Here is a 71,485-nt window from a genome sequence, read left to right on the forward strand (position 1 = left end):
ACACACACACACACACACGCACACACACACACACACGCACACACACGTGAACTACAACTACTGTATAGATGTTTACACTAAGGCTGAAACGACGCGTCGACGTAGTCGACGTCATCGGTTACGTAAATACGTCGACACCGTTTTTGTGCGTCGGCGCGTCGCATATTTACGTCACACTACTTTACTGTCATGGCAGAGCGCAAAGCAGACGATGCGAGCGAGGGGAAAAAAGCACGCCAAAAGTCGTCAAAAGTGTGGGAGTATTTCAATAAACGGCCTAATAATGTTGTTGTATGCACACTGTGTCGAGCGGAAATGGCCTATCATAGCAGCACAACGGCTATGAACGAACATTTGAAAAGAAAACCCCCGACAGCGTTCTTGCCATCACCATCAACAAGTCAATCGTCCGCGTGCGTATACGTTGTCATTATTACACAAAAACATGAATGTGTCATTTGTATCTGCGTTGTAAATTCATAAACTAAAGCACCGTTTCGCTCTGAGAGGCGTGTTTGGCGTGCCTGTTCAGTGTTTACAAAGACGCGCTCCTCTTTAACGCTGTGGAGAGGCGGCGGCGGCGGCGAGCAAGCGGCGAGGCGGGGCGCGCCGGGAGCGACGCCGCAATCGTGCCCAGGTGCGCGATCCGCCCAGTTGGAAGAGAAAAGACTGTGTAAAATTAAAAGATTGTAAACCTGGCAAAGCCGTCTGGCGTTCAGTCTGTCGGTCCTGAAAGAACCCCACGGCACAAGACGTATCACAAACGCTAACGTTAATTAGTTGTGCAAATACCTTTTACAACATTAACAGTTACATATACTATGTACAAACCAACAATTAACTTTCACTTTAATCATACTATCATTGTTGTGTTATTAAGCAAAATAAGCAATACTTTAACTTTTGTTGAAATGTTTACACTGTACACTTTTTTGTATTGGATGTTTAGCTTTATTTTTGCACATTTTAGCAAATAAGCAATACTTTTACTTTTGTTGAAATGTTTACACTTGTTACAGAATATTTCCGTTTTGCACTTTTTTGTATTGGATGTTTATCTTTATTTTTGCACATTTTAAAGCAAAATAAGCAATACTTTTACTTTTGAAATGCTTATACTATTCCAGAATATTAAGATTTGCACTGGATGTTTACTTTTATATTTGCACATTAAAAAGCAAATAAGCTACTTTTAATTTTGTTAAATGTTAAAAGTTTTAAATGTTTACATTGTTACAGAATATTTTGTCATGTTGTTGTCAATGTTGACTGACTAGTGGCCATACTTTTTTTTTTGTAAATAAAAGCCATGCCTTTTGAAAAAACTGGCCTACATTTATTTTTTCCTCTTCATTTTAAATAAAAAAAAAAAAAATCGGTAAAAGGAAAAATAATCTATAGATTAATCGAAAAAAATAATCTATAGATTAACCGATTAATCGAAAAAATAATCTATAGATGAATCGATAGAAAAATAATCGTTAGCTGCAGCCCTAGTTTACACACTACAGTGGTAGCAGCCTGCACCAGTTAGCATGAGCTCACACGTTCCTTTATATCGTGGTAGTTCAAAGTGCGACCCAGGAGCTCTTTGTGCACAACAGTTACTTTTTTTATTGGCTCGCGGCATATAAAAACGAAAATAAAAATTCCCCTCACGGTGATCACAAATGTGTTTTTTTTACATAGCTGAAATCCAAACTAAAATCACACAACAATATTATCTGATAACCCTTTTCAGAAAGTAATGTAACATGTAAACAAACAGTGGTAGCATGTCAACATGTAATCAAAGCATATCAACAACATGTAAACAAAGCATGTCAACATGTCAACAAAGCATGTCAACAACATGTAAACAAAGCATGTCAACAACATGTAAACAAAGCATATCAACAACATGTAAACAAAGCATGTCAACATGTCAACAAAGCATGTCAACAACATGTCAACAAAGCATGTCAACAACATGTCAACAAAGCATGTCAACAACATGTCAACAAAGAGTGAAAGTTTATCTTAGCGTAACGTTCCTGTTCCTGTTGACCTCTGACCCGACAAGCGCGAGCAGGCTTTTGATGAAACGCGACTCGGCGCTCTCAGCTGGCCTGCTCCACTTCTGGAAAGTTCTCCCATTAATCTGCTAATTGACGAGCTGGCCTGGTGCTCCACTAATGAGGTCGACGCAAATGAGCTGAAAATGTTTTGCCGTTCAATTAAATGTGCTGAAAGTCCAATTAGTGCAGAAAGTGAATAGTCTGAGAGGGAGGCTGGGTTAGCTCTGAGGGTCAAAGGGCAATGTCTCCCCCTGGAGGACCATTGCTGCGCTGACTTCCAGCAAACTTCTGCTAAGTCAGTAGACTTTGAGAAGTGCACTCAGGTTTGAATTGTGTGCTGCTGTCACGACACTTGATGGAAATGATGTTTGCAACATGAACAGTACTTGCTTCTTCTTCTTCTTCTCTTCAGCAGTGTGCAAATGCAACTGAGTGTCATGGCCTGATAAATATGCCTGTTTTTTACCATTTATTTGATTTGATAAACAAATATTTTTTGCTAATATTAGAAGTGTGAAAAAGTTTAACAAACCCTCTCCTACAGCCACACAAGTCAAGATGGTAAAGTTTAAGGTCCTCAAAAAGCTCATTTTCTTATTTTATTTGTTTTCATTTTTAAGCATGTTGGAAGGGAATATATACATATGAATATCTATCTATCTATCTATCTATCTATCAAGAGAGAGAGAGAGAGAGCGAGCGAGAGAGAGAGATTAGACACATACACACAGTTATATATATACCGTATTTTCCGCACTATTAGCCGCACCTAAAAACCACAAATTTACTCAAAAGCTGACAGTGCGGCTTATAACCCGGTGCGCTTTATATATGGATTAATATTAAGATTCATTTTCATAAAGTTTCGGTCTCGCAACTACGGTAAACAGCCGCCATCTTTTTTCCCCGTAGAAGAGGAAGTGCTTCTTCTTCTACGCAAGCAACCGCCAAGGTAAGCACCCGCCCCCACAGAACAGGAAGCGCTTCTTCTTCTACTGTAAGCAACCACCCGCCCGCGTAGAAGAAGAAGAAAAAGCGCGCGGATATTACCGTACGTTTCATTTCCTTTGTGTGTTTACATCTGTAAAGACCACAAAATGGCTCCTACTAAGCGACAGGTTTCCGGTTCATGAAAAGACGCAATCTCTCCATCCGCACATGGACTACTATTTCACAGCAACTGCCTAAAGACTTTCAAGAAAAGCTGGCTACTTTCCGTGCATATTGTAAAAACAAGATAGCTGAAAAAAAGATCCGGCCAGAGAACATTATCAACATGGACGAGGTTCCACTGACTTTTGATATTCCTGTGAACCGCACTGTGGATACAACGGGAGCACGTACGGTGAATATTCGCACCACAGGGAATGAGAAGTCATCCTTCACTGTGGTTCTAGCTTGCCATGCTAATGGCCAGAAACTTCCATCCATGGTGATATTCAAAAGGAAGACCTTGCCAAAAGAGACCTTTCCAGCCGGCGTCATCATAAAAGCTAACTCGAAGGGATGGATGGATGAAGAAAAGATGAGCGAGTGGTTAAGGTAAGTTTACGCGAAGAGGCCGGGTGGCTTTTTTCACGCAGCTCCGTCCATGTTGATATACGACTCCATGCGCGCCCACATCACGCTGGTTTTTAATATATTATTAAAGTTTGACTGACCTATTTGACTGTTTTTTTGACATTCCTTTAGCGCAGTTAGATGCGGCTTATAACACGGGGCGGCTTATAGGTGGACAAAGTTTTGAAATATGCCGTTCATTGAAGGCGCGGCTTATAACCCAGGGCGCCTTATGGTGCGGAAAATACGGTACATGAATATGTACATATATATATATACATATGAATATGTACATATTTATACATACATATGTATAAATTGTCGGAGGCAGATATTTACATATATCCGAATTTTAGTGTTACTTATTTTCTTTCATAGTCATATTTGAAAACAGCTCGTGCTTTCCATTTATTCTCTTTCTGTTTCTCTGCAAGTAAACTGTGTGTGTTAACCTTGAGTTCTTTGGAATGTGTTTTGACTAGCATTTGTTTTGGCTAGAGACAGAGGACTGCCAGGGACTTAAGGGGGGGAGAGGGTGTTTCGGGGGAAACAGACCATTTTAGCGGGGCGATCTGAATGTTCTATGCTGTTTCTGTGAAAGTATGTTTGCAAAGCTTTGCCAATATATTACAAAATACCTATTCTGTCTCTGGTGGTTTTTCAACTCAGCTTTAAGTGTCGTAAAGAGCTTGGGAGCGACTTGTGACTTGAATTCCCTGGGAGGAACAACTGGTCCAGAACGCAACACCCCCCACCCCGTTTTACTTTTATCTTTTTGAACAAAAGACAGCTACCATGACCACCCCCGAACTGTGAACCATCACTGTAGACACTTTTCACCTTTGATCACTAAAGACACTTTAACTGCTGCTGTGACCAAATGTCACCTCCATATTTATACTGTTGACTGTCAATCAGAATGTGCAATAATGTTATGTTACTTACTGTGCCTTGTATATACATTTTTATTTTTATTTTAGCTAACTACCATGTGACTTGTTGAAGGGTGGACTAGCAAAGTAAGATTTTCATTGTACAGCAAACTTTCTGTTTAACTGTGCATATGACAATAATCTTGTAGAGGAGTCAAGTCTGGAGGTGATGAAGGCATGGATCAGGGTTTCAGCGGCAGAGAAGGAGAGGGAGACAGACAGTAGTTTTGAGGTGGAATAAAGCAGTTCTTGACATGGTGTTGAAAAGAGAGGTTATTGTCCAGAATGACGGATGTGAGTGGATGGGGACAGAGTGGAGTTGTGAGCAGTTTTGGGGCCGATGAGCATGTCACATTTGCCAAAGTTGAGTTTGAGGAAGTTGGGAGTGCAGCCATGATTTGATTTCAGTGAGGCAGTCGGTCAGGGTGGAGAGATTTTGTATAGCTGGACATCATCTGCGTAGCAGTGGAATTGGAGGTGATGGCGGCGGATGATGTTACCGAGGGGGAGCATGTACAATGAAGGGAAGTGGACCAAGCACCAAACCCTGGGAGACACCTTGTGACAGAGGGGCAGTACTACATTTCCAAGAAAGTGTATGTATTATAGTACAAGGACAGAATGACTTATATAATATACTATCTTTAGAAGAAAGTGTAAATACATACGCATATACTATCTTTAGGAGTATTAATGTACCGTATTTTCCGCACCATAAGCCGCCCTGGGTTATAAGCCGCGCCTTCAATGAACGGCATATTTCAAAACTTTGTCCACCTATAAGCCGCCCCGTGTTGTAAGCCGCATCTAACTGCGCTAAAGGAATGTCAAAAAAACAGTCAAATAGGTCAGTCAAACTTTAATAATATATTAAAACCAGCGTGATGTGGGCGCGCATGGAGTCGTATATCAACATGGACGAAGCTGCGTGAAAAAAGCCACCCGGCCTCTTCGCGTAAACTTAAACTTACCTTAACCACTCGCTCATCTTTTCTTCATCCATCCCTTCGAGTTAGCTTTTATGATGACGCCGGCTGGAAAGGTCTCTTTTGGCAAGGTCTTCCTTTTGAATATCACCATGGGTGGAAGTTTCTGGCCATTAGCATGGCAAGCTAGAACCACAGTGAAGGATGACTTCTCATTCCCTGTGGTGCGAATATTCACCGTACGTGCTCCCGTTGTATCCACAGTGCGGTTCACAGGAATATCAGTTGCTGTGAAATAGTAATCCGTGTGCGGATGGAGAGATTGCGTCTTTTCATGAACCGGATCCCTGTCGTTTAGTAGGAGCCATTTTGTGGTCTTTACAGATGTAAACACACAAAGGAAATGAAACGTACGGTAATATCCGCGCGCTTTTTCTTCTTCTACGCGGGCGGGTGGTTGCTTACAGTAGAAGAAGCGCTTCCTGTTCTATGGGGGCGGGTGCTTACCTTGGCGGTTGCTTGCGTAGAAGAAGCGCTTCCTGTTCTACCGGGAAAAAAGATGGCGGCTGTTTACCGTAGTTACGAGACCGAAACTTTATGAAAATGAATCTTAATATTTATCCATATATAAAGCGCACCGGGTTATAAGGCGCACTGTCAGCTTTTGAGAAAATTTGTGGTTTTTAGGTGCGCCTTATACTGCGGAAAATACGGTACTACAGTACAAGGCCAGAAATACTTATATAATATACCAACTTTAAAAGACAGCACAGTGATGTACTACAAGGACAGAAACACATGTTATACTATCTTTAGAAGAAATGGTAAGTATTGATGAAATATACTATCTTCAGAATAAACCCTAAGTACTGAAGCACTACAAGGACAGAAATATTTCATCCTGCATGAATGCATGACTTGTATTTAACTCCTGAATAAACACTGCCCCCTGGTGGACTCTTTCACCACATACCTTGACTCCTTTGGTTCCACTCAGACCTTCAGCGGTCCTCTCTCTCCTTTGCTTCCCTGTCATATATGAGAACAATGACTAAGTATTGTACTTTCAACACAGTCTTTCCCACTATTGCTTGTGGACCCACTGGACCGCGCAGACCTCGGTCTCCCTGCAGTTACACGTATGAGGTGAGGATCTGGAGTCAGTGTTATTGGCTCAAGTATTTACCTTGGGACCAGGAACTCCTTCCATACCAGGAACCCCAGGCTCGCCCTATAGCAACTAGTCATTTCAGGTGTGCAGTAGAAAAACAGTCTAATCGATAAGCACTGGAGTTGTTTTGGTACTTACCAAAGGTCAAGGGTCATTGGACATGCCGGCATGACCTCTGGGACCAGGCTCTCTCCCTTTTCCGGGAGAGAACCATGGACTCAGACTTGGAGGTGCTGATTCCCATCCCAGTCGCTTCACACTCGGCTGCGAACCGATCCAGTGAGAGTTGAAGACTCTCAGGACCACATCGTCTGCAAATAGCAGTGACCTAATCCTGCAGCCACCAAACCAGATCCCCTCAACGCCCTGACTGCGCCTAGAAATTCTGTCTATAAAGGTTATGAACAGAATCAGTGACAAAGGGCAGCCTTGGCGGAGTCCAACCCTCACTGGAAACGTGTCCGACTTACTGCCGGCAATGCGGACCAAGCTCTGACACTGATCATACAGGGAGCGGACTGCCACAATCAGACAGTCCGTTACCCCATACTCTCTGAGCACTCCCCACAGGACTTCCCGGGGTACACGGTCGAATGCCTTCTCCAAGTCCACAAAGCACATGTAGACTGGTTGGGCAAACTCCCATGCACCCTCAAGGACCCTGCCGAGAGTATAGAGCTGGTCCACAGTTCCACGACCAGGACGAAAACCACACTGTTCCTCCTGAATCCGAGGTTGGACTATCCGGCGTAGCCTCCTCTCCAGTACACCTGAACACCAACCAATTCAGCTCATTTGGGACATTCATGCTCCTAATAATTTTCCAAAAAACCCCGCTTTCTCCAAATTTCCAGGAAGATCCCATTGAAATGAACAGGAAATGTTTCCAATTTGCACAATTCCCACTTTTCTCAACCTATTCAAACCGTTCCAACATCGACAGACTCTGCTCATCCTGGACATTCAAACTAACACTTTCCCAAGTTCCAAACCAAATTCCAGATTTCCCTGGAAATTCAAACTGTTCAACATTCAAAGCATTCCAACATTCAAACTATTCTTCCATTCATACTACATTCTGTCAGCAATTCACTTGAACTTCAGCATTGGAGCATTCACACGCAATTCCTCCAGGAATTGCCTGGTTTTATTAGTAATGAAAATGAAATACAAAGCACACGTACTTAGTACCACAAGACTGCGCCCTTTCCTGCCTGGTCTCCTCCCCCTGCGGCAGCAGGTGGACGTGGAGGATTAGTCCTGAGCCCCAGCACTCGCCTTCCTCTCGCCTGCAGCCTGCGATTGCGGACATGGGCCTGCTCACCTTCCTCTCCTCGCTCAAAGAGCGAGCAGAGAACTTCCTCAACGAGAAGAACGTGGTCACAGACTTCCTGGGGAAGTTGGAAGAGAAGACCGGCATCAAGAAGAAGATCCTGGCCGCGGGTACTGCAGTATGTTGTGTTGAGGTCACCAGAGGATTCAGTTAATCTGCTGAACACAAACACACACACACACACACACACACATTAGCATCCATAGTGTGGACATGCTAAACTAATTCCCATATGCTAAGCTAGGTAAAGTGATAAAACGCTGCTACTAATAAAGTAAACATGACATGTGGCCTTCAGGTGCTGTGTCAGCGACGGGACTCTACCTGGTCTACGGCTACGGCGCCTCGCTGGTCTGCAACCTGATTGGTTTTGTGTACCCGGCGTACTTCTCGTGAGTTCTCTCTCGTCCATCCCTCACATTTGAGACAGGAAGTAGCGTCAAGTGTGTGTGTGTGTGTGTGTGTGTGTGTGTGTGTGTGTGTGTGTGTGTGTGTGTGTGTGTGTGTGTGTGTGTGTGTGTGTGTGTGTGTGTGTGTGTGTGCAGAGTCAAAGCCATCGAGAGTCCCAGCAAAGAAGACGACACAAAATGGTTGACCTACTGGGTGGTGTACGGCGTCTTCAGCCTGGGAGAGTTCTTCTCCGACATCTTCCTCTACTGGTTCCCTTTCTACTACGCCTTCAAGGTAGCCGCCCTCACGTTGACCTGCTTTCTCTTCCACGCCTTCTCATTTGTGCTCCCCCGTTCTCCGAGCAGTGTCTCTTCCTGTTGTGGTGCATGGCTCCCATGTCCTGGAACGGATCGCGGGTCATCTACGACCGCCTGGTCCGGCCCATCTTCCTGCGCCACGAGGCCACCGTGGACAACATGGTCAGCGATCTGAGCGGCAAGGCCATGAATGCCGTGGAAAACCTCACCAGGGAAGGTAATGGCGTGCTCGAGTAGACCACAACCACAGAGTCTGGTTCTGTCTGTCATTTATATATATATATATATATATATATATATATATATATATATATATATATATATATATATATATATATATATATATATATATATATATATATATATATATATATATATATACATATACATATACATATACATATATATATATATATATATATATATATATATATATATATATATATATATATATATATATATATATATATATATATATATGTATGTGTGGGGGAAAAAAAATCACAAGACTATTTAATCTCTACAGGCCTGTTTCATGAGGGGGGTACCCTCAATCGTCAGGAGATTTATATATATATATATATATATATATATATATATATATATATATATATATATATATATATATATATATATATATATATATATATATATATATATATATATATATGTCTTAATAAGGTTATCCAAAAAATAGTGCTCGATACCGTAGTAGAGCGCAATATATGTATGTGTGGGGAAAAAATCACAAGACTATTTCATCTCTGTTTCATGAGGGGGGGTTCCCTCAATCATCAGGAGATTTTAATGGGAGCATTCACATACCATGGTTTATATAGGGCACAGAGTGGGTGGGTACAGGCTGGCGTAGGGGCGTGGTGATTGGCTCATGTGTTACCTAGGAGGTGTTTCCGTCTGTGGCGGCATGCTGTTACAATTTCGCTGCGCTTGTTGAGGGATGACAGGTCTGGACGGTAAATAATAAACAGTTTCTCTTTCAAGCATAGGTTGCATCTTTTATTACCACTATTGTAAGGTGTGCTGGATGCAAGAGTTTGCCATGTTATTGAATATTCAACATTATTGTCTTTGAGGTCCTAAATGTGTTTGCTGAGTTCTGTGGTATTCCGCAGGTTTTGGTTCCTGAAAGAAGCCTTGTGATTGTTCCATCTGGTTTTGAACTCTCCCTCGGTTAATCCTACATATGTGTCGGATGTGTTAATGTCCTTGCGTGTTACCTTAGATTGGTAGACAACTGATGTTTGTAAGCACCCCCCGTTGAGAGGGCAATCAGGTTTCTTTCGACAGTTGCAGTCTTTGTTGGTTTTGGAGTCGCTCTGTCCGGGGGCCGACGGCTCATTTGCAATTGTTTTGTTGTGGTTTGAGATGATTTGTCGTATATTGTTCATGCAGCTGTAGCTCAATTTAATGTTGTTCTTGTTGAATACTTTTCTTAGGGTGTTGTCTTTGGGAAAGTGTTTGTCAATCGGATTGAGGAATTTGTGTCCAATGTTAGTTGAGACGTTTTTGCTTTCATCAAGGGCTTTATGATGAAAGCGGATACAATTTCACCCTCACCTATGAACCCACGCCAGGAAACCAGCCAAAAAAGAACAGAAAACGAAACGACATCATCTGGTACAACCCCCCATACAGCAAAAACGTCTCAACTAACATTGGACACAAATTCCTCAATCCGATTGACAAACACTTTCCCAAAGACAACACCCTAAGAAAAGTATTCAACAAGAACAACATTAAATTGAGCTACAGCTGTATGAACAATATACAACAAATCATCTCAAACCACAACAAAACAATTGCAAATGAGCCGTCAGCCCCCAGACAGAGCGACTCCAAAACCAACAAAGACTGCAACTGTCGAAAGAAACCTGATTGCCCTCTCAACGGGGGGTGCTTACAAACATCAGTTGTCTACCAATCTAAGGTAACACGCAAGGACATTAACACATCCGACACATATGTAGGATTAACCGAGGGGGAGTTCAAAACCAGATGGAACAATCACAAGGCTTCTTTCAGGAACCAAAACCTGCGGAATACCACAGAACTCAGCAAACACATTTGGGACCTCAAAGACAATAATGTTGAATATTCAATAACATGGCAAATTCTTGCATCCAGCACACCTTACAATAGTGGTAATAAAAGATGCAACCTATGCTTGAAAGAGAAACTGTTTATTATTTACCCTCCAGACCTGTCATCCCTCAACAAGCGCAGCGAAATTGTAACAGCATGCCGCCACAGACGGAAACACCTCCTAGGTAACACATGAGCCAATCACCACGCCCCTAGGCCAGCCTGTACCCACCCACTCTGTGCCCTATATAAACCATGGTATGTGAATGCTCCCATTAAAATCTCCTGATGATTGAGGGAACCCCCCCTCATGAAACAGGCCTGTAGAGATGAAATAGTCTTGTGATTTTTTTCCCACACATACATATATATATATATATATATATATATATATATATATATATATATAGGTGGCGACTTGTCCAGGGTGCACCCCGCCTACCGCCCGAATGCAGCTGAGATAGGCTCCAGCACCCCCCCCCCGGGACCCCAAAAAGGACAAGCGGTATGGATGGATATATAGAAACATGTTGCCATTTTGCAATCCAGTCAGTTGAAAACAATGGAAAGTGCCTCTTTACTAATGCTGTGGTCGAAATTGGGATTGCCACAAAACACATTTTCAGATGTTCAACACGCTACTGCCATCTGGCAGCTCAAGTGGATAGTGCAATTTGTCACGTTTCATGTGTCAGGTAAACCGTGATAAATGGGGCCATATGAATCCCCTTCCTACTCCATCAGGTATAGGATAAGAATTAAATAAAGATAATGACATTTACGCAAATGTTACTTTATTAGTGTGAGTCATTCTGAAATATTGGGTATCATTTCATTTGGATTTGTGCTTTTATTGTAAACCTTCCATAAGGCGGTCCCATATTTCCATTCTTTGGCAGTGACATCACTAGTTTGAATATTCCCTCAACTAGGTGGAGCATTTTTACAATTTACAAAATATTCACAAATAATCAATCAGAATAAAATGCATCAATGGATATAAAAAGTATTACGTGTTATGGTTACGGAGGGGAGATGACGGCATTACCGTGATGTTGAGCGGTAGGACAGTCCGTGAACAGGCAAGGGGGTCGAGGGTAGGAGCGAGGCAGCATAGTCCGTGTCCGAGCAGGGGTCGAGGATCGAGGAAGGCAGTCCAAATCACAAAAGGCGGAACGACAAGAGATCACAATGGGGAGACTCGGGAAGGCACTGCGGGAGAACAAACAAGGACGTCAGACACTGAGGGAAAACGCAGAGAGAGAGCATAAGGCTTCGGCCCTACGGTACACCATTCAGAAACTAAGTTCCCGCCAGGATCCTTGGGTCCACTGGTCCTTTATAAAAAAACCCAGCCTCGACCCCTCTCTCCTCTCTAACTTCAGACCTATCTCTAATCTTCCATACATTTCCAAAATATTAGAGAAGGTTGTCTACAGTCAGTTGTTGCCCTTCTTAGAGGATAATGGTATCACTGAGCTGTTCCAGTCCGGTTTTAAAGCCCTCCACAGCACAGAGTCAGCGCTTCTAAAAGTTTTTAACGATGTCCTCCTGTCCACTGATTCTGGTAAATATGTTGTCCTGGTGCTTTTAGATCTGTCTGCTGCGTTCGACACCGTCGACCACGCCACCTTAATCACTCGTCTTGAGAACTGTGTGGGCATTAAGGGCGCCGCCCTCAACTGGTTCCGGTCGTACCTAACCGACAGGAGTTTTTGTGTAAAAGTAGACAGTTTTATGTCGTCCACAGCTCCTTTACCACATGGGGTCCCCCAGGGCTCAATCCTTGCCCCAATTTTATTTGCACTTTACCTTCTCCCCCTTGGTTCTATTTTTAGGAAGTACAGTATTGCATTTCATTTTTATGCCGATGATTGCCAGATTTATTTTCCCATGGCACAAAATAACACGGTTCAACGTCTTATTGACTGCCTGCACGACATCAAAGTCTGGCTTTCAGCTAACTTCCTGAGCCTAAATGAAGATAAAACAGAAGTTATGTTGTTCGGTCCAAGTCGCTCTCCCTCCCCCAACGTTGACCTCGGCACTCTGACCCCGTATCTCAGCGACTCTGTCACAAACCTGGGGGTAAAGTTTGACTCAGATTTTAAATTCGAAAAACAAATCAGCAGCGTCGTTCAAAAAAGCTTTTATCAATTACGCCAAATAGCGAAAGTGAAACCGCTTCTATCAAGACATGATCTTGAGAAATTAATCCACGCTTTTATCTCGACTCGTCTTGACTACTGCAATGCCCTGTATGTTGGCATTAGCCAGGCCTCCCTCGCCCGCCTGCAGCTCGTGCAGAACTCTGCTGCTCGTCTGCTAACACAGACCCGCAGACGTGAGCACATCACCCCTATTTTAGCGTCCCTTCACTGGCTCCCTGTGCGTTACCCAATACATTTTAAACTCCTTTTATTTGTTTTTAAATGTCTAAACAACCTCGCGCCAACCTATCTCTCCGACCTCCTTCAGCCTTACTGCCCCACCCGATCCTTAAGATCAGCCGATCAGCTGCTGTTGACGGTCCCTGACACAAGGCTGAAGCTTAGAGGTGACAGAGCTTTTGCCGTTGCTGCTCCCAAGCTCTGGAACGACCTACCCCTGAGTGTTAGACAAGCCTCCTCTCTTCCTGTTTTTAAATCTCTCTTAAAAACATACTTTTATTCCATGGCTTTTAACACTGAGTGATATCCATCCTGCAATGGCGCCCCATAATACACCTGCTGTGATCCTGTTTTTATGTTTTTATGTTTTTATTAATTCTATTTTATTTATTTATTTTTTATCGTGTTCTGTTTGTATTGTGTTGTGTTTGCTCGGTACTCGTTTTATCTTTTAACCTGTTCATTGTACAGCACTTTGGCTACCCCTGTGGTAAATTTTAAATGTGCTCTATAAATAAAGTTGATTTGATTTGATTTGATTTATTCAGCTCCCTCTCATCAGGTCCAGGTGCGCTGATTGCTGATCGCCCACAGCCTTGCCGGCATGTGGGCGTGACGCGGCCGAGGTGCGGCAAGCAGAGCGCAAAGATGAGGGCGCATCGGACTGCGCCCTGGCCGTGACATTAAGTACAATAAAAATGAGGGCATAATACAAATGAAGTACAAAATAGTACTCCCATTCTTGCTGTGTCTACAATAAAGTACTTTATCTTTTCTTACTAAATATAGTTCCATTTTGACATAAAAAAAACATGTACTGCATGAAATTACTGACTTTTCAACTTTAAAATGATGAAATATTGCAAGTAACATTATACCACCATTACTTCCAATCAATGTTTTTTGGTCAAAGTAAGAATTAAATATCTGCTTGACTTATGATTCCAATGCCAGATATCCATCAAGTTGTACACTGTAACAATTACAATATTTTTAATGGTAAAATTCACGGAGGTTTTTACAGCATATTGCTGTAAATTGGAAAAACTCCACCACCGTTTTTTTCGCGGTAAAATTCTGTCGACTGAGTTGCCAGTTTTTTACTGTAAAATCTACGCTTGGTGTATTACTGTGAATCAAAAAAACGGTAGCACATTTTTGTTTTCCATTTACAGTAATTTGTTGTAAAAACCACTGTAAATTTTACAATAAATTCTGGCGACCAAGCTGCCAGTTTTTTGACGTAAAAAAAACACTGGTACTGTTTTTCAATGTATTTATGTATTTGTTGTGGGGGGGGGGGGGCACTGCATGTTTTACAGTAAAGTTTTTTTACTTCATAATCTACTTTTTTTTTTTAAAGACCATGTAAAAAAATATGCATGTATAAATCAAATGCATAAGCAAATTCCTATATTATTTGCTGGAAGTGCAATAAACCTCTGCTTTAGAATATGGAACCCAAAAAATTAATCTAAATCAAAAATAAAATAAAAAATAGTATGAATTTAAAAAAATATACATATATTTCTATATTTTTATGTGTATTTTTTGTATTATTATTATTATAGAAAAAAGTTCATCCAAATGCTGCCTTTTTCTTTAACTATTTGGCAATTGCTGAAGCTAAATTTGCATGTGCACAAAAAAAACCGCTCCCAGATGAACAGCTCAATACTGGGAATGGGTTTTCATCTTTCACTTAAAAGAGCCGTTCAAAAGACTCGATTCGTTTGCGAATCTCTAGCGCTATACCAGAGGTGTCAAAGGGGTTTTCACTGAGGGCCACATGGCAGTTATGTTTGGCCCCTGAGGGCCGCGTCTAACAGTGAATACTATTATTACACATTTATAAATGCATTTTTTTAGTAGATTTTTTTTTAAAACTAAAAAAATATGGTAAGTTGCAATAATTTCACCTCAAAATGTAGTGTATATGACTGTACTGCTGTTTTTATGATTAAAAAAAGGCAACTCAGTTGCCAGAATTTTACTCTAAAATTTACATCTGTTTTTTTTTTACTGTAAATAAAAAAATAACTGCAATTTTACAGTAAAATGGTGGCACCTGAGCTGCCAATTTGTTTTTTGTTTTTTTTACCGCAAATCAACAAGTGTATATTTTTGGGTGTATTACAGTAAATGCCAAAACGGCACCACAGTTAATTACAGTTAAAAAAAAAAAAAAGTACCGTTTTTTTCACTTCGAGAAAAATGCTGTAAAAACCACAGTAAATTTCACTATTTGACCATGAAATCTTTTGCTACTTCTACATTGCACAATTTGATGCTTTTTTAAATCATTATTATTAATATTGTTGCGTTTTGGACCAGTTGTTCCTCCCAGGGAATTCAAGTCACAATTCGCTCCCAAGCTCTTTACGACACTTAAAGCTGAGTTGAAAAACCACCAGAGACAGAATAGGTATTTTGTTGTATATTCTCAAAGCTTTGCCAATATACATTTTGAGACCAGTCTAACCCTAGAACATTCTATTGCGCCTCCCAAAATGGTCTGTCTTCCCGATCCCACCACCCTCTCTCTCGTCCCATCTCTGTAGACAAAACAAATGCTAGTCAAAACACATTCCAAAGAACTCAAGGTTAACACACACAGTATACTTGCTGACAGAGCATCAAGAGAAGAAATGGAAAAGACCAGCTGTTTTCAAATATGACTAAGAAATGAAAGAAGTACAACTTAAATTCGGATATATGTAAATATCTGCCTCTGACAGTTTCCATTTAAAAATGGTTTGAATGTTTGATGATATATAATTAGACAATATTTAAGTTAACATCATTTGCGATTACATGGAGTACATATATTTTTTTATCCCAAAATAGAAAGAAAGAATACATTTAGTAAGAAAGGTTATTGATACATGTTATTTCCAGGCTTTCTAAAATGAAGTGGCGGGCCACATGTGGCCCCCGGGCCTTGATTTTGACACATGTGCTCTATATCTACACCACTTTACAATAGTCTGATTCAGGCTTTAGGGGCCCCATCATTTTTTTTGCTCAGCGCCTTGTTTCCAAACCAAGGCGTTCTCGCCCAGGGTGCAATGAAAGCGAGAAGAGTGATGATCTCCTCCTCCTCCTCCTCCTCCTCAGTTCTGTCCACGCTGATGAAGAATAAAGCTCTGGTGACCCCGGCCGCTCCGCCCGAAACCAAAAGTTTGCCGAGTCCGTCCGGGGAATGTTCTACCAGAGGAATAAATGCATTGCAGTCCAGCGAGGCGCGACAGGTACGTGAGTCCAGCACAGGTGAAAGAAGGTGTCACCAATTAACATGCACACCTGCTCCCCGACCTCAGCCTTTCCTGGGCTAAGCAGCAAGGTAAGCTAGGACTTAGCATGCTAGCATAGCTCCCCAAGCTTTCCTAAACACTTATTTGAACTTCAGCTTGTGAAGAAGCCGTGCTCTTGGAGGATGGAGGAGGACTTTGTGCAAACAAGTGAAGTATAAATATGCACACATGCAAGTGTTTTGCTGTCTGCAGTGATGCTCCCTGCAATTGGAAATAGGCCTGCATTTGTTTCATCCACCTTTTTGAAATGGTGTTTTTCTTATTCTTCTTGTTTGAGTAAAGGAGGAAATGATGGTTCCATAATAAAGTGTCATCAAATGTCAATCATTTTGCAGCAGTGGTGAATGTATCCACCATCAGGAGTCAAACAATTAGTGTTACATTCACGCAAAATAAGGGGTGTCAAAAAGAGCGACCCAGGGGCCATTAGTGCAAACACAGGGACAACCCCCGACAAGCCAGCACCTAGACGGCGGGCGGCACGACACTGGGCGTGAATGAGGCCAGGGCCGACACCCGACAAGCCAACCAACACCACAACAAAAGACAACAAAGCTGGCAAGATCGCCAGCCCCCAAAACCACTGGGCAGTAGACAATGTGTAATAACAATGTAATAACAGTGTAATAATAATAATAATATTAATAACTGGGATTTATATAGCGCTTTTCTAAGTACCCAAAGTCGCTTTACATGTAGAACCCATCATTCGGTCACATCTGGTGGTGGTAAGCTACTTTCATAGCCACAGCTGCCCTGGGGTAGACTGACGGAAGCGTGGCTGCAATTTGCGCCAACGGCCCCTCCGACCACCACCTATCATTCATCATTCAATTCACCGGTGTGAGTGGCACCGGGGGCAAAGGTTGAAGTGTCCCGCCCAAGGACACAACGGCAGCGATTTTTGGATGGTAAGAGGCGGGGAGCGAACCTGCAACCCTCAGGTTTCTGGCACGGTTGCTCTACCCACTACGCCATGCCGCCCCTGTAATAACAATGGTGTAGGTTCAGGCTGTGGGCAGTAGACAATGTGTAATAACAATGTAATAACAGTGTAATAACAATGTAATAACAGGGTAATAACAATGTAATAACAGTGTAATAACAATCTAATAACAGTGTAATAACAATGTAATAACAGTGTAATAACAATGTAATAACAGTGTAATAACGGTGTAATAACAGTGTAATAACAATGTAATAGCAGTGTAATAACAATGTAATAACAGTGTAATAACAATTTAATAACAGTGTAATAACAGTGTAATAACAATGTAATAACAATGTAATAACAGTGTAATAACAGTGTAATAACAATAATGATAATAAATAAATGATAAATGGGTTGTACTTGTATAGCGCTTTTCTACCTTCAAGGTACTCAAAGCGCTTTGACACTACTTCCACATTTACCCATTCACACACACATTCACACACTGATGGAGGGAGCTGCCATGCAAGGCGCTAACCAGCACCCATCAGGAGCAAGGGTGAAGTGTCTTGCTCAGGACACAACGGACATGACGAGGTTGGTACTAGGTGGGGATTGAACCAGGGGCCCTCGGGTCGCGCACGGCCATTCTTCCACTGCGCCACGCCGTCCCTAACAATGTAATAACAATGTAATAACAGTGTAATAACAATGTAATAACAGTGTAATAACAATGTAATAACAGTGTAATAACAGTGTAATAACAGTGTAATAACAATGTAATAACAGTGTAATAACAATGTAATAACAGTGTAATAACAGTGTAATAACAGTGTAATAACAATGTAATAACAGTGTAATGACAATGTAATAGCAGTGTAATAACAATGTAATAACAGTGTAATAACAATGTAATAACAGTGTAATAACAGTGTAATAACAGTGTAATAACAATGTAATAACAATGTAATAATGTAATAACAGTGTAATAACAATGTAATAACAGTGTAATAACAGTGTAATAACAATGTAATAACAATGTAATAACAGTGTAATACAGTGTAATAACAGTGTAATAACAATGTAATAACAGTGTAATAACAATGTAATAACAGTGTAATAACAGTGTAATAACAATGTAATAACAGTGTAATAACAATGTAATAACAGTGTAATAACAGTGTAATAACAGTGTAATAATGTGTAATAACAATGTAATAACAGTGTAATAACAATGTAATAACAGTGTAATAACAATGGTGTAGGTTCAGGCTGTGGGCAGTAGACAATGTGCAATAACAATGTAATAACAGTGTATTAACAATGTAATAACAGTGTAATAACAATATAATAACAGTGTAATAACAGTGTAATAACAATGTAATAGCAGTGTAATAACAATGTAATAACAGTGTAATAACAGTGTAATAACAGTGTAATAACAGTGTAATAACAGTGTAGTAACAGTGTAATAACAATGTAATAACAGTGTAATAACAATGTAATAACAGTGTAATAATGTAATAACAGTGTAATAACAGTGTAATAACAATGTAATAACAGTGTAATAACAGTGTAATAACAGCGTAATAACAGTGTAATAACAGTGTAGTAACAGTGTAATAACAATGTAATAACAGTGTAATAACAATGTAATAACAATGTAATAACAGTGTAATAACAATGGTGTAGGTTCAGGCTGTGGGCAGTAGACAATGTGTAATAACAATGTAATAACAGTGTATTAACAATGTAATAACAATGTAATAACAGTGTAATAACAATGTAATAACAATGTAATAACAGTGTAATAACAATGTAATAACAATGTAATAACAGTGTAATAACAGCGTAATAACAATGTAATAACAGTGTAAAAACAATGTAATAACAGTGTAATAACAGTGTAATAACAATGTAATAACAATGTAATAACAGTGTAATAACAACGTAATAACAGTGTAATAACAACGTAATAACAGTGTAATAACAATGTAATAACAGTGTAATAACAATGTGTAATAACAGTGTAATAACAGTGTAATAACAGTGTAATAATGTAATAACAGTGTAATAACAATGTAATAACAATGTAATAACAATGTAATAACAGTGTAATAACAGCGTAATAACAATGTAATAACAGTGTAAAAACAATGTAATAACAGTGTAATAACAGTGTAATAACAGTGTAATAACAGTGTAATAACAACGTAATAACAGTGTAATAACAACGTAATAACAGTGTAATAACAATGTGTAATAACAGTGTAATAACAGTGTAATAACAGTGTAATAATGTAATAACAGTGTAATAACAATGTAATAACAGTGTAATAACAATGTAATAACAGTGTAATAAGAGTGTAATAACAGTGTAATAACAGTGTAATAACAATGTAATAACAGTGTAATAACAATGTAATAACAGTGTAATAACAATGTAATAACAGTGTAATAACAGTGTAATGACAATGTAATAACAGTGTAATAACAGTGTAATAACAATGTAATAACAGTGTAATAACAGTGTAATAACAATGTAATAACAGTGTAATAACAATGTAATAACAGTTTAATAACAATGTAATAACAGTGTAATAATGTGTAATAACAATGTAATAACAGTGTAATAACAATGTAATAACAGTGTAATAACAATGTAATAGCAATGTAATAACATTGTAATAACAGTGTAATAACAATGTAATAACAGTGTAATAACAGTGTAATAACAATGCAATAACAGTGTAATAACAATGTAATAACAGTGTAATAACAATGTAATAACAGTGTAATAACAGTGTAATAACAGTGTAATAACAATGTAATAACAGTGTAATAACAATGGTGTAGGTTCAGGCTGTGGGCAAAATGCCATGTTAAGTCCTAAATGGTAAATGGTAAATGGGTCGTACTTGTATAGCGCTTTTCTACCTTTTTTAAGGAACTCAAAGCGCTTTGACACTATTTTCCACATTCACCCATTCACACACACACATTCACACATTCACACACTGATGGTGATAAATATTATGATTGTTGGTCAGAACATAAACTAAAAGCTTGGTTGTTGTTGTTGTGCAGGAAAGCCAAGTGCTTTTTTCAACACGGATGACCACATTATAGCGCACATGTGTCAAAGTCAAGGCCCGTTGGGCCAGATGTGGCCCGCCACTTCATTTTATTTGGCCCTGGAAAGCCTGGAAATAACATGTATCCAAAACTTTTCTTACTAAATGTATTCTTTCTTTCTATTTTGGGATAAAAAAATATATGTACTCCATGTAATCGCAAATGTTGTTAACTTCAATATTGTCTAATTATGCACAAATATATTATGCAACATTCAAAGCATTTTTTAAATAGAAATAAATACTAATAATAATGATTTGAGTTGAATTGAAGTATTTATTTCAAACCTGCACAATACAACAACACACATTTGTTTTACATTTTGGCAGATTATGCAAGGCTTGAAAAGGGGTTGGATGAAGCAGATAATAATATATTCATAATATCCCAACCCCTCTCACTCACTCCACATTCAACATAAACAATATAATAACACAACAATACCATACAAACACTAACAATACAATAGTACCACTGTTACTATGCATACTTGCCAACCCTCACGGATTTTCCAGGAGACTCCCGAAATTCAGCGCCTCTCCCGAAAACCTCCCGGGACAAATTTTCTCCCGAAAATCTCCCGATTTTCAGGCGGAGCTGGAAGCCTCGCCCCCTCCAGCTCCATGCGGACCTGAATGAAGTGTCAACAGCCTGTATTCACGTCCGCTTTCCCACAATATAAACAGCGTGCCTGCCCAAACACGTTATAACTGTAGAATGATGGAGGGCGAGTACTTAGTTTCTTATGTGTGTTTATTATTAGGCAGTTTCATTAACGTCCTCCCAGCACGGTAACAACACACAACAACAGCCGTCATGTTTTATTCTACCATAAAGCAGTTCGCCTGCCGTAAACAGCAATGTTGTTGTAATATATTGAGTTGGAGGCAATAAACGGGCGAGGTGATGAAGTACGTCTCTTTACTGTAGACTTCAGAACAGAAACCTGATTGCCCTCTCAACGGGGGGTGCTTACAAACATCAGTCGTTTACCAATCAAAGGTAACACGCAAGGACATTAACACATCCGACACATATGTAGGATTAACCGAGGGAGAGTTCAAAGCCAGATGGAACAATCACAAGGCTTCTTTCAGGAACCAAAACCTGCGGAATACCACAGAACTCAGCAAACACATTTGGGACCTCAAAGACAATAATGTTGAATATTCAATAACATGGCAAATTCTTGCATCCAGCACACCTTACAATAGTGGTAATAAAAGATGCAACCTATGCTTGAAAGAGAAACTGTTTATTATTTACCGTCCAGACCTGTCATCCCTCAACAAGCGCAGCGAAATTGTATCAGACGGAAACACCTCCTAGGTAACACATGAGCCAATCACCACGCCCCTACACCTGCTTGTACCTACCCACTCTGTGCCCTATATAAACCATGGTATGTGAATGCTTCTATTAAAATCTCCTGATGATTGAGGGAACCCCTCATGAAACAGGCCTGTAGAGATGAAGTAGTCTTGGGATTTTTTTCTCTCTGACCATACACCTGTTATGTTCACGTATATGTCATGTTTTTTCAATGTTAACACTTTTGTACAAATAAGTACATTTGCACTTTATTTTTCAATGTGTTTGTTCTGTAAAGGAATGAGTTAATGTTTAAAATGACTGGTTAATAGTGCTATTATAAAGTGCAATGTCAGCACAATTTTCTTTCCTGCAATTTAAAATGCACTTGTTTTAATAAATAAATACAGCGTTTGAAAAGCATACACAATCTGTGTTAATATATTAGTCTGTGGTTAAAAGGACTTGAAAGGACTCGAAACTCAAAATGCAGGACTTAGGACTTGACTTGAGACTTTCCAGTCTTGACTTTGGACTTGACTCGGGGCTTGCCTGTCTTGACTTGGGACTTGACTCGGACTTGAGGGCAAAGACTTGAGACTTACTTGTGACTTGCAAAACAATGACTTGGTCCCACCTCTGGGCAATAGCACTCAAAGGAAGGCGTGAAGCTGCGACAGGAAAACAAACAACAAAACAGGAAGGAAGGGTCACCAAAATAACAGCGCAAGTCAGGAACTAAAGCACTATACACAGGAAAACAACAACAGACTCAAAATAAGGCACGACGACCTGGTGGAGTTTCATTTATGAAACCTTTTCTGCTGGTGGTGTGCCTCCGTATTTTCTTTATTAAAAATATTTACCTTGGCTCAAAAAAAGGTTGAAAAACACTGGAACCAAGACCATCGCCTGAAAGTCAGAAGAGCCCGGATGTGCCTCTAGGTCACGTGATTGCAACCCACCTATAGAATCTCTTTATTGTTGTCTGATAAAATCCTGATTAAATAACTTTAAAACATAAATACGATAACATGACGACAAATTAAATAAAGTGACAAATATCTTCAATGTACTTTATAGCCTTTCAGGTTTTGCAAAAAAAATCTACACCGGAAGTGTCTACCATGAATTGATTAATGTGGACCCCGACTTAAACAAGTGTAAAAACTTATTGGGGTGTTACCATTTAGTGGTCAATTGTACGGAATATGTACTTCACTGTGCAATCTACTAATAAAAGTTTCAATCAATCAATCAAAGCGCTCTTTTTAATGTGTGACACATCCGTACCGTTGTTCAAGGTATTTCGGAGCCTTTCGACTTTTATTTTGAAATCCAAACCGGAACACCCAGGGCTGACGTTGTCTCGCCTCATGGCGCTTTGTGACACAAGCACGGAGAAGTGACTTCTGGAATCAGCTCGTCGACATGGGGCCGACAGGTCAGTGCAAAAGTAACATTGTTCCCCCCCCCCAAAAAAATCCCTAAAACTAAATGTGGCCTGTCAGCTTGACTTTCGTCTTTTTGTCTTCTTAAGGCCGCGCCAGTCTTTGAAAGTGTTAGCCGCTATGTAGCTAGCTGCCATGACGTTGTAGCTAGCTTGCATTTACAAAGACAAAGTTGCGTACAAAATATCTTTGAGATCAAGATAACTGATGGATATATATGTTATATATATCTAATTCAGCCTGTTAGGGAAATAGTGGATGATTTCCTAATATTACTCATTTAAATGTGTTTAACGGTTTATTTCAGTTATTTCTTCGATGGGTTTGTGTAAACAATAAACATGTTATAGTACAGGAAGCTTCAAATGGCAATCAGAAATGCACGTCAATGATATAATTCAACACATAGTCTTCTAGAGAATGCCAAGCATTGTTGTCATCAGGCGCTGGTCATGTGATCACTTGCAGGTGAAGTGATGGGTGTCATGTGATCACTTGCAGGTGAAGTGGTGATGGGTGGTCCAACCCTCGTGTGCTCCCAGAACCGCCTGCGGTGGGATCTGGGCGCAGAACAGATCCTCAAGAAGGCCGACGAGCTCATCGCCAGCACCGAGGATGCTTACGACCGCGTCGGCGCTCTGGCCTTGGACGCCGTCACCTTCGAGAACACGCTCAAGGTGCTCGCCGACGTGGAGGTGGAGTACACGGGTCAGTATTCGCCCGTCGCCGTGGCAACGCAGGATCAAGTCAAACTTGGGCACGTTTAATTTCAATAACAGTCGTCATGCTGGTGTTTGGTGTTGCGGCGTGCGTCCGGTAGTGATGGGTTGATGAGGCGTCATGAAGCGTTTCGACACATTGCAAAACTGTATTGATTAGGGCTGCAGCTAACGATTATTTTTCTATCGATTAATCTATTGATTATTTTTTTCGATTAATCGGTTAATCTATAGATTATTTTTTTCGATTAATCTATAGATTATTTTTTCCTTTTACCGATTTTTTTTTTTATTTAAAATGAAGAGGAAAAAATAAATGTAGGCCAGTTTTTTCAAAAGGCATGGCTTTTATTTACAAAAAAAAAAGTATGGCCACTCAGTCAACATTGACAACAACATGACAAAATATTCTGTAACAATGTAAACATTTAAAACTTTTAACATTTAACAAAATTAAAAGTAGCTTATTTGCTTTTTAATGTGCAAATATAAAAGTAAACATCCAGTGCAAATCTTAATATTCTGGAATAGTATAAGCATTTCAAAAGTAAAAGTATTGCTTATTTTGCTTTAAAATGTGCAAAAATAAAGATAAACATCCAATACAAAAAAGTGCAAAACGGAAATATTCTGTAACAAGTGTAAACATTTCAACAAAAGTAAAAGTATTGCTTATTTGCTAAAATGTGCAAAAATAAAGCTAAACATCCAATACAAAAAAGTGTACAGTGTAAACATTTCAACAAAAGTAAAAGTATTGCTTATTTTGCTTAATAACACAACAATGATAGTATGATTAAAGTGAAAGTTAATTGTTGGTTTGTACATAGTATATGTAACTGTTAATGTTGTAAAAGGTATTTGCACAACTAATTAACGTTAGCGTTTGTGACACGTCTTGTGCCGTGGGGTTCTTTCAGGACCGACAGACTGAACGCCAGACGGCTTTGCCAGGTTTACAATCTTTTAATTTTACACAAAGTCTTTTCTCTTCCAACTCTTTTCTCTTTCTTTCCTCGCTTTTCAGCTCCTCTTCCTCGCTCGCTCGTCGTCCCCTGTCTCTTGCGGCGTCGCTCCCGGCGCGCCCCGCCTCGCCGCTCGCTCGCCGCCGCCGCCTCTCCACAGCGTTAAAGAGGAGCGCGTCTTTGTAAACACTGAACAGGCACGCCAAACGCGCCTCTCAGAGCAAACGGTGCTTTAGTTTATGAATTTACAACGCAGATACAAATGACACATTCATGTTTTTGTGTAATAATGACAACGTATACGCACGCGGACGATTGACTTGTTGATGGTGATGGCAAGAACGCTGTCGGGGGTTTTCTTTTCAAATGTTCCTTCATAGCCGTTGTGCTGCTATGATAGGCCATTTCCGCTCGACACAGTGTGCATACAACAACATTATTAGGCCGTTTATTGAAATACTCCGACACTTTTGGCGTGCTTTTTTCCCCTCGCTCGCATCGTCTGCTTTGCGCTCCGCCATGACAGTAGTGTGACGTAAATATGCGACGCGCCGACGCACAAAAACGGCGTCGACGTATTTACGTAACCGATGACGTCGACGCGTCGTTTCAGCCTTAGTATTGATACTGTATTGATACTGTGTCACTAAATACTGACATCTGCTGGACATTAAAAATCCCTACAGGCAACCTATGGACCGACTCAACTGACACTGATTTGATGCCCTAGTACAGGGGTCACCAACCTTTTTGAAACCAAAAACTACTTCTTGGGTACTGATTAATGCCAAGGGCTACCAGTTTGATACACACTTAAATAAATAAATATATTGTCATTTGTAAGTTACACGTAAGTGTGAGTTAAACAAGAATAGCTAAATAAATAAATGTATATATATAAAAAAAATGGGTATTTCTGTCTGTCATTCCGTCGTACATTTTTTTTTCCTTTTACGGAAGGTTTTTTTGTAGAGAATAAATGATGAAAAAAACACTTAATTGAACGGTTTAAAAGAGGAGAAAACACGAAAAAAATTAAAATACAATTTTGAAACATAGTTTATCTTCAATTTCGACTCTTTAAAATTTAAAATTCAACCGACAAAAAGAAGAGAAAAACTAGCTAATTTGAATCTTTTTGAAAAAATTAAAAAAAGAATTTATGGAACATCATTAGTCATTTTTCCTGATTAAGATACATTTTAGAATTTTGATGACATGTTTTAAATTGGTTAAAATCCAATCTGCACTTTGTTAGAATATTTAACAAATTGGACCAAGCTATATTTCTAACAAAGACAAATCAGTATTTCTTCTAGATTTTCCAGAACAAAAATTTTAAAAGAAATTCAAAATACTTTGAAATAAGATTCAAATTTGATTCTACAGATTTTCTAGATTTGCCAGAATATTTTTTTTGAATTTTAATCATAGTAAGTTTGAAGAAATATTTCACAAATATTCTTCGTCGAAAAAACAGAAGCTAAAATATTTATTATTCTTTACAATAATAAAAAAAAAAAAATACTTGAACATTGATTTAAATTGTCAGGAAAGAAGAGGAAGAAATTTAAAAGGTAAAAAGGTATATTTGTTTAAAAATCATTTTTAAGGTTGTATTTTTTTCTCTAAAATTGTATTTCTAAAAGTAATAAGAAGCAATTAATTAATTTAAACAAGTGAAGACCCATCCATCCATCCATTTTCTACCGCTTATTCCAAGTGAAGACCAAGTCTTTAAAATATTTTCTTGGATTTTCAAATTCTATTTGAGTTTTGTCTCTTTTAGAATTAAAAATGTTGAGCAAAGCGAGACCAGCTTGCTAGTAAATAAATACAATTTAAAAAATAGAGGCAGCTCACTGGTAAGTGCTGCTCTTTGAGCTATTTTTAGAACAGGCCAGCGGGCGACTGATCTGGTCCTTACGGGCTACCTGGTGACCGCGGGCACCGCGTTGGTGACCCCTGCCCTAGTATATACAATAATATAAACCAAGTCATTGTATTTCATTTAGGATTATTTCATATCTTCATTTAAATAAAAATATATTTTTATCTTTTTTAGATACAGTCAATAAATAATGTGAACATGTATCATAACATGGAAATCTAATAGAACGTGTTGTGGATGATTGTGGACTGGGAATTTTTTTAATTTTATTTTTTTACACATTTTTATAAAAAATAAATAAAAGTTTTTCCTACGTATTACATTTTAGACGATTTCTCTTAGTTATTATTTCTCCGGCTGTAGAAAAGAGCCGCTCACAGGGCACAGAGGAGGCGTCCGTGCGACACAGTTCACGTATCGGTCACGTGACCAAAACAGCTCATGATCGGTCACGTGACTTTCTAAAAGCGGTACGCGCACCGACTCAGGGTTTCGCTCTATGAGCTCGACGCATGCGCCGATGCATCGGTGTTGCCGGACCCATCACTAGCGTCCGGATGGTTCCGTGCACCGTCCACACGAATGTAAAGAAAGGCCACACAAAGGCAAACAATGTGTAAGCGCAGTTGTTGAGCCAGGCAGGATCGCTGAGTTGGCGTTTGGCGCTGCGATGTAAAGCTCATCTTTATCAGCACTTTGTGCAGCCACCAACAATAACAAGCTTTTGACTCCATTTTTATTCTGCTGTATGAACACACTCATTTAAAACATTGACTAAAACACACACACATGGTATGAAATTGTTGGCATGATGCTAGAAATAAGTGTGTTTCTAACCCCGCTCCACTCATGTCCCAGTCCAGAGGAACGTGCTGGACTTCCCGCAGCACGTGTCTCCGAACAAGGAGGTGCGCACGGCCAGCACGGCGGCGGACAAGCAGCTGTCAGAGTTCGACGTGGAGATGAGCATGAGGGAAGACGTGTACCAGAGGATCGTGGCCCTGGAGGTGAGCCAGCGACTGTCCTGTCAGGCATCAACCTTACCCAAAAAGGAGCAGTCGCTAGGGACGGGTACCAAATCCGGTACTTTTTTGGCATCAACCGAATCCTGCGGGCAGAGATTCACGTAAAATCCAACAGTGTCTGTGTTGCACGTGACGTCACGCACGCTTTGAAATTCAGCACTTGGTGATCACTCCAGCAGTACTGAGAGCAGACTCAGCCAAACTACCTCTATGTCACGGGTGCCCAAAGTGCGGCTTGGGGGCCCATATTGGCCTGCAGCTGTTTTTTATTGACCTTCAACTAGGGATGTCCCGATCCAGGTTTTTGCACTTCCGATCCGATACCGATATTGTTTTTGCATTTCCGATCCGATACCGATACTGACCGATACTGGCCTATCCGAGCATGTATTAAAGTTTAAAGTTATTTAGCCTACTTAGTTGTCAGAATCATGTTGAAAAGGGTTTTAGTACTCTTGATAACAACTAGCCAGCTGAATTAGGGGAGTTTGAATAATACACAATGGTTGGTAACAAGAAACTGACCTGTTTATTCAAGGATAAACACAAAATAGACAAAATTATACATGACAAACAGAAATGGTATCATTGAACTAGGGCTGGGCGATATGGCCTTTTTTTAATATTGCCATATTTTAAGGCCATATTGCGATACACAATATATATGTGGATATTTTGCCTTAGCCTTGAATGAACACTTGATGCATATAATCACAGCAGTATGATGATTCTATGTGTTTTGATTGATTGATTGAGACTTTTATTAGTAGGTTGCACAGTGAAGTACATATTCCGTACAATTGACCACTAAATGGTAACACCCCAATAAGTTTTTACACTTGTTTAAGTCGGGGTCCACCTAAATTGATTTATGATACAGATATATACTATCAGATATATACTATCATCATAATACAGTCATCACACAAGATAATCACATTGAATTATTTACATTATTTATAATCCAGGGTGTGGAGGGGGGCGCCGGATGTAAGTGTCAAAAAGACAGCCAAAACAGTTTGATATGCGAGCACCTGCGCTAGCATCACAGCTAACGTTAACCATGCTGCTACCTCGCTCTCTGCTGGGAGAGGACGTATACGTATGTGACGTGTGACGTGACAGTATGTGACGTATGTCGTGACAGTATGTGATGTGTGTAAGAAGGTGCGTTTGCTGTCTGTGAGAGGGAGACACAGGAAAGTGTGAGAAGAGCCTGTCGTGTAATGCCAGCAGCTAAAAGCAACTGCGTGAGAATTGTGGATGTGTTGAAGGTGTGCTGGAAAATGCGGAACGGAAATTACGGAGCAGCAGAAAAGTGGAATGTATTATTTAAATCGGTGCGTTGGAAAACACGGACCGGAATTTTTTTTAAACTGGATCTGGATCGGCATTTTCCCATGCCTTGCCGATACGCAATTGTTGGCAAATATCGGCAGCCGATCCGATCCAAATATCGGATCGGGACATCCCTACCTTCAACAGGTTTTTAAAATAAAATGAACGTATCTTTTGGACTATAGGGCGCACTTAACATCCTTTCATTTTCTTAAAAATCGACAGTGCGCCTTATAACCCGGTGCGCCGAATGTATGGAATAATTCTGCTTGTGCTTACCGACCTCAAAGCAATTTTATTTGGTACATGGTGTAATGATAAGTGTGACCAGCAGTCTTACATAAGAGATACGTGTAAACTGCAAGATGACGCCAGTAAACGACACCAAAGCTTTAAATGTTCCATTGAGAATACAGAACATTACACAAAAATCTGTCAAAATGTTTCTAGTACGACTTCGGTAAGCTATGAAGCCGCACCGCTTGATGGATTGTCGGAGCATTAAACATACAAGTATTATTATGGTGTGTGTATAAGGACCGCAAAATGGCACCTATTAGCAGACATATTACCTGGCGTTTTGTTTCGCAATATCATGCAAAACCAACTTTTCTTACCTTCTGGTACCTGCTGATGTGTATTTGGGATCTGCATAAGTCCTGAAAATGTGCACGCATTCGCCATTGTAGTCCGTGTAAGCTTCTTTTTTTTCTCTACCTTCAACTAATCACACTTTTAAATTTGGATTAATCACAAGCAGCTCCCTCCATCAGTGTGTGAATGTGTGTGTGAATGTGGAAGTAGTGTCAAAGCGCTTTGAGTACCTTGAAGGTAGAAAAGCGCTATACAAGTACAACCCATTTATCATTTATAATTAGTAGTAATTTGAAATAACTTAAATAAATTAAAAAAAGACCCAATATTTGAACTAAAGTCTAATCTTATTGTTAGAATAGATTAGAACCTAAAATTGTGCAATTAATCTGCGTATGTACATGACTTATGCAATATTTTTGGTGATTAATTGCATGAGATAGCTTATTTTTGACAGCCCTAATTATTAGGTATTACACTAATCTCCTTTGTCACCTATAACACAAAGCTAATGTGGATTGTTTGTTCAGCTCGTATTAACGTACACTGGTTTGCTTTTAGCATTTTATTTGTACAAAATGTTTAAAGTAGCCTCCCACATCCTTTCATTTTTCTGAATGCAGCCCTAGCTGGAAAAACGTTAGACACCCCTGCTCTAGGTAATGTTGTCATTTTCAATGCCAACAAAATTCATATTTATTAGCACACACAGAAGTACCAAAAATGAGTACCGGTATGGATTCCCAGGTCCCGGGTATCTGCACTGTATCGTTTCAAATGTGAACGGTACCCATCCCAAGCAGTTACTAGTTACTAGTCCGCCAGTTTAAACCAGGACCTTTTTGTCCGCAGAAGAAGACTGAAACCAGCAGCCTGACTGCCGAGTCCAAGCGTTACATGGAGCGGCTCATCAAATTGGGCAAGAGAAATGGACTCCACCTGCCTAAAGAGACGCAAGAGGTGGACCATATTGGGCTTTTGTCTTGAAACCTCTTGTCGTCTTTGACTGAATGTGGTGTGTGTGTGTTGACCTAGGAGATTAAAAGCATCAAGAAGAAGCTGAGCAACCTGTGCATCGACTTCAACAAGAACTTGAACGAGGACACCACCAGTCTGTCCTTCAGCAGGGAGGAACTGGGTGAGAACCGGGTGGCTGGTTATAACTGCCACCTGGACTGATTCTCCTAAGGGCGTGTGTTGTTCCTTTGCTGGGTGCAGGCGGACTCCCGGAGGACTTCCTGAGCTCGCTGGAGAAAGATGGAGACAATCTGAAGCTGACTCTAAAGTATCCACACTACTTCCCCACCATGAAGAAATGCTTCGTCCCAGAAACCCGCAAGAAACTGGAGGAGGCCTTCAACTCGCGCTGCAGAGAGGTGAATTTCTCAACTCCTTCTTGACGCCACAGGACGTGACACGTGTTTCTGGTGTGTGTGCAGGAGAACTCTTTCATCCTGAAAGAGTTGGTGGAGCTTCGAGCCCGCAAGAGTTCTCTGCTTGGTTTCAGCACCCACGCCGACTTTGTGCTGGAGATGAACATGGCCAAGTCTGGCAAGCAGGTGGCCGCCTTCCTAGGTAAGGATCACGCCTCAAAAAAGGCTGGGCGATAGGGCGGAAAACTGTATCACGATATAAGTGTTTAATATCGGTCTATCGATCGCTTTTTATATCGAAAATAAGGATGAACAGAAAAGTATATTAAATGTAATCATTTTCATTTCAAATGTTACCTTCCTTTGATTATAATCCTTTCAGTTATCGAGGCAGAAACGAAAGGAATTGTCAACACAAGCTTGGAAAACAATCAATGTAAACAAAGGTCTAAAATCACATAGAACAATTAACAATGTCCTCTTAAAATGAAGGTGCAAAAATAATTGTTGAAAATAGTGCAACGTTTGAAACTGATACATATAGAAAGCTGAGAATAATTATTTTTTTGCAGGTTTAGTGCCAGGAAGTTAGGCCTGTGTAACATTTATTTGGTCTGTTATCCTTATTTAAGTATGGAAATGAATTGATGCTATGAAGTAATTATTATTTTAATATCATTGGACCAAATTACTATTATTTTTAAGTAGCGAATTTTTGTTATATTTTGTCATTTATTTTATTTATACAGTCCTGCACTTTAGTTCCTACTTGTTGCACCAACATACCTGCCAACTACTCCGGTTTTCCCGTAATTAGTACGGTTTTCATCAACCTATTTCGGGTTACGGTTGCAGTGATAAAAAATACGTTTTTTCATTAATTAAAAATTTTTTTTTTTTTTAAATGCGCGAGGCTATTTATAGCACCGCTGCCAAGCACGAGGCACCAGTTGCCATTGTTTCCAAACAAGCGAACGATCATGGAATCAGCCGGAGAAAAATCGCAAACGAGTCTTAAACCGAAAAGAAAACTGCAGTCATTCCGTGAAGAATATTCAAAAGCCTATCCGGGAATAATTATCCGTTCCAAAAAGGGTGAAAACTACGCGAATTGCACCTTGTGCAGACACGATTTTTCGATCGGACACGGAGGAATTAGCGATGTAAAAGACCACGTTGGGACAAAAAAACACAAGTCTAATGCCGTTGCTAGCGATACAAGTGGAAAACTTTCAACGTTTTTCGGATTTTAGCCACAAAAAGGTAATGACACCAATGTTATCTATTGGAATTGTTTAGTACTGTTATACTGTTAAAAGTGTTTATACTATTTATGCTTTCAAGTCCAAGTTGAAGAAATCGTGTTAAATGTTATATATTATAACTACCAAAATACAGAAGTATGTCCTTAATATTTTTGCAGTGCTATTTCTGTTGAAAAGTTCAAATGATTACATTAGAGATGTGATGTGCCACTTTTCAAGTGTCTGATGGCTTCAATTAATTTTCATTCATTTTTCATATTTTGAATTCTTTTGAAAGGCTTACAAAAAAACTACATTTGAATTGTAATTCCATGCTATTGACAGGACTATTAATTTTAATGAAGTTAGCTTACCATGTTTACAGTATGATAATTGTGATAGAAATGTGAATTTTAGGCACAGAATATTTTTTACAATTGAACAAGGCAGTAGATTATACAAGCTTGGACAGAAAGTTAATAATGACACCAATTTTTTTTTTTATGGAATTGTTTAGTACTGTTTTACCATTTGTTTACTGTAAAAAGTGTTTATACTTTCAATGAACAAATTGAAGTCTTGTGAAAGGTTGACAGGATAACTGGCATTAACTGTCAAAATAATTTCAAACTATTGAAGTTAGCTTACAGAATAAACATGTCAATCAACCCATATGATTTTTGCTGTAATATTTTTGTTTTGAAAAGTCACTGTGACTGATAGAAAAGTGATGGTTTTAGCAACATTTTAACCTGTCTGAATGCTAATAATCATTTTGCGTCGGGGGGCGAAGCCTGAACCCCCCACCAGGACTTTGTCCTGGACCTACCGGGGCCTGCGGCCCTTGGACCCTGGCTACTAGGTTTTTCTGACTTCAAAAGTTGGCAGGTATGCACCAAACAGGGAACGGACACGGATTGAAAAGAAAAGAAAGAGATTGTCCGTTTGAAAAAATCCCTAAAATACTTTGCCTTGCTGTCAAAGTGACTTTTCTTGTTTAGTGGGCAATCTGCAGCCCTCATTTTTACTTTCTCTTAACCCGCGGCTCATTAGCGCCGCCCTATTGGCTCCCTGGAGCTTTTTCAAAAATGTATGAAAATGGAAAAACATTGGAGAAAAAATAAATGTTTTCTTTCGATATGGTTTCTGTATGAGGACAAACATTGTTCATGTTTTCCAATGCTGTAAACATGTGCAGAATAAATATGAAACGTTAACATTTCTGTCAACAAAGATTTGCATCAGCCTGCGACACACGACTTGATAGTTGATATTGTTACCTGATCATTGATCACTTCCTTCGTTGCCAGAGCACGAGTGCCTTTTTTAATGCTCACAACCTTCAGTTTTTTCCGCCATAGAAGGAAAAAAAAATATTGAAGGCATTTTTAATTGATATTGATTACATGTCTATCGTGATATAAATGAATATTGTTTTATCTGTGTCGTCTGTCTTGAACCTGAATCCGGATGCTCACAAAGCTTTCTCATCTCATTCTTCTCAGAGGAACTGGCCCGTAAGCTTAAGTCTCTGGGTGAAGAAGAACGTGCTGTACTTCTCAAACTGAAGGAGGAAGAGTGCAAGAAGAGAGATCTTGCCTTCAGTGGAGACCTGCACGCCTGGGATACTCGCTACTTCATGACCCAGGTGAGACCTTTTGTGAACCATGGAGGGCAGGAATCACACTAGTCCGGCCTCTGAGTTCAGTTGAAAATGTCAGAGATACAGCTAATTCCTAAAAATACTACCTTGTTGCCTGGCATATTTATTTTTAGTCCCCCGGCCTACAAGAAGTTAGCAGCTAATTGTGTGTTTCCATACACGAGTGTGGCGCTGCCTCTAAGCTAATATATAATAATCACCTCCATTTAGGGTGATGGATGATATACGATACAATTGATATCAATTTGACACTAGCGTCATTACATTACGTTTGCACATACAAATATGCATGAAAACACTCCTACAGACATCACACATGGGACAGTTTAGTAAGTATAAACAGTTTTACTTATACTGTAAAACTTACAAACGTTGCTTGGAGTGATGAACAAAGAGTCCATGTATGGCTAGAAGACTGAACAAGACGGTTGAACAAAAAAAACACACTACCAATAAATGGAAGGACACTGCAGCACCTACAGTGAGCATATTTGTCCAAAAGATGGCGCCATACAAACACCCTATGAGTGTTTTTTCCTATTTAAATTTTTTAAATAATTTTTGTTATTGTTGTTAGCACAGAAAAATCCATAAATTAGCCACTCAATGGTATAAGCCGCATGGGTTCAAAGTTTAGGAAAAAAAGTAGCGGCTTATAGTCCAGAATTTACAGTAACGATACAAGTAGTATCGTATCAGAATCAGAATCAGAATCAGCTTTATTGTCATTACGCAAGGTAACGAGATTGAGGCCATTCCATACAGTGCGATGTGTGCATGCTAGAAAAACAATGTGCAAATATATAGAAATATAAAAAATGTAGAAGTGCAATGAATATGGTGTGAAATGAATATTTACATGAAAAAACAAAACAAAAACAGGGTGGTTGGTGGAATGGGTTATTGCACCGAAGAGAAGGCAGTTATGAGGGACAATGGGGCAGTCCGTTCAGGATGGTTATGGCCCTGGGGAAGAAGCTGTTCTTTAGCCTGTTTGTTTTGGTTTTAATGCACCTGTAGCGCTTCCCAGAGGGCAGCAGGTGGAACAGGTCAGAGCCAGGGTGGGTGCTGTCCTTGATGATGGCACTGGCTCTGTTGAGGCAGCGGGAGGTGTAGATGTCCGTCAGAGAGGGGAGAGGGCGGCCGATGATCTTCTGAGCCGTCTTGACCACTCTTTGCAGCCTCTCCCTGTCTGCTGCAGTGCAGCTGCCGTACCATACCGTAATACAGTAGGTCAGCAGGCTCTCGATGGACGAGCGGTAGAAGGTCAGCAGCAGGTCAGGCTTCAGGTTGTACTTCCCGAGGACTCTAAGGAAGTGTAGCCGCTGCTGAGCCTTCTTGATGATTGATGTGGTGTTGACTGTCCAGGAGAAGTCATTAGAGAATCAGTTCAATACCACAGTGGTTAGATCGATATTCTTTACTATCAAAAAACTTTTTTATTTTCATTTTGGTATTGTTAACAAATTCAGGAAATTCGTTGAGATAGGAGGATTTTATAGGTAAAAACCTAAAGATTAGCGCCAATAGTAGAAAATAATTTAAATATTTAATTGTTATTGTTACACCAACATCCTTTGTTTTTGTCTGATTTTAATTGTGATCAAAAATTCAATCTCTTGATTATTTTTGAAAATTTGAAGTATCAGCATTGGTATGATCAATAGCCACGTTTGTAGTATCGGCGAAAACAAATGTATGGCAAATAAACTGCATTTCTTTGAATGTTAAGTATCACAATCACTTGAAGACAAAGCTAAATGTGTTACGCACAGAGAAAGAAAATAAGGAACTAGTTTAAATATCGTATTGATATTGTTAATCTGTCGATAACACTCACCATAAATAAATAGAAAAAAATGACAGTTAATACATGAGATTGGCCTCGGACGATCCCACTCATGGATTATCGTAATCGGCACTAGATAACCCTGATGTATAGTCTTTGTGAGCTAGGTGGACGCAGATCTCAAGCATTGTTTTATCTCATTGCTGCTTCCTTCTTCCAGGTGGAGGAGACTCAGTACGCGGTGGACCAGAACCTTTTGAAGGAGTATTTTCCCATGGAGGTGGTGACTCAGGGACTGTTGGACATCTACCAGGAGCTGCTGGCTTTGACCTTTGAGCTGGTGGATGGCGCCCCCGTGTGGCACCCAGATGTGAAGCTCTACTCCGTGAAGGACCGCAGCTTTGGTCACGTGGTTGGCCAGTTCTACCTGGACCTCTACCCGAGGTGATAAACAAGATCTACCAGGCTCGGCTGGCACCAGAACTGGTCTTCTGAGTCTTTTGTTGTGTTCCCCCAGGGAGGGCAAGTATGGGCACGCCGCCTGTTTTGGCCTGCAGCCTGGCTGCTTGCTGCCAAACGGCGCTCGGCAGATGTCGGTGGCGGCCATGGTGGCCAACTTCAGTAAACCCACGGCCGACGCTCCGTCCTTGCTGCAGCACGACGAGGTGGAGACGTACTTCCACGAGTTTGGACACGTCATGCATCAGCTGTGTGCTGAGGTTAGCGTTTACGTTGTCACACTACATCTTAAAGCAATGGGGATGTAATGCTTAGTAACAACCACCAGAGGGTGACATTATATATACAGTGATCTCTGGTTTATGGCATTCAGTCATCATTGTATATCATTTTGGTTCCAACGATACATAGATGTAGCATACAGTCGTCTAGCTAGTTCCTTTTTATCGTAGCATCGAGAAAGTTCACCTTTTCTGGGGGATGGTACACAACTTCCTCTGGCGCTTAAGTTTGGTACCAGAAGATTTAGAAGGCACAGAACTTTTGGGAAACGTAGTAAATTATCTTATTTTATGGAAGTTACACCGCTGATGCAACAGTAGCTGAGCCAATCAGCTCGCAGGATACAGTCCGCTGGTTGGTGTTGCGTTTTGGACCTGTTGTTCCTCCCAGGGAATTCAAGTCACAAGTCGCTCCCAAGCTCTTTACGACACTTAAAGCTGAGTTGAAAAACCACCAGAGACAGAATAGGTATTTTGTAATATATTGGCAAAGCTTTGCAGATATATTTTTTGAGACCAGTCCAGCATAGAACATTCTATCGCGCCGCCAAAAATGGTCTGTCTTCCCGATCCAAAACCCTCTCTCCTACCCCCTCTCTATAGTCAAAATACATGCTAGTCAAAACACATTCCAAAGCATTCAAGGTTAACACACACAGTTTACTTGCAGAGAAACAGAAAGAGAATAAATGGAAAACACGAGCTGTTTTCAAATATGACTATGAAAGAAAATAAGTAACACTTAAATTCGGATATATGTAAATATCTGCCTCCGTCATTATCAACCAATAGTGTGCCGTGGGCAAAATAGCTTTTAGCGTAGCGGTGTAACAACTAATATATAACATACAGTTGCAGATTTCCTCCTTAATGTACCGTGTTTTCCGCACCATAAGGCGCCCTGGGTTATAAGCCGCGCCTTCAATGAACGGCATATTTCAAAACTTTGTCCACCTATAAGACGCCCCGTGTTATAAGCCGCATCTAACTGCGCTAAAGGAATGTAAACAAAACAGTCAGATAGGTCAGTCAAACTTTAATAATATATTAAAAACCAGCGTGATGTGGGCGCGCATGGAGTCGTATATCAACATGGACGGAGCTGCGTGAAAAAAGCCACCCGGCCTCTTCGCGTAAACTTCCCTTAACCACTCGCTCATCTTTTCTTCATCCATCCATCCCTTCGAGTTAGCTTTTATGATGACGCCGGCTGGAAAGGTCTCTTTTGGCAAGGTCTTCCTTTTGAATATCACCATGGGTGGAAGTTTCTGGCCATTAGCATGGCAAGCTAGAACCACAGTGAAGGATGACTTCTCATTCCCTGTGGTGCGAATATTCACCGTACGTGCTCCCGTTGTATCCACAGTGCGGTTCACAGGAATATCAAAAGTCAGTGGAACCTCGTCCATGTTGATAATGTTCTCTGGCCGGATCTTTTTTTCAGCTATCTTGTTTTTACAATATGCACGGAAAGTAGCCAGCTTTTCTTGAAAGTCTTTAGGCAGTTGCTGTGAAATAGTAGTCCGTGTGCGGATGGAGAGATTGCGTCTTTTCATGAACCGGAAACCTGTCGCTTAGTAGGAGCCATTTTGTGGTCTTTACAGATGTAAACACACAAAGGAAATGAAACGTAATATCCGCGCGCTTCTTCTTCTTCTTCTTCTACGCGGGCGGGTGGTTGCTTACAGTAGAAGAAGAAGCGCTTCCTGTTCTATGGGGGCGGGTGCTTACCTTGGCGGTTGCTTGCGTAGAAGAAGAAGCACTTCCTCTTCTACGGGGAAAAAAGATGGCGGCTGTTTACCGTAGTTGCGAGACCGAAACTTTATGAAAATGAATCGTAATATTAATCCATATATAAAGCGCACCGGGTTATAAGCCGCACTGTCAGCTTTTGAGTAAATTTGTGGTTTTTAGGTGCGCCTTGTAGTGCGGAAAATACGGTAACTAAACATGGTGCAGTGCCACAGCAAAATCAGAGCCACTACAGCTTGAAAATAAGTTGTTGTTTTTTTTATGAGAAACCATATTAAAGTAATAAAAAGTATTGTAGCCTCCAGAAGAAGTCACACAAAGTCCAAAGCCATTTTTAACCTTTATTGCCAATCTAATAACAACTGGCCCAATTCCAACAGGTTTTCCTTGTGCACATGCTTTTTGTGTCCGTGCTTCCCCATACAAACAACACTTCCTCATGGCGTGGTGAGAGCAGCCGTGCCAGAAACTTGAGGGTTGCAGGTTCGCTCCTCGCCTCTTGCCATCCAAATCACTGCTGTTGTGTCCTTGGGCAGGACACTTTACCCTCGCCCCCAATGCCGCTCACACTGGTGAATGGACGATGAATGATAGGTGGTGGTCAGAGGCGCAAACTGGCAGCCACGTTTCCGTCAGTCTACCACAGGTCAGCTGTGGCTACAAATGTAGCTTACCACCAATGATGGCTTCTCACTTCTCTGTGAAGCACTTTGACTGTCTAGAAAAGCCATTATTATTATTATTATTCTCCGCCAATCTGAAAACAGTGCTGCTGAAAAGGGATATTTGGACGAAGTAAACAAGGCGCACGCAAATGTCTGAAGTGTAGTCAGCATGTCTGTACTTTGATATATACCGGCATACAACCATCTACAAAATGTGGCAGCTTTTAAAGAGAGATGGACTTCAGAGTTTCTAAACATGAGTACAGTCTATAATAGAAAAAGATGCCAGATTTGTTGCTAAAGAAAAAAATCATTAAAACTGCTCTAGGCACTTGAAAACATCTCAACAGCGTACGTTTTACAATAAGCAGCAACATTTAAAACAATATGTGTTCATCCCAATGAATAAAACAGGTTAGTTTTTGAATGTATGTATGGATTCTTTTTTTGCCTTTTTAAAGAAAATCTTATGATTGCAAATCACACGACGACGTCATGGTGTCCACGCCCCTGACCACGGCCCCACTGCCACAGGTATTTTGGCTATTGAGGGCAAACCCTGAGTAGGGCTGGGCAAGTATATGACCGTGATTGATTTCAGGTTGATCACGATGATCAGCTGTTTCCATACAATAACTCCATCAAACACGGCGGAAATGTCTGTTAGGACAGTGGTCCCCAACCACCGGGCCGTGGATTGATTGGTACCGGGCCGCACAAGAAATAAAAAATAAATAAAAAATATATATATTTTTTTTTTTATTAAATCAACATAAAAAACACAAGATACACTTGCAATTAGTGCACCAACCCAAAAAACCTCCCTCCCCCATTTACACTCATTCACACAAAAGGGTTGTTTCTTTCTGGTTCCTACATTATATATCAATACAGTCTGCAGGGATACAGTCCGTAAGCACACATGATTGTATTTCTTTATGACAAAAAATCAAAAAACATCTCCTCCCCCCGGATCCGTGGGACAAACTTTCAAGCGTCGACCGGTCCGCAGCTACAAAAAGGTTGGGGACCACTGTGTTAGAAGATACCACAGGAGTGATGCAACAGTACTTTCCTGCACAAGTGTGTTTGTGTGTGTGAGGCTTAGATAATATTTAATCAGCATTATGCCTCTTCCAAGTTGGAAAGGGAACCCAGAAGAACAAAATAGAGAAATATGGCTAACAGAAAAACAACATTTAGAAGGAGCAGGGACTTCACTGACAGTCTTTAGTCTCACTTTGTGGTGCGTGCGGTAATCCTGCCCTCAATGCAGACTTGCAGGCAGGCAGGCACAGAATGTCTTTGTGACTGAACTATTGATCCCTAGAGGGAGAACAAACTAAAGGGTAATTTATTGATAATGTTTTATTTTTTAATCTAGATATTTTTGTAACTCGTGAGTTTTCTTTAGTACATGTTATAAGTAGTAGCAGCTCATAAGTCATTTGACTGCAGGCCGACTACGCTATGTTCAGCGGGACTCACGTGGAGCGGGACTTTGTTGAGGCTCCGTCCCAGATGTTGGAGAACTGGGTGTGGGAGAAGGAGCCTCTGCAGAGGATGTCCCGCCACTACAAGACAGGAGGCGCCATTCCCGACGAGCTGCTCGACAAACTCATCAAGTCCCGCTTGGCCAACACGGGTGGGTGCCAGACAGGAAGTGGAATGCAAACCATGTGACTTTTGGGGGTTTGCAATTTTTTCCTGTCATTTTGCCCATTCTGTTTTTCACCTGTTTTTGTTTGTAGACCTTACTGGTCCTGATGAGTCACACCTAAGACTGATCAGGCAATTAGGCCTTCTTAGGGTCATATAGATTTTATTGTTTCCATTTAAAACAGTTCTTGTAGTCTACATCGATTTAGTTTTACAGACCATCTTAAAGCCGCTTCCTGACTGTCTCTTCAGATAGGTCTGTTTTGTAGGAGAATTCCACCTGAAAAGCTCCAAATCCTGAAAAGCTCCAAAAATTGGTGACCTCAGTTCCCAAACGTTTACTGAGTGTTGTTAAAAGGAAATCAGAATCAGAAGTACTTTATTAATCCCCGAGGGGAAATTAAGATTTTCAGTACAATCTAGGGCTGCAGCTAACGATTATTTTTCTATCGATTAATCTATAGATTATTTTTTTTCGATTAATCGGTTAATCTATGGATTATTTTTTTCGATTAATCTATAGATTATTTTTCCTTTTACCGATTATTTTTTTATTTAAAATGAAGAGGAAAAAATAAATGTAGGCCAGTTTTTTCAAAAGGCATGGCTTTTATTTACAAAAAAAAAGGTATGGCCACTCAGTCAACATTGACAACAACATGACAAAATATTCTGTAACAATGTAAACATTTAAAACTTTTAACATTTAACAAAATTAAAAGTATCTTATTTGCTTTTTAATGTGCAAATATAAAAGTAAACATCCAGTGCAAATCTTAATATTCTGCAATAGTATAAGCATTTCAAAAGTAAAAGTATTGCTTATTTTGCTTTAAAATGTGCAAAAATAAAGCTAAACATCCAATACAAAAAAGTGTACAGTGTAAACATTTCAACAAAAGTAAAAGTATTGCTTATTTTGCTTAATAACACAACAATGATAGTATGATTAAAGTGAAAGTTAATTGTTGGTTTGTACATAGTATATGTAACTGTTAATGTTGTAAAAGGTATTTGCACAACTAATTAACGTTAGCGTTTGTGACACGTCTTGTGCCGTGGGGTTCTTTCAGGACCGACAGACTGAAGGCCAGACGGCTTTGCCAGGTTTACAATCTTTTAATTTTACACAAAGTCTTTTCTCTTTCTTTCTTCGCTTTTCAGCTCCTCTTCCTTGCCCGCTCGTCGTCCTCTGTCTCTGGCTCTCCTCTATGGCGTCACATTAGTGCCAAAAATCCGAGCACATAAAAACTGTTATCGCGCGCTAATTATCCACTTCGTGCGCACGCGCGACACCATTTTGCGCGCGCGTGGTGCCTTTTGCGCGCGCGCGATGCCTTTTGCGCGCGCGCTGTGCCTTTTTGCGCGCGCGCGACGCCTTTCTGCGCGCTCTCTGTGTACTCCTGGCATCTCTCCTCGCGCTGTCATGTTTCTTTTTGGCACTTTGGGGGCGGGTATGCTTAGACGGCCCCTCCTTTCTGATTGGCTGTGAGCATTTTTCATATGACCAATCATTCTCCAGTGTAGCAACGTTGTAGCCATCTTACTTCAGACATCTAGCCTCAATCATTACATTGATGTCAATGGTACATGTACTAATTAAATTACCATAACTTGCTCGATTTTCGACCAATTTACAAACGGTTTGCCTTGTTACAAATCTTATTACATGTAGATATGACATAGGATGCTGTACCTGTTGAAATTACCTCTTTCGCTTTTAAAAAAAAATGACTTAATTGTGCAACATAGTTGTGTAGGGTCAGTGTTAGTCAGTTCTCTGATTATTTTAAACTTTTTCAGAATACATTATTAAAAGCTATTACAACATTAACATTTTAAAAACAAAATTCAAAGATTATTTCATTAATTTTATGGCTGAATCAAAAGAAATTCCATAAATTAGAAAACAAATGTTCAAGAAGAAGTGAAAATATAAAATAATGTTATTGCTGGTGGACCAGTTCTGGCTGAAAGATGTGATTATGGTGTTTGTTGTCTTATTATTTATTTGGGTCACAGTTTGTATTACCCTGTATTGTGTTTATGTGGTATGAAATAACCTTCATCAGCGCGCGACATTTTTTTATCCATTTCTTCCTCCGTAAATCTTGATACATATTGACGATGACCCGCCCTGCTATACTTCTGATTGGCTCTGAGCATTTTTCAGCGTTTTTCGCCTGACCAATCAGAAAGGAGGGGCCGTCTAAGCATACCCGCCCCCAAAGTGCCAAAAAGAAACATGACAGCGCGAGGAGAGATGCCAGGAGTACACAGAGAGCGCGCAGAAAGGCACCACGCACGCACGAAGTGGAGAATCAGCGCGCGATAACAGTTTTTATGCGCTCGGATTTTTGGCACTAATGTGACGCCATACTCCTCCTCTCTCGCTCCACGTCAGCTTCACTTTGGCTCCTTCCAGTCTCTCTTCCCTCTCTCTCTGCTGCTCCGCTTTTCTTTAGCGAGAGGAGATTGGATGATCGTGCCCAGGTGCGCGGATCGCGCACCTGGGCACGATTGCAGCGTCGCTCCCGGCGCGCCCCGCCTCGCCGCTCGCACGCCGGCCCCGCCTCTCCACAGCGTTAAAGAGGAGCGCGTATTTTTAAACACTGAACAGGCACGCCAAACGCGCCTCTCAGAGCGAAACAGTGTTTTAGTTTATGAATTTACAACGCAGATACAAATGACACATCCATGTTTTTGTGTAATGATGACAACGTATACTCACGCGGACGATTGACTAGTTGATGGTGATGGCAAGAACGCTGTCGGGTGTTTTCTTTTCAAATGTTCGTTCATAGCCGTTGTGCTGCTATGATAGGCCATTTCCGCTCGACACAGTGTGCATACAACAACATTATTAGGCCGTTTATTGAAATACTCCCACACTTTTGACGACTTTTGGCGTGCTTTTTTCTCCTCGCTCGCATCGTCTGCTTTGCGCTCCGCCATGACAGTAGTGTGACGTAAATATGCGACGCGTCGACGCACAAAAACGACGTTGACGTATTTACGTAACCGATGACGTCGACTACGTCGACGCGTCGTTTCAGCCTTAGTACAATCCCATTCAAAAGCAGACAAACATTACAGGAGACAGAACAGGATCGCTGACGGGTCTGCCAACTTCCTCCGCCCCTTACGATAAAGGTGAGAAACAGGTAAACGCTAGGGGGGGTGAGAGAAAAAAATCAGTCTAAGCCTGGGCCCCTGGAGAAGGGGTCCAGACTGAGGCCAAGGAAGAAGAAAAACTCATAGCCATAGGGTAACATCAAAGAACACAAATGACTTTAAAGACATTAAAAGAGGAGAGCAGATGCAACCAGCTGCCACTCTAGCAGTGCCACTTCTACACACAGCCACAAATGACATTGCGCACACACCATTGCACCATGCATAAACAAGCAACCAAACAAAAACATTATTTCAACACTGTGGTGGCCTCTGCAGCGTTCCACACCATTGTCTGCTGGGGTGGGGGGAGCATGGTCAGAGACAGGAGCAGACCCAACAAAGCAACCAAAAGAGCCGACTCCACCCTCGGCTGCCCACAATGTGTCCGATACCTGCTCATTCAGCCAAGACACTGTGAAGCTGGTCCAGCTCTGAAGCCCTGTCTCTTCATCCACATCTCATCCAGTATCTTCATCCACATCTCCTTCAGTCTCTCCAAACTCTGCAGTCCTGTCTCTTCATCCACATCTCCTCCAGTCTCTCCAAACTCTGCAGCCCTGTCTCTTCATCCACATCTCATCCAGTATCTTCATCCACATCTCCTTCAGTCTCTCCAAACTCTGCAGTCCTGTCTCTTCATCCACATCTCCTCCTGTCTCTTCATCCACATCTCCTCCTGTCTCTTCATCCACATCTCCTCCTGTCTCTTCATCCACATCTCCTCCTGTCTCTTCATCCACATCTCCTCCTGTCTCTTCATCCACATCTCCTCCAGTCTCTTCATCCACATCTCCTCCAGTCTCTTCATCCACATCTCCTCCTGTCTCTTCATCCACATCTCCTCCTGTCTCTTCATCCACATCTCCTCCTGTCTCTTCATCCACATCTCCTCCTGTCTCTTCATCCACATCTCCTCCTGTCTCTTCATCCACATCTCCTCCAGGCTCTTCATCCACATCTCCTCCAGTCTCTTCATCCACATCTCCTCCTGTCTCTTCATCCACATCTCCTCCTGTCTCTTCATCCACATCTCCTCCTGTCTCTTCATCCACATCTCCTCCTGTCTCTTCATCCACATCTCATCCAGTATCTTCATCCACATCTCCTTCAGTCTCTCCAAACTCTGCAGTCCTGTCTCTTCATCTTCATCTCCTCCTGTCCCTTCATCCACATCTCCTCCAGTCTCTCCAAACTCTGCAGCCCTGTCTCTTCATCCACATCTCCTCCAGTCTCTCCAAACTCTGCAGTCCTGTCTCTTCATCCACATCTCCTCCTGTCTCTTCATCCACATCTCCTCCTGTCCCTTCATCCACATCTCCTCCAGTCTCTCCAAACTCTGCAGTCCTGTCTCTTCATCCACATCTCCTCCTGTCTCTTCATCCACATCTCCTCCTGTCTCTTCATCCACATCTCCTCCTGTCTCTTCATCCACATCTCCTCCTGTCTCTTCATCCACATCTCCTCCTGTCTCTTCATCCACATCTCCTCCTGTCTCTTCATCCACATCTCCTCCTGTCTCTTCATCCACATCTCCTCCTGTCTCTTCATCCACATCTCCTCCTGTCTCTTCATCCACATCTCCTCCTGTCTCTTCATCCACATCTCCTCCAGTCTCTTCATCCACATCTCCTCCTGTCTCTTCATCCACATCTCCTCCTGTCTCTTCATCCACATCTCCTCCTGTCTCTTCATCCACATCTCCTCCTGTCTCTTCATCCACATCTCATCCAGTATCTTCATCCACATCTCCTTCAGTCTCTCCAAACTCTGCAGTCCTGTCTCTTCATCTTCATCTCCTCCTGTCCCTTCATCCACATCTCCAGTCTCCAAACTCTGCAGCCCTGTCTCTTCATCCACATCTCCTCCAGTCTCTCCAAACTCTGCAGTCCTGTCTCTTCATCCACATCTCCTCCTGTCCCTTCATCCACATCTCCTCCAGTCTCTCCAAACTCTGCAGCCCTGTCTCTTCATCCACATCTCCAGTCTCTCCAAACTCTGCAGCCCTGTCTCTTCATCCACATCTCCTCCAGTCTCTCCAAACTCTGCAGCCCTGTCTCTTCATCCACATCTCCTCCTGTCCCTTCATCCACATCTCCTCCTGTCCCTTCATCCACATCTCCTCCAGTCTCTCCAAACTCTGCAGCCCTGTCTCTTCATCCACATCTCCTCCTGTCTCTCCAAACTCTGCAGTCCTGTCTCTTCATCCACATCTCCTCCTGTCTCTTCATCCACATCTCCTCCTGTCTCTTCATCCACATCTCATCCTGTCTCTTCATCCACATCTCATCCTGTCTCTTCATCCACATCTCATCCTGTCTCTTCATCCACATCTCATCCTGTCTATTCATCCACATCTCCTCCAGTCTCTCCAAACTCTGCAGTCCTGTCTCTTCATCCACATCTCCTCCTGTCTCTTCATCCACATCTCATCCTGTCTCTTCATCCACATCTCATCCTGTCTCTTCATCCACATCTCATCCTGTCTCTTCATCCACATCTCCTCCAGTCCCTCCAAACTCTGCAGTCCTGTCTCTTCATCCACATCTCCTCCTGTCTCCATCCACATCTCCTCCTGTCTCTTCATCCACATCTCATCCTGTCTCTTCATCCACATCTCATCCTGTCTCTTCATCCACATCTCATCCTGTTCTTCATCCACATCTCATCCTGTCTCTTCATCCACATCTCCTCCTGTCTCTTCATCCACATCTCCAGTCTCTCCAAACGGACTCTGGTGTGGCAGAGACCCAGCAGAAGTTGACAAAAAAGCACGGCAGAAGTCATGAAAGTGCCACCTCTTGTCACAGTCCCAAAGAGTCTTGAACCAAAAGGCAAAAAAACAACAAGAGGGAAACACCAGGAACACAAAAGGATGACACAGAGCTCCTGCCACCAGCAGCCACTATAGTGGTGCCATATTGGGGGTTGGGGGGGGCATGTAACAGTGGTAACAATGCCCCTGGGACAACTTTTTTGCAATGTGTTGCTGTCATTAAATTCTAAGTTCATGATTATTTGCAAAAAAAAATGAACATGAAATATTTTGTCTTTGCAGTCTATTCAATTGAATATAAGTTGAAAAGGATTTGTTGTATTCTCTTTTTATTTACTCTTTACACAACGTGACAACTTCACTGCTTTTGTATATTTAGCGGTCTAACTACTTCTAGCTCCTTCGTCTAGGTCTTGTTTCTAGTTTTTGTTTGCAATTTTTTGCTTTTTATATTTGACTACAGCTTTTTTTTTTTTTGCCTATGTTGTACTTTTTTTCCTCCAAGCCTAATGCTTCAAATTCTATTACTTTTTGCCAATTTGCCTCGTCTGCTGCTGTCACATTTTTTTACAAGCAATCTTGGGTTCCTGCCTCACGGACTTAACAGAGGTGGTCTTTGGTAGAGCCAACGCTGACATGAACTGTTGCATGTGTGCAGGTCTCTTCAACCTGAGGCAGATCGTTCTGGCTAAAGTGGACCAGGCTCTTCACACCAGAACCGGCCTGGACCCGGCAGAGGAGTACGCACGTCTCTGCCAGGAAGTCCTGGGAATTCCTGCTTCACCAGGTGAGACGCTTCTGTTAGCAGATGTAGCGACCCAGTGGTCACGTGAGCGTGTGCGTCTTCAGAGACCAACATGCCGGCGACATTCGGCCACTTGGCGGGCGGTTACGACGCTCAGTACTACGGCTACCTGTGGAGCGAGGTCTTCTCCATGGACATGTTCTACGCTCGCTTCAAGCAGGAGGGAATCATGAATCCCAAGGTGAGCGCATCTACTGTCCTCTCTTTGGAAGTCCAAGCTTAAAAAGGGCGTGTCCCGCCCGCAGGTGGGCATGGACTACAGGAAATGCATCCTGCGGCCCGGCGGCTCCGTGGACGCGTCAGCCATGTTGAAGAAGTTCCTCGGGCGCGAGCCGAGACAAGAAGCCTTCTTGCTGAGTAAAGGACTGACAGTGGACCTGGAGGCCGGCACGCCGTGTCCCTGCTGACCAAACCTGTCCTTATGCCCCTCCCCCTTTGGGGTTTACACAACTTAGGACTGGGGAAACATTGGTGACATGGAAGGAAATAAAATGAACTGAAAGCACTTCTTGTGTGTTTGTTTTCTCGCACAACCTCCTTCGTCATCTAACCCGCAACTGCAGTTTGTTTCCTTGCTGTGATGCGGCCAAGTGTCATCCTCTACTTCAGTGGACGTGATGAAAGGTGGTCCAGTGGGAGTGAAGACTTGACAAAAACAGCCGGAGGGGAGCCTGCAGGGTGACGCTTCCACTTACTGGTAAAGTCCAACAATACATTTGTTGATGCTTTTCCTGTGTGTGTGTGTGTGTGTGTGTGTGTGTGTGTGTGTGGATGATGATGTCAGCATTTTGGAGCTCCCTGGCTTTGCCATGGCCTTGTTATTGTCATGTATGAGATGGCGGCCATGTTGCCAGTGTAATTAGCGCCTTGGGTCCCCCCCTCGCACCTGCTAACTCTCAGGTGACTTCCACACTCAGCAGGCAACCTTAAAGCCTTCATACTGTTGCACTTGACATCTGCACAGCCTAGCTTAGCACAAGGCAGCTAGCAGTAAAGCAGCCAGTCACATACCTGCTTATGTCGGCTATTGTGACCCCTGTTTGTTTTGTTTTGTTCACCTCAGCTAACATGCTAACCGTTGTACTTGCAGGCTCACGTGTCCAGGGACGAGTGCTTGTCTCCGGGGACGTCTCTGCAGGGAGACTTAAGATGCTCACGCACCCGCCGCAGGAGCACAAGACAAGAAGCGAGACCAGAGGCATCAGGACACCATGGCAGCGTCGGCGGGCGCTGATGGAGACGTGCAGGACATCCTGAGAGGACATTGGACTCCCAGCATGAAGACCAGCAACATGATCCGTGTGTTCATCAGCTCCACCTCCACAGGTCAGAAAATGTCTCTTTACACACACGGTAGATGATCATCGTGATGCATTTCTTGTGAGACTTGCTTTTTCTTTGACTTTTTTGCTGTAATTATCAAAAGAGAATGTGGGTCCTGGCTGCTGAGTATGTGACAATGTTATTACTAAGGTCAGATGTGTTTTATGAGAAGAGACTCGCCTCCCACACGCATGCAATTGTCCTCATAGGTCTTTTTACACGGTTTGACCCTGGAACAGATGATTTCTCTTTAGTTCAGGGGTGTCCAAACTTTTTCCACTGAGGGCGTCGCAATGAAAAATTAAGACATTCATCAATTTCAAAACTAATACAAAATATAGATTTTTTTTTTATATTACCTTTAGGGCCCCCTCAAGTTTGGTCCTGGGGACCCGGAAGGGTCTTAGTCATAAGAATGTCAAAAATAAGTCATATCATATTTTCTTTTAACGCTTAAACCTCGAGATCAACTTCAGATCTGTCGATAACATTTTCTTACATTTTTTAAAAATGTTTTAAAAAAAAAAAGGAAGTGAGAACTTGAATAAATCTAGATTTAGAACCGTGATAATGGCAAGAAGTGTTAGTTTATGGAACAAACTTGACAATGTCAATCTCTTTCTGTATTAAAAACAAAGTAAAATCATGATGATGAAAAGATATGACTGTGTAGAATTATTGGTTTAATTGTTGAAAATATGGCTTTGTAACTTTAAATTCAATCAATTGTTGTACTTGTGCAAATCGGGGGAAGATACAAGTTTTTACCTTCTTCCTGCTCCTTTTCATTCATCTTTTACTTCAATGTTATGTTGATTATTTGTATTTTATTCCTCTGTTTGATGTTTTATGAATGAAATAAATAATTGAACTGAACTGAGCCTTCTGTAAGTGGATAATCCAAGACAACATTGATTTTGATTCGTTATTATATTTTGAGCAATAATAAGTTTTAAATTGAAAAAGCATCTCTGTGTTATTAGTGTCGATATTGCCACTTTTTCCTGTTACATTTCAACTGTTTGCTCTTTTATGCCACTTTTTCTTTGTGTTTTGGAATAGTATTTTTATATGAAGTCAGCTGCGGGCCACCCTTGGTTTACCCTTGCAGTCTGTGACTTGCAGACATGAGCGGCGAGAGGAGGGCTCTCCTGGAGAAAGCATACCCACAAGTCCTGGCTTTTTGCCGCAGTATGGGCTTGGCGTTTGAGGTCAGTCCGCCTCCATCCGGAAGCCACGGTGGTGGGCGTGGCTCGTTGAGTTATGTCACTTCCTGTTTAGGTGGTGGACCTGCGCTGGGGGATTGGAAAGGTGACGTCGGTGGAGCACGACACCTGTGAGCTCTCCCTGCGAGAGATCTCCATCAGCAAGAAGATGTCTGCCGGTCCCGCCTTTGTGGTGAGTGTTTGCGGCGCTCCCCGTGTGTCCCTGCATTTCACTTCCTGTTTGGGTTCCCAAGGCTCTGCTGGGGAACCGCTACGGCCACCGACCACTTCCTGCTGGGATCCCGCACAAACAGTTTGAGCTGCTTGTGTCCAAACTGGCTAACAAACCCGATGCCGTTAGTCTTCTGACTAACTGGTACATGAGGGACGACAACGCGGTCCCGCCCACCTACTTCCTGCAGCCAGTCACGACTCACTTCCTCCACGACAGCGACCTCCGGCCTGAGCGTGCAACGCAGTCTGACGAGGAGGGGGCTTCTTGGCGTGTAATTGAGGCGCGCTTGTTGCAGCACCTGCGCTTCGCTGCTGGCGAGGCCGAGGCCGCCGGCGACATCACGGCGAAGGAGCGAAGCGTCTTCTTCACATCGGGTCAGATCACGCACATATATACATATATATATATGTGTGTACATATACACATACCAAAGTGTATTACAAGGGAGAACAGATATTTTTGATGTCCTTCTAGGAGGGGCTCGCGGATCAAAAATGGGACCTGGCCCTATGTATGGCAGTGTGCCCTCTTTTTGTAAAGGAGCTGTTGTTGAGCCTTTGATAAAAAAAACAGGTCTTGATCCTACAAGTTTGTCAAATTATTGGCCCATTTCTAAATTACCTTTTGTGTCAAAAATTTTGGAGAAATGTGTTTTGGCGCAACTACAGCCTTTTTTAGATGAAAATAGCACTTTAGATCCATTTCAGTCTGGATACAAAGCTTTGCACAGTACTGAATCTGCACTTTTGAAGGTTTTTAATGATTTGCTTTTAATATCTGATTCTGGCAGCTCTGCCATTTTAGTGCTTTTAGATCTTCCAGCTGCCTTTGACACAGTCCACCACACAATTCTTTTAGATCGCCTGAGAGACTGTGTGGGTGTCAGGGGGACTGCATTAGAGTGGTTTAGATCCTACCTGTCAGAAAGGTCCTTCTCTGTCAGGCTGGGGGACGCCACTTCTTCTTCTGCTCCGCTTTACTGTGGTGTCCCCCAGGGATCTATTCTAGGCCCCATCCTGTTCGCTCTATATCTCCTCCCTCTTGGAGAGATTTTTAAGAGGCATGGAGTGTCTTATCACTTTTATGCAGACGACTGCCAAATTTATATGCCTATTTCAAAAGGCCACGGCCCCCTGACACTCCTTCTCAACTGTCTATGCCACGTCAAGGCTTGGTTAGCCCAGAATTTTTTAATAATGAATGAGGGAAAAACGGAAATTTTAGTGTTTGGTCCGACCCTCACTGACTTGGGACCATTGCAAAATGATGTGCGTCCCAAAGTCACCAGCCTTGGCGTCACTATAGACAGACATTTTAAACTTGACAAACAAGTCAATGGCGTTTTAAAATCGTGTTTTTATCATCTTCGTCTTTTAGCAAAGGTAAAACCGTTTTTATCTTTTAACCTTTTTGAACAAGTGGTGCATGCTTTTATTTCAAGTGGCCTGGACTACTGCAATGCACTTTATGCTGGCATTAGCCAAAAAGCTCTCTCCCGGTTGCAGTTAGTCCAGAATGCGGCAGCACGACTTTTAACAGGGGCCAGGAGACGCCAGCATATAACCCCAATCCTTGAGAGTTTGCACTGGCTCCCTCTTCATTTTAGAATTGATTTTAAAACCTTGCTGTTTGTTTTTAAAGCTTTACATGGACTGGCACCTCAGTATATCTCGGACCTCATCCAAACTTACAATCCTGCGCGCGCTCTGAGGTCCGAGAGCCAGCTCCAGCTCGTGGTGTCCAAGACGAGACTTAAAACCAGGGGAGACAGGGCCTTCTCTGTGGTCGGCCCTAAGCTCTGGAACACTCTGCCCCTCCATGTTCAAACTGCTCCCACAGTGGACTGTTTTAAGTCTCGTCTTAAGACCCACTTTTACTCTTTGGCTTTTAACACTACGTGAGTTGTGTTGTCCTCTGTGTTTTTAAAATTTTGCTTTCTATTTACTGTTTTAATTGGTTTTACCCTTTGAAATTGTTTTTAATCATATTTATTTTTAATTGTGTTTAATATTGTTGTGCAGCATTTTGGAAACATTTTGTTGTTTAAATGTGCTATATAAATAAAGTGGATTGGATTGGATTGGATGTTAAGAAACACTGGGCTAACTAATGTGTTGTCCTGTCGTTTGCAGTCACAGAGCAAGAGTTGGAGCACGGGTTCGAGAAGGACGGCGACGGCACCTCAGCCCTGCTCTTTATTCGTGAGATCCCTCGCTTGGCGAGGGGCGGGCCGAGACGTCTTGCCAGGTTCATGGACGCCACGGGCGACGGGCTGTTGGATGCGGAAGCACAGGGCCTCCTGGCCGGCCTCAAGTCCCGCCTCTACGCCTCGTGCAAGGACATTGTGAACGTGCACCGGGTGGAGCTCAGCAGGGGGGCCATCGAGCCCAGACGCAAGGAGCACGCTCAGTACCTGGACGCCATGAGCGAGCAGTTTGTGTGTCAGATGAAGGCCAGGGTGATGGCGGCACTACAAGTTCTGAAGGGGGGCGGGCCCAGGAAAGTTTGGGGAAGCACGGAAGACACCAAACATGGGCGGCTGGCGGAAGAGGTCAGCCGCCATCTTGCCTTGAGTGGCCAGATGTGCCGCGGCCTCCATGGTAGGGAGGGGCTTCTGGCCAAGCTGTGCCTCGCCATGTGGGAGGCCACCAACGTCCGTCACGGGCCGCTGGTGGTGCACGGTGCCGCCGGGATGGGCAAGACGGCGCTCTTATGTAAGCTGGTGCAGGAGATGCGCAGCGTGCTGGAGGCGCGGGCCACGGTGGTGGTCAGGTTGCTCGGTGCTCGCCATCTCCAGAGAGAAGACGTCGACCGTCTCCTCCTCAGCGTCTGCCTCCAGATCTGTCTGGCCTGTGCTTTGGCCCCGCCCACCTCGCTGAGCACGCACCAGGAAACGGTCAGCTTCTTTCAGGAACTTTTGCTCTCGGTTTCCCAACAGGGCGGCGTGCTGCTCGTGGTCTTGGATGGTGTGGACCGACTGTGCGAGCGCCATCGCGCTCTCTGCTGGCTGCCCCAAGAGCTGCCGCCCAACGTCCACCTTGTCGTCTCCATGGACACCAACAGCGAGGCCTTCGCCGCCGCCCGCCTCAAGCTGAAGTCTGTGGAACATTTCTTCCAAGTGGAACGTCTGACGCGCGAAGACGGCCGACGCGTCATGGAGTCGCAGCTCAGCGCGTGCCAGCGAACTTTGACCCCCGAGCAGGCCGGCGCCGCACTGCAGTGTTTCGACTCCACGGGGTGTCCCGTCCACCTCCGACTTATCGTGTCTGCCGCTAAACGCTGGATGTCCTCCACCCCGCTGACGCGGCTTTGCTTGGGCGCCAACGCACAGGAAATGATGTCGGAGCTTTTCCTCATGCTGGAAGAGAAACACGGCAGGGAGATGGTGGGCGGGGCTTTGGGCTACATCGCACTGGCCAGGTGAGTTTTGTACTTCTCAAACTTTTCACCGCATACCATCTCAGAAAACACTCTAACCACCATAATGACATCATTAAATACAGTAGTGTAGTAGACCTAAGTAGTCATTAAGTACCACCATAATGACATCATTAAATACAGTAGTGTAGTAGACCCAAGTATTCATTAAGTACCACCATAATGACAACATTAAATACAGTAGTGTAGTAGACCTAAGTATTCATTAAGTACCACCATAATGACAACATTAAATACAGTAGTGTAGTAGACCTAAGTATTCATTAAGTACCACCATGACAGCATTAAATACAGTAGTGTAGTAGACCAAAGTATTCATTAAGTACCACCATGACAACATTAAATACAGTAGCGTAGTAGACCTAAGTATTCATTAAGTACCACCATAATGACAACATTAAATACAGTAGTGTAGTAGACCTAAGTATTCATTAAGTACCACCATGACAGCATTAAATACAGTAGTGTAGTAGACCTAAGTATTCATTAAGTACCACCATGACAGCATTAAATACAGTAGTGTAGTAGACCTAAGTATTCATTAAGTACCACCATGACAGCATTAAATACAGTAGTGTAGTAGACCAAAGTATTCATTAAGTACCACCATGACAACATTAAATACAGTAGCGTAGTAGACCTAAGTATTCATTAAGTACCACCATAATGACAACATTAAATACAGTAGTGTAGTAGACCTAAGTATTCATTAAAAGCATAAGTATATTTATTATTTTGGCCACTAACATTACACGCAGTTTGAACATTTAATGAAGCGTGCCACTAGATGGAGCCAGCGTACCACAGTTTGAGAATCACTGACACGACGAACAAGTCTTTTGTTCTCAGTTGAGTGGTGGTAATGCTAATGTTAGCCTAGCCTGTTTGGCAATGGTAATGCTGAGAGCCTTAAAAGCGGTGACATCATCATGTGACCACAGGGAAGGCCTGCTGGAGGCGGAGCTACGTGACATCATGTCGCTGGACAATGACGTCATCAGCGAGGTGTACAAGTTTTCCCTCCCCCAGACACCCGCCCTGATTCGGTTGCCCCCCCTGCTGTGGTCCCGCCTCCAAAGGGACCTGGAGGACCACCTGGAAGAGCGATGGACGTGTGGCGTTGCCGCCATGGCCTTCAGGGAGCGGTGATGAAAGCTTTTTGTAACCATTCCATCAGATGTCTCCTCAAAGACCTAATCTTGTCTGTGATTCAATCAGGTGTCTGTTGGAGGCGGTCTCAGCACGCTATCTGACCACGGAGCGCAGGGGGCGGAGCTTGACCATCATGGCAGAGTACTTTCAGGGCGTGTGGTGTGGGAAACTGAAGCCGGTGGCTCTCCCGGGCCTGACGCTGCTGGTGGCTGACAGAAAGGTATGCAGCTCAGGAGCGTGGCGTTGGATCTCTCACCTGATTGGCTGTGGCATGTGTCAGGTCCCGCCCCAGCCGCTGTGGTTTGCTCCACATTTAGCCAACGTCAGGAAGCTTCAGGAGTTGCCCTATCACCTGCTGCACGCCGGCCTGTGGGAGGAGCTACGTCGGGACGTCATCGGTGGGTCCTTGTCAGAAGTGAGAAAGACAACCACTTCCTGTTTGTCACTTCCTGTGTGCGTCAGGCAGCGCTGAGTGGCTTTTCTGTAAGAGCGCCGTAATGGGCGTGTCCAGTGTGATCCAGGACTTGGACCAGTGCTCCCTCTACATGGACTGCACGGAGACCCGCCTCCTGCGGGACACTCTGGTCCTCATGGAGCCTGGTCTGGACTTCCTGGACGGTCCGTCACATCAAGTTGCCTCACATGTCTCCACGCCGCCTGACATTGTCTTCTCCCTCCCGCCCCAGGGCCGTGGCACTTGTACACGGAGCTGCTGGCGCGACTGCGGCACTTAGCCACACCCTTCCCTTCACTGATTGGCCGACTGTGCAGCCAGTGTGAGGAGTGCTTGCTGACGTCTTCCGAGCCCGTCCTCATCCCCAAGTGCAGCTTCCTGCCGCCGCCTGGGGGGGCGCTGCAGCACACGCTGACGGGCCTGAGAGGAGGTCAGAGGTCACGCCATTCCCGCCGCACACGCACGATGCTTCACTCCCTCGCTGTGTCTTCAGGTGTGGTCTGCGTGGACGTCAGCGTGGAGGCGGAGCTTCTAGTCGCCGGTTCAGACGAAGGCGTGGTGGCGGTCTGGAGCCTCGCTGACGGACATCTTGAACGCACGCTGAGCGCTCACACGGGTCGGTCCTCACCAAATCACGCCATCTTCCTTAAACATTAAACAAACTTTGCTCCCGCAGCCGCCATCTTGTCACTTAAGCTGATCCAAAGCCCCGCCCACTGCCTCTCATTGGGTGCTGATGGCTCTTTGAAGAGGTGGAGCCTGACAAGTGGCCAACAATTGCTCTGCGTTCAAGAGGCGTGGCCTGTTGACCACACCCCCTCACCGGTCCACTTGCACCTGTGTGGTCAGCTGATCTTCGCCTACAACAGGACGCAGGTACGGCACAGTCTCCGCCTCCTCCTCCTCCCGTGCAGGTGTCCATGTTGACAGTCTCCGCCTCCTCCTCCTCCTCCCGTGCAGGTGTCCATGTTGACAGTCTCCGCCTCCTCCTCCTCCTCCCGTGCAGGTGTCCATGTTGACAGTCTCCGCCTCCTCCTCCCGTGCAGGTGTCCATGTTGACAGTCTCCGCCTCCTCCTCCTCCTACACCTCCCCTACTCCCGTGCAGGTGTCCATGTTGACAGTCTCCGCCTCCTCCTCCTCCTCCTCCCGTGCAGGTGTCCATGTTGACAGTCTCCGCCTCCTCCTCCTCCTCCTCCCGTGCAGGTGTCCATGTTGACAGTCTCCGCCTCCTCCTCCTCCCGTGCAGGTGTCCATGTTGACAGTCTCCGCCTCCTCCTCCTCCTCCCGTGCAGGTGTCCATGTTGACAGTCTCCGCCTCCTCCTCCTCCTCCCGTGCAGGTGTCCATGTTGACAGTCTCCGCCTCCTCCTCCTCCTCCTCCCGTGCAGGTGTCCATGTTGACAGTCTCTGCCTCCTCCTCCTCCTCCCGTGCAGGTGTCCATGTTGACAGTCTCTGCCTCCTCCTCCTCCTCCCGTGCAGGTGTCCATGTTGACAGTCTCCGCCTCCTCCTCCTCCTCCCGTGCAGGTGTCCATGTTGACAGTCTCCGCCTCCTCCTCCCCCTCCCGTGCAGGTGTCCATGTTGACAGTCTCCGCCTCCTCCTCCCCCTCCCGTGCAGGTGTCCATGTTGACAGTCTCCGCCTCCTCCTCCCCCTCCCGTGCAGGTGTCCATGTTGACAGTCTCCGCCTCCTCCTCCTCCTACACCTCCCCTACTCCCGTGCAGGTGTCCATGTTGACAGTCTCCGCCTCCTCCTCCTCCTCCTCCCGTGCAGGTGTCCATGTTGACAGTCTCCGCCTCCTCCTCCTCCTCCTCCCGTGCAGGTGTCCATGTTGACAGTCTCCGCCTCCTCCTCCTCCCGTGCAGGTGTCCATGTTGACAGTCTCCGCCTCCTCCTCCTCCTCCCGTGCAGGTGTCCATGTTGACAGTCTCCGCCTCCTCCTCCTCCTCCCGTGCAGGTGTCCATGTTGACAGTCTCCGCCTCCTCCTCCTCCTCCTCCCGTGCAGGTGTCCATGTTGACAGTCTCTGCCTCCTCCTCCTCCTCCCGTGCAGGTGTCCATGTTGACAGTCTCTGCCTCCTCCTCCTCCTCCCGTGCAGGTGTCCATGTTGACAGTCTCCGCCTCCTCCTCCTCCTCCCGTGCAGGTGTCCATGTTGACAGTCTCCGCCTCCTCCTCCCCCTCCCGTGCAGGTGTCCATGTTGACAGTCTCCGCCTCCTCCTCCTCCTCCCGTGCAGGTGTCCATGTTGACAGTCTCCGCCTCCTCCTCCTCCTCCCGTGCAGGTGTCCATGTTGACAGTCTCCGCCTCCTCCTCCTCCTCCCGTGCAGGTGTCCATGTTGACAGTCTCCGCCTCCTCCTCCTCCTCCCGTGCAGGTGTCCATGTTGACAGTCTCCGCCTCCTCCTCCTCCTCCTACACCTCCCCTTCCTCTCATGCAGGTGTCCATGTTGACAGTCTCCACCTCCTCCTCCTCCTCCCGTGCAGGTGTCCATGTTGACAGTCTCTGCCTCCTCCTCCTCCTCCCGTGCAGGTGTCCATGTTGACAGTCTCTGCCTCCTCCTCCTCCTCCCGTGCAGGTGTCCATGTTGACAGTCTCCGCCTCCTCCTCCTCCTCCCGTGCAGGTGTCCATGTTGACAGTCTCCGCCTCCTCCTCCTCCTCCTACACCTCCCCTTCCTCTCATGCAGGTGTCCATGTTGACAGTCTCCGCCTCCTCCTCCTCCTCCCGTGCAGGTGTCCATGTTGACAGTCTCCGCCTCCTCCTCCTCCTCCTACACCTCCCCTTCCTCTCATGCAGGTGTCCATGTTGACAGTCTCCGCCTCCTCCTCCTCCTCCCGTGCAGGTGTCCATGTTGACAGTCTCTGCCTCCTCCTCCTCCTCCCGTGCAGGTGTCCATGTTGACAGTCTCTGCCTCCTCCTCCTCCTCCCGTGCAGGTGTCCATGTTGACAGTCTCCGCCTCCTCCTCCCCCTCCCGTGCAGGTGTCCATGTTGACAGTCTCTGCCTCCTCCTCCTCCTCCCGTGCAGGTGTCCATGTTGACAGTCTCCGCCTCCTCCTCCTCCTCCCGTGCAGGTGTCCATGTTGACAGTCTCCGCCTCCTCCTCCCCCTCCCGTGCAGGTGTCCATGTTGACAGTCTCCGCCTCCTCCTCCTCCTCCCGTGCAGGTGTCCATGTTGACAGTCTCCGCCTCCTCCTCCTCCTCCCGTGCAGGTGTCCATGTTGACAGTCTCCGCCTCCTCCTCCTCCTCCCGTGCAGGTGTCCATGTTGACAGTCTCCGCCTCCTCCTCCTCCTCCCGTGCAGGTGTCCATGTTGACAGTCTCCGCCTCCTCCTCCTCCTCCTACACCTCCCCTTCCTCTCATGCAGGTGTCCATGTTGACAGTCTCCGCCTCCTCCTCCTCCTCCCGTGCAGGTGTCCATGTTGACAGTCTCTGCCTCCTCCTCCTCCTCCCGTGCAGGTGTCCATGTTGACAGTCTCTGCCTCCTCCTCCTCCTCCCGTGCAGGTGTCCATGTTGACAGTCTCCGCCTCCTCCTCCTCCTCCCGTGCAGGTGTCCATGTTGACAGTCTCCGCCTCCTCCTCCTCCTCCTACACCTCCCCTTCCTCTCATGCAGGTGTCCATGTTGACAGTCTCCGCCTCCTCCTCCTCCTCCCGTGCAGGTGTCCATGTTAACAGTCTCTGCCTCCTCCTTCTCCTCCCGTGCAGGTGTCCATGTTGACAGTCTCCACCTCCTCCTCCTCCTCCTCCTACACCTCCCCCTCCTCTCATGCAGGTGTCCATGTTGACAGTCTCCGCCTCCTCCTCCTCCTCCCGTGCAGGTGTCCATGTTGACAGTCTCTGCCTCCTCCTCCTCCTCCCGTGCAGGTGTCCATGTTGACAGTCTCCACCTCCTCCTCCTCCTCCTCCTACACCTCCCCCTCCTCTCATGCAGGTGTCCATGTTGACAGTCTCCGCCTCCTCCTCCTCCCGTGCAGGTGTCCATGTTGACAGTCTCCGCCTCCTCCTCCTCCTCCCGTGCAGGTGTCCATGTTGACAGTCTCCACCTCCTCCTCCTCCTCCTACACCTCCCCCTCCTCTCATGCAGGTGTCCATGTTGACAGTCTCCACCTCCTCCTCCTCCTCCTACACCTCCCCCTCCTCTCATGCAGGTGTCCATGTTGACAGTCTCCGCCTCCTCCTCCTCCCGTGCAGGTGTCCATGTTGACAGTCTCCGCCTCCTCCTCCTCCTCCCGTGCAGGTGTCCATGTTGACAGTCTCCGCCTCCTCCTCCTCCTCTCATGCAGGTGTCCATGTTGACAGTCTCCGCCTCCTCCCCCTCCTCCCGTGCAGGTGTCCATGTTGACAGTCTCCGCCTCCTCCTCCTCCTCCTACACCTCCCCTTCCTCTCATGCAGGTGTCCATGTTGACAGTCTCCGCCTCCTCCTCCTCCTCCCGTGCAGGTGTCCATGTTGACAGTCTCCGCCTCCTCCTCCTGTGCAGGTGTCCATGTTGACGTCAGACGGCGTGCCCACGCTCCTGCTTGCCGGCCATGACGTCACGCTGTGTCTGGGAATTGTGGAGGATTCTGTGATGGTTCTGTCGGACTCTGGCCGGGTGAGAATATTGGGTCCTGGAGGCGGAGCTTCAGGCGTGTCCATCCAGCTGGAAGAGTGGGGGCGGACTTTGACGGCCATCAACAGCGTCACACTCCCCAAGCGTGCAAAAGTCTTGCTGGTTTCCTCTGAAGGCTTTCTCTACCAGGTGTGTTCTCCTCCGCTCAGGTGACACGCCCTGATCCTCATCCTGATCATGTGACTCTAGATCTCCAGGTCGGGAAAACACTGGCGTGTCCACTTTCCTGTGCGGCCATCTTTGTTTTCTGTCACTGCTGATGAGAAAATCCTCTTAGCGGGTAAAGTTAGCATTGAAGCTAATGGAAGCATCTCAGCTTGCTTTCAAATGTGTGTCATGTGATCTCACAGGAAGTGATGTCACTTTGAGCCTCTTCAACATCCACATTGACTCCATCCATAGTTTTCTCCAACTCAAACATGACGCCGGCGTCCTGTGTGCTTGCGTCTCGCCCGACACGCGACTCATCGCCACCGGCGCCATCGACCAGCTCATACGAGTGTGACGCCACACACGCACTCTTTTAACTTTGTGTTGGATTTAACTCTGTGTGTGTGTGTGTGTGTGTGTGTGTGTGTGTGTGTGTGTGTGTGTGTGTGTGTGTGTGTGTGTGTGTGTGTCAGGTGTGGTCGGTGACCACCGGAGCCTTGCTGGACGTTTTTTGCGGTTCCGACGCTCCAATCACGCGTGTCCTTTTCTACGAGCGCTTCCTTGTGTCCACGTGTGCAGCTGCCTCCTGTCTGCACGTGTGGGCTGTCAATCACCACAAGCCTCCCGCCCACATCCCCGCAGGCTCCGCCCACGTGGCCGTCACTAAGGACGCAGAGCAGGTTTTTTACGTGAGTGGGCATGAACCCTCGCAGGTGGTGAGCTGGAACAACAACACAGGTTTGTCAGCATTTATTGACGTCTTGGCGTGTTGTTAGTGTGTTGTTGCCGTCTTGGCATGTTGTTGGTGTGTTAGTGTGTTGTTGCCATGTTGTTGCCGTTTTGGCATGTTGTTGGTGTGTTGTTGCCATGTTGTTGCCGTCTTGGCGTGTTGCCATTTTATTGCCGTCTTGGTGTGTTGTTGGTGTGTTAGTGTGTTGTTGCCGTCTTAGCGTGTTGTTGGCGTGTTAGCGTGTTGCCGTCTTGGCCTGTTATTGGTGTGTTAGTGTGTTGTTGCCATGTTGTTGGCGTGTTGTTGCCATGTTGTTGCCGTCTTGGCGTGTTGTTGCCGTGTTAGCGTGTTGCCATCTTGGCGTGTTGTTGGCATGTTGCTGTGTTAGCGTGTTGTTGGTGTGTTAGTGTGTTGTTGTCGTCTTAGCGTGTTGTTGGCATGTTGTTGCCGTCTTGGTGTGTTGTTGCCATCTTAGCGTGTTGTTGCCGTGTTAACGTGTTGTTGCCGTCTTGGCGTGTTGTTGGCGTGTTGCCGTGTAAGCGTGTTGTTGCCGTCTTGGCGTGTTGTTGGTGTGTTAGAGTGTTGTTGCTGTCTTAGCGTGTTGTTGCTATGTTGTTGCCGTCTTGGCGTGTTGTTGCAGTCTTAGCGTGTTGTTGCCGTGTTAACGTGTTGTTGTTGTCTTGGCGTGTTGTCGTGTAAGCGTGTTGTTGCCGTCTTGGCGTGTTGTTGGTGTGTTAATGTGTTGTTGCCGTCTTAGCGTGTTGTTGCCGTCTTGACATGTTGTTGGCGTGTTGTTGCCGTCTTGGCGTGTTGTTGGCATGTTGTTGCCGTCTTGGCGTGTTGTTGCCGTCTTAGTGTGTTGTTGCCGTCTTGGCGTGTTGTTGCCGTCTTAGCGTGTTGTTGGCGTGTTAGCGTGTTGTTGCCGTCTTGGCGTGTTGGTGTGTTAGTGTGTTGCTGGTGTGTTAACGTGTTGTTGGTGTGTTAGTCTGTTGTTGCCGTCTTAGCGTGTTGTTGGTGTGTTGTTGCCGTGTTAGCGTGTTGTTGCCGTGTTGGTGTTTTAGTGAGTTGTTGGCGTGTTAGCGTGTTGTTGGTGTGTTAGTCTGTTGTTGCCGTCTTAGCGTGTTGTTGGTGTGTTGTTGCCGTGTTGGTGTTTTAGTGAGTTGTTGGTGTGTTAGCGTGTTGTTGGCGTGTTAGCGTGTTGTTGCGTGTTAGCATGTTGTTGGCGTGTTAGCATGTTGTTGGCGTGTTAAGATGTTGTTGGCATGTTAGCGTGTTGTTGGTGTGTTGTTGCCGTCTTGGCGTGTTGTTGCTGTGTTAGCGTGTTATTGCCGTGTTGGTGTGTTAGTGCGTTGTTAGCGTGTTGTTGGCGTGTTAGTGTGTTGTTGGTGTATTAGTGTGTTGTTGGTGTGTTACTGTGTTGTTGGCATGTTACTGTGTTGTTGGCGTGTTGCTGGTGTGTTAGCGTTGTTGCTGCTTTGTTGGGTTATCATGTTGAGGCATGTTGTTGGTGTGTTAGCGTGTTGCTGGCGTGTTAACGTGTTGTTGCCGTGTTGTTGCTGCTTTGTTGAGTTATCATGTTGAGGCATGTTAGCGTGTTGTGGTGTGTTGTTGCCGTGTTAGTGTGTTTTTAATGCTTTTATGAGTTAGCGTGTTGTTGTTTGGTTGCTTGCAGGCAAAGCGTCGGGCCACCTGGCGCTGTCGGCGGCGGCGAGCTGCCTGGCGTTGGCGCAGCACAAGCGCCTCCTGCTGGTGGGCCTGAGCAGCGGCGCCGTGCTCATTTATCCTTTAGACCTCCCCGACGAGACGCTGGCCATTCCTCCTCCAGAGAGCCTGCTTGGCGTGCTGCAGGTGGCGCTGAGCGTGCAGGAGACGCGTGCCGTGGTGGCGTACGAGGACTCGCTGTGCGTCTTCCAGATCACCAGCAGGGAGCGCTGCCCCTCGGTGGAGGGCCCGCTGGAGCGCGTGCAACTGTCGCTGCAGGACGGCCCGCTCAGCGCCGTGGCGCTGCTGTCGGACCGCCGCCTGCTCTACGGGACGGAGTGTGGCCGCGTGACGCTCTACGACGGCGCCCAGGGCAGCGCCACCACTTTGGAGCGACACCACAGCAACATCACCTGTTTGACGCCCAGCAACTGGGGCACGCACTTCCTGGTGGGCTCCCAGGACGCCGTGCAGCAACTGTGGACCGTGGAGCCGCTCGCTGTCAGCCACGTCATGGAGTACAAGGTCACACGCGCACACAGGAGGTCAAACATCAAAGAGGAAGTGACATCATCACGGTCCTGTGTGCAGGGTGTGTTTTCGGAGGGCGTGGCGTGCGCCGCCTTCTCAGAGAGCGACCAGGTGGTCTTCACGGGCTCACGGGACAGAAGCATCAAGGTTTGGGACGTGACCTCAGGTACCAGGACTTTACTGTCGCCCTTTGACCACGTGATCATGTGACCACGTGACCATGTGACCGTGTGACCATGTGACCACGTGATCATGTGACGTGTGACGTGTGTGTCGTCAGGGAACCTCCTGCTGGTCCAGTCCGTGGAGTCCGCCGTGGTCGCCATGGTGACGTTCCGGAACGGCTTCGTGGCGATGGCGCAGCGCGGCGTCGTCATCCAGGAAGTGTTCCGCTGTCCACAGTGCGTGGCGCCCGATTACAACCCGCTGAGGACGGTCAAGGCTCGCTACCGCGTCACCTCCACCCACCAGGGCGGCGCCGCGCAGCGGGGAGGAGGCGTGTCCCACCCGCAGGACTTTAACCCCGCCCATTTCACCCTCCACTGCAAAGCTCCGCCCTCACCCACCTGTGTCCTCCTCTGAGGGGCGGAGTCAGGGCGCTGTTGCTGTTAGCATGTTTGGAGTTTAAAGATTTGTTTACATTTTTTAACTCTTTTCTTTTTATTAACAACAAATGTATATCCACAATGTACATAACAGTCAAGGAACAACAAACGTATATCCACAATGTACATAACAGTCAAGGAACAACAAACGTATATCCACAATGTACATAACAGTCAAGGAACAACAAACATATATCCTCAATGTACATAACAGTCAAGGAACAACAAACGTATATCCACAATGTACATAACAGTCAAGGAACAACAAACGTATATCCACAATGTACATAACAGTCAAGGAACAACAAACGTATATCCACAACGTACATAACAGTCAAGGAACAACAAACGTATATCCACAATGTACATAACAGTCAAGGAACAACAAACGTATATCCACAATGTACATAACAGTAAAGGAACAACAAACGTATATCCACAACGTACATAACAGCCAAGGAACAACAAACATGTATCCACAACGTACATAACAGTCAAGGAACAACAAACGTATATCCACAATGTACATAACAGTCAAGGAACAACAAACGTATATCCACAATGTACATAACAGCCAAGGAACAACAAACATATATCCACAACGTACATAACAGCCAAGGAACAACAAACATATATCCACAACGTACATAACAGTCAAGGAACAACAAACGTATATCCACAATGTACATAACAGTCAAGGAACAACAAACGTATATCCACAATGTACATAGCAGTCAAGGAACAACAAATGTATATCCACAATGTACATAACAGTCAAGGAACAACAAACGTATATCCACAATGTACATAACAGTCAAGGAACAACAAACATATATCCACAACGTACATAACAGTCAAGGAACAACAAACGTATATCCACAATGTACATAACAGTCAAGGAACAACAAACGTATATCCACAATGTACATAGCAGTCAAGGAACAACAAACGTATATCCACAATGTACATAACAGTCAAGGAACAACAAACGTATATCCACAATGTACATAACAGTCAAGGAACAACAAACATATATCCACAACGTACATAACAGTCAAGGAACAACAAACGTATATCCACAATGTACATAACAGTCAAGGAACAACAAACGTATATCCACAATGTACATAGCAGTCAAGGAACAACAAACGTATATCCACAATGTACATAACAGTCAAGGAACAACAAACATATATCCACAATGTACATAACAGTCAAGGAACAACAAACATATATCCACAATGTACATAACAGTCAAGGAACAACAAACGTATATCCACAATGTACATAACAGTCAAGGAACAACAAACGTATATCCACAATGTACATAACAGTCAAGGAACAACAAACATATATCCTCAATGTACATAACAGTCAAGGAACAACAAACGTATATCCACAATGTACATAACAGTCAAGGAACAACAAACGTATATCCACAATGTACATAACAGTCAAGGAACAACAAACGTATATCCACAACGTACATAACTGTCAAGGAACAACAAACGTATATCCACAATGTACATAACAGTCAAGGAACAACAAACGTATATCCACAATGTACATAACAGTAAAGGAACAACAAACGTATATCCACAACGTACATAACAGCCAAGGAACAACAAACATGTATCCACAACGTACATAACAGTCAAGGAACAACAAACGTATATCCACAATGTACATAACAGTCAAGGAACAACAAACGTATATCCACAATGTACATAGCAGTCAAGGAACAACAAATGTATATCCACAATGTACATAACAGTCAAGGAACAACAAACGTATATCCACAATGTACATAACAGTCAAGGAACAACAAACATATATCCACAACGTACATAACAGTCAAGGAACAACAAACGTATATCCACAATGTACATAACAGTCAAGGAACAACAAACGTATATCCACAATGTACATAGCAGTCAAGGAACAACAAACGTATATCCACAATGTACATAACAGTCAAGGAACAACAAACGTATATCCACAATGTACATAACAGTCAAGGAACAACAAACATATATCCACAACGTACATAACAGTCAAGGAACAACAAACGTATATCCACAATGTACATAACAGTCAAGGAACAACAAACGTATATCCACAATGTACATAGCAGTCAAGGAACAACAAACGTATATCCACAATGTACATAACAGTCAAGGAACAACAAACGTATATCCACAATGTACATAGCAGTCAAGGAACAACAAACGTATATCCACAATGTACATAACAGTCAAGGAACAACAAACGTATATCCACAATGTACATAACAGTCAAGGAACAACAAACATATATCCACAACGTACATAACAGTCAAGGAACAACAAACGTATATCCACAATGTACATAACAGTCAAGGAACAACAAACGTATATCCACAATGTACATAGCAGTCAAGGAACAACAAACGTATATCCACAATGTACATAACAGTCAAGGAACAACAAACGTATATCCACAATGTACATAACAGTCAAGGAACAACAAACATATATCCACAACGTACATAACAGTCAAGGAACAACAAACGTATATCCACAATGTACATAACAGTCAAGGAACAACAAACGTATATCCACAATGTACATAGCAGTCAAGGAACAACAAACGTATATCCACAATGTACATAACAGTCAAGGAACAACAAACGTATATCCACAATGTACATAACAGTCAAGGAACAACAAACATATATCCACAACGTACATAACAGTCAAGGAACAACAAACGTATATCCACAATGTACATAACAGTCAAGGAACAACAAACGTATATCCACAATGTACATAGCAGTCAAGGAACAACAAACGTATATCCACAATGTACATAACAGTCAAGGAACAACAAACGTATATCCACAATGTACATAACAGTCAAGGAACAACAAACATATATCCACAACGTACATAACAGTCAAGGAACAACAAACGTATATCCACAATGTACATAACAGTCAAGGAACAACAAACGTATATCCACAATGTACATAGCAGTCAAGGAACAACAAACGTATATCCACAATGTACATAACAGTCAAGGAACAACAAACGTATATCCACAATGTACATAACAGTCAAGGAACAACAAACATATATCCACAACGTACATAACAGTCAAGGAACAACAAACGTATATCCACAATGTACATAACAGTCAAGGAACAACAAACGTATATCCACAATGTACATAGCAGTCAAGGAACAACAAACGTATATCCACAATGTACATAACAGTCAAGGAACAACAAACGTATATCCACAATGTACATAACAGTCAAGGAACAACAAACATATATCCACAACGTACATAACAGTCAAGGAACAACAAACGTATATCCACAATGTACATAACAGTCAAGGAACAACAAACGTATATCCACAATGTACATAGCAGTCAAGGAACAACAAACGTATATCCACAATGTACATAACAGTCAAGGAACAACAAACGTATATCCACAATGTACATAACAGTCAAGGAACAACAAACATATATCCACAACGTACATAACAGTCAAGGAACAACAAACATATATCCACAATGTACATAACAGTCAAGGAACAACAAACGTATATCCACAATGTACATAGCAGTCAAGGAACAACAAACGTATATCCACAATGTACATAACAGTCAAGGAACAACAAACGTATATCCACAATGTACATAACAGTCAAGGAACAACAAACATATATCCACAACGTACATAACAGTCAAGGAACAACAAACGTATATCCACAATGTACATAACAGTCAAGGAACAACAAACGTATATCCACAATGTACATAGCAGTCAAGGAACAACAAACGTATATCCACAATGTACATAACAGTCAAGGAACAACAAACGTATATCCACAATGTACATAACAGTCAAGGAAGACATCCTGTTGGGGAAGAGATCGTGTGAACTTAAACAGGAAGTAAACCCTCACTTAAACAGGAAGTAAACCCTCACTTAAACAGGAAGTAAACCCTCACTTCCTGAAGATGACTCCGCCTCTAAGCACTTTAGCAAAATGTCATGTTTTCATCTTTTATGAGACGACACATGAATAAGTGATTATTGATTAGGGATCAATGCTATTTTATTAGACGACACATGAATAAGTGATTATTGATTAGGGATCAATGCTATTTTATTAGACGACACAAGAATAAGTGATTATTGATTATGGATCAATGCTATTTTATTAGACTACACATGAATAAGCGATTATTGATTACGGATCAATGCTATTTTATTAGACGACACATGAATAAGTGATTATTGATTACGGATCAATGCTATTTTATTAGACGACACATGAATAAGTGATTATGGATCAATGCTATTGGGTAACTAAACATTTCAAACAAGATTGAAGAAGTTTGAGCTTAGTGATTACGTTAAAGCTTCCTTTTGTGTGTTTTGTGCCTCGAGGAGAGAGTTGGAGGAGCGTCATGTGATCTTGTCATGTCTTGGCCACGGTGCCGCCCAGAAAGAGGCTTTACATAACTGATCTTAGGGATACCACGGAATATTCCAGAACACGCTTGCAGCGTGCTAAATATAAACATCTTTCAACAAGCAGCCTGTTAGCTTAGCCTCAGTGTGACCAAAACATGACTCTGCATAAGATGCTAGCATTGGTGTTGTGTTAGCATTAGCCACATTGTTGTGTTAGCATACTAGCATTAGCCACATTGTTGTGTTAGCATACTGGCATTAGCCACATTGTTGTGTTAGCATACTAGCATTGCTGACAGTGTTGTGTTAGCATGCTAGCATTAGCCACATTGTCGTGTTAGCATACTAGCATTAGCCACATTGATGACCATGCAGCCATTAATATAGTATCGTGTTAGCATACTAGCATTAGCCACATTGATGACCATGCTAACTAACATAGCATTGTGTTAGCATACTAGCATTAGCCACATTAATGACTAAGCTAACTAACATAGCATTGTGTTAGCATACTAGCATTAGCCACATTAATGACTAAGCTAACTAACATAGCATCGTGTTAGCATACGAGCATTAGCCACATTGATGACCATGCAGCCTACTAATATAGTATCGAGTTAGCATACTAGCATTAGCCACATTGATGACCATGCTAACTAACATAGCATTGTGTTAGCATACTAGCATTAGCCACATTAGTGACTAAGCTCACTAACAGCATCGTGTTAGCATACTAGCATTAGCCACATTAGTGACTAAGTTCACTAACATAACATCGTGTTAGCATACTAGCATTAGCCACAATTGTGACTAAGCTAACTAACATAGCATCGTGTTAGCATACGAGCATTAGCCACATTAGTGACTAAGTTCATTAACATCGTATTGTGTTAGCATACTAGCATTAGCCACAATTGTGACTAAGCTAACTAACATAGCATCGTGTTAGCATACGAGCATTAGCCACATTAGTGACTAAGTTCATTAACATCGTATTGTGTTAGCATACTAGCATTAGTGACTAAGCTCACTAACATAGCATCGTGTTAGCATACGAGCATTAGCCACATTAGTGACTAAGTTCATTAACATCGTATTGTGTTAGCATACTAGCATTAGTGACTAAGCTCACTAACATAGCATCGTGTTAGCATACTAGCATTAGCCACATTAGTGACCAAGCTCACTAACATAGCATCGTGTTAGCATACGAGCATATGCCACATTGGTGAAAATGCCAAGTAATATATCATGGTGTTAGCATATTTACTTTAATGCTAGTATACTTTAGCATGGTGTTAGCATACTAGCATTGGTAAACATGCTATGTTAGCATCATGTTGTCACCAATGTGTTAGCATACTAGCATTGGTAAACATGCTATGTTGTCAGCAATGTGTTAGCATACTGCTTTATTGGGCTAATGATCAGCATGGAAGAATTATGAAATGAGAGCAAAATGTCTTTTGTTGCATTTATTTCTCCAGAAGAAGGTTTGTGGCAAAAGTCTGTGGTCAGTGAGTTTGTCCCAGAAGCTCCTGGTGTTCACCTGAGGCCGGCCGCCAGTTTCTCTGGTGTTCACCTGAGGCCGGCCGCCAGTTTCTCTGGTGTTCACCTGAGGCCGGCCGCCAGTTTCTCCATGGCCACCTTGCGCTCCTCGGCCTTCTGCTGCGAGCGCTGCAGGACGTTGCGCAGCTCCTGGAGGTGGTCCAAGGTCCCCACCAGCTCCCCCTTCACCGTCTTCATCTGGCTCTCCAGCATCTGAGTCTGGTGCAGAGAGTTCCTCCTGTGACGCCGGCTGGAGCGCACCTTCTCCTCCAGGTCCTCCACTGCACACACACAACACTGGTGACCTCCACCCGGGCACCTGGTGAAAAATCACTCACCCAGGTTCTCTTGGACCTTCTCCGACCCGGACTCTGTCCTTTTGTCCATCAGGTCTTTGGTCTGCTGCATCAACTTCTCCATCTTGGCCAGTTGTGCCGCCTTGGAGTCGCTGTCCCGCCGGTTCTTCAGCCGTTCTCGCTCTCTGGGACTGAGTTCTCCGTCGTACTTGTCCATGTCTGCCGATCAGAGCCAAGGACTCTCTGTAAATTCTGCCAGACTGTGGACTTGTGTCATCTTTGTGTTCTTATACGCCCCTCCTCCTCATGTCCCGAGGTCTTTAGAACAGTCCCTGCTCAGTCCCTGCTCATCATGAGATCTGCTCTCCTAGGCCTCCAGCACATGTTCTTCCCTTTCTGGGATCTTTGGTCCACACAAAGTCTTCTGTAAACCTTGGTCAGGGACCTTCCTGACCTCAAACTTTTATCTTCTCATCCACCAGATTTCACGTACCACTTTTACAACAATACATCTGCAGTTGCTTAGCTACAATGCATGCTAACGCTAGCCACATGCTAGAAAATATTAGCCACAATAGTGAACTTGCTGACAAACATTAGCATAACAAGTTAGCCACAATAGTGAACTTGCTAACAACAATAATCATGCCAGAGAACATACTGATATCACAATTGTAAACATGCTAACAAACATTAGCCATGTCGTAGAACAAATTAGCCACAATATTGGCCATGCTAACGAGCTCAGGCTATATTGGAGAAGGAGCTAATGAACGTGACCAAGCATTAGCAATGCTAGAAAACATGCTAACATTAGCCACAATAGTCAACTTGCTGAGGAGCATTAATAATACTGCTAATAAACATTAGCCACAATGGTAAATATGCTAACGAGCATTAACCATGTAAGAAAACATGCTAACATTAGCCACAATAGTGAACTTGTTAATGAGCATTAACCATGTAAGAAAATATGCTAACATTAGCCACAATAGTGAACTTGTTAACGAGCATTAACCATGCAAGAAAACATGCTAACATTAGCCACAATAGTGAACTTGTTAATGAGCATTAACCATGTAAGAAAACATGCTAACATTAGCCACAATAGTGAACTTGTTAATGACCATTAACCATGTAAGAAAACATGCTAACATTAGCCACAATAGTGAACTTGTTAATGAGCATTAACCATGTAAGAAAATATGCTAACATTAGCCACAATAGTGAACTTGTTAACGAGCATTAACCATGCAAGAAAACATGCTAACATTAGCCACAATAGTGAACTTGTTAACGAGCGTTAACCATGTAAGAAAACATGCTAACATTAGCCACAATAGTGAACTTGTTAATGACCATTAACCATGTAAGAAAACATGCTAACATTAGCCACAATAGTGAACTTGTTAATGAGCATTAACCATGTAAGAAAACATGCTAACATTAGCCACAATAGTGAACTTGTTAACGAGCATTAACCATGTAAGAAAACATGCTAACATTAGCCACAATAGTGAACTTGTTAACGAGCATTAACC

General features: G+C 43.5%; 4 protein-coding genes and 1 long non-coding RNA gene across 5 annotated transcripts; 3 read left to right on the forward strand and 2 right to left on the reverse strand.

The window, feature by feature from the left end:
- The first annotated feature begins 7,898 nt into the window (after positions 1-7,898).
- Positions 7,899-16,806, forward strand: LOC133618021 (receptor expression-enhancing protein 6-like). The gene is made up of 6 exons (XM_061978478.1): positions 7,899-8,089; positions 8,278-8,371; positions 8,525-8,663; positions 8,735-8,903; positions 16,297-16,522; positions 16,589-16,806. The coding sequence occupies exons 1-5, from the start codon at positions 7,957-7,959 to the stop codon at positions 16,512-16,514; spliced, it is 753 nt and encodes a 250-aa protein (XP_061834462.1). The 5' UTR covers positions 7,899-7,956; the 3' UTR covers positions 16,515-16,522; positions 16,589-16,806.
- Positions 11,304-22,792, reverse strand: LOC140679544 (uncharacterized). The gene is made up of 3 exons (XR_012050966.1): positions 22,737-22,792; positions 22,476-22,541; positions 11,304-12,001 (listed from the first exon to the last, which is right to left on the reverse strand). It is a non-coding gene; the product is annotated as an uncharacterized lncRNA (long non-coding RNA).
- Positions 22,793-23,183: 391 nt separating this feature from the next.
- On the forward strand, positions 23,184-47,998 carry thop1 (thimet oligopeptidase 1). The gene is made up of 14 exons (XM_061978479.1): positions 23,184-23,314; positions 23,823-24,029; positions 27,755-27,903; positions 30,706-30,813; positions 30,889-30,991; positions 31,072-31,229; positions 31,293-31,428; positions 33,976-34,118; positions 36,143-36,366; positions 36,440-36,641; positions 40,538-40,724; positions 47,347-47,475; positions 47,538-47,674; positions 47,739-47,998. Exons 1-14 carry the CDS (start codon positions 23,302-23,304, stop codon positions 47,898-47,900), a joined length of 2,058 nt encoding a protein of 685 aa, XP_061834463.1. The 5' UTR covers positions 23,184-23,301; the 3' UTR covers positions 47,901-47,998.
- Positions 47,999-49,943: 1,945 nt separating this feature from the next.
- Positions 49,944-63,615, forward strand: nwd1 (NACHT and WD repeat domain containing 1). Its single transcript, XM_061978652.1, has 18 exons — positions 49,944-50,027; positions 50,098-50,214; positions 50,276-50,630; positions 52,389-53,676; positions 54,636-54,839; positions 54,913-55,066; positions 55,127-55,244; positions 55,309-55,464; positions 55,533-55,730; positions 55,794-55,916; positions 55,977-56,176; positions 59,781-60,043; positions 60,110-60,192; positions 60,263-60,411; positions 60,536-60,800; positions 62,465-63,018; positions 63,085-63,190; positions 63,305-63,615. Exons 1-18 carry the CDS (start codon positions 49,944-49,946, stop codon positions 63,604-63,606), a joined length of 4,719 nt encoding a protein of 1,572 aa, XP_061834636.1. The 3' UTR covers positions 63,607-63,615.
- Positions 63,616-69,560: 5,945 nt separating this feature from the next.
- On the reverse strand, positions 69,561-70,245 carry LOC133618176 (uncharacterized). The gene is made up of 2 exons (XM_061978653.1): positions 69,987-70,245; positions 69,561-69,929 (listed from the first exon to the last, which is right to left on the reverse strand). Exons 1-2 carry the CDS (start codon positions 70,159-70,161, stop codon positions 69,712-69,714), a joined length of 393 nt encoding a protein of 130 aa, XP_061834637.1. The 5' UTR covers positions 70,162-70,245; the 3' UTR covers positions 69,561-69,711.
- Positions 70,246-71,485: the final 1,240 nt, after the last annotated feature.

Source organism: Nerophis lumbriciformis, linkage group LG18, assembly GCF_033978685.3.
Source record: "Nerophis lumbriciformis linkage group LG18, RoL_Nlum_v2.1, whole genome shotgun sequence".
Taxonomy (NCBI): Eukaryota; Metazoa; Chordata; class Actinopteri; order Syngnathiformes; family Syngnathidae; genus Nerophis; species Nerophis lumbriciformis.

Bases quoted from the DNA above. Each gene is read 5' to 3' on its own strand.
- thop1 (XM_061978479.1), top strand. The intron at 31,230-31,292 runs GTGAATTTCTCA...GTGTGTGTGCAG, and splicing joins TCAACTCGCGCTGCAGAGAG to GAGAACTCTTTCATCCTGAA. The intron at 47,675-47,738 runs GTGAGCGCATCT...TCCCGCCCGCAG, and splicing joins AGGGAATCATGAATCCCAAG to GTGGGCATGGACTACAGGAA.
- LOC133618176 (XM_061978653.1), bottom strand. From the start codon at position 70,161: ATGGACAAGTACGACGGAGAACTCAGTCCCAGAGAGCGAGAACGGCTG. The intron at 69,930-69,986 runs GTGAGTGATTTT...GTGTGTGTGCAG, and splicing joins GAAGGTCCAAGAGAACCTGG to TGGAGGACCTGGAGGAGAAG.
- LOC133618021 (XM_061978478.1), top strand. From the start codon at position 7,957: ATGGGCCTGCTCACCTTCCTCTCCTCGCTCAAAGAGCGAGCAGAGAAC. The intron at 8,090-8,277 runs GTACTGCAGTAT...TGTGGCCTTCAG, and splicing joins GAAGAAGATCCTGGCCGCGG to GTGCTGTGTCAGCGACGGGA. The intron at 8,904-16,296 runs GTAATGGCGTGC...CCTCCTCCTCAG, and splicing joins GGAAAACCTCACCAGGGAAG to TTCTGTCCACGCTGATGAAG.
- nwd1 (XM_061978652.1), top strand. From the start codon at position 49,944: ATGAGCGGCGAGAGGAGGGCTCTCCTGGAGAAAGCATACCCACAAGTC. The intron at 50,215-50,275 runs GTGAGTGTTTGC...TGGGTTCCCAAG, and splicing joins CTGCCGGTCCCGCCTTTGTG to GCTCTGCTGGGGAACCGCTA. The intron at 60,044-60,109 runs GTGTTCTCCTCC...CTAGATCTCCAG, and splicing joins GAAGGCTTTCTCTACCAGGT to GTCGGGAAAACACTGGCGTG.